This window comes from Panthera onca, chromosome C1, assembly GCF_046562875.1.
Source record: "Panthera onca isolate mPanOnc1 chromosome C1, mPanOnc1 haplotype 2, whole genome shotgun sequence".
Classification (NCBI taxonomy): Eukaryota; Metazoa; Chordata; class Mammalia; order Carnivora; family Felidae; genus Panthera; species Panthera onca.
In genome coordinates, this window is record NC_138346.1 from 144,328,508 (window position 1) to 144,400,596 (window position 72,089).

General features: G+C 41.6%; 2 long non-coding RNA genes and 1 pseudogene across 3 annotated transcripts in view; 1 reads left to right on the forward strand and 2 right to left on the reverse strand.

Moving 5' to 3' along the window:
- Positions 1–349: 349 nt before the first annotated feature.
- On the reverse strand, positions 350–2,448 carry LOC132670891 (peptidyl-prolyl cis-trans isomerase G pseudogene; annotated as a pseudogene).
- A 7,733-nt stretch (positions 2,449–10,181) lies between these two features.
- On the forward strand, positions 10,182–44,231 carry LOC132671814 (uncharacterized). The gene is made up of 3 exons (XR_009607256.3): positions 10,182–11,429; positions 11,860–11,969; positions 42,952–44,231. It is a non-coding gene; the product is annotated as an uncharacterized LOC132671814 (long non-coding RNA).
- Positions 44,232–48,740: 4,509 nt separating this feature from the next.
- Positions 48,741–72,089, reverse strand: part of LOC132671813 (uncharacterized) — a 35,056-nt gene continuing 11,707 nt past the window's right edge. Inside the window, exon 5 of one of the 2 annotated variants that reach the window (XR_009607254.2) lies at positions 48,741–49,321. This is a non-coding gene — a long non-coding RNA (uncharacterized LOC132671813). Of the gene's footprint in view, positions 49,322–69,007; positions 69,783–72,089 lie in introns of those variants that run through there. The other variant, XR_009607253.3, reaches the window with a different exon arrangement.

Here is a 72,089-nt window from a genome sequence, read left to right on the forward strand (position 1 = left end):
TCTCTGACAACCACAAGCACTTTAAAGATACCATATAAATGTTTCTCATAATATCCCTTTGATACTGGGGTCAGATAAAAGAACCTCACCTTGTGGGTGACAAAATTGAGTTGATTCTCCAGGTCACATGTTTCTTAAACTATTAAGAAGTGGCATCTGGTTTACAGTCTTCTTGTAGCTGGTAGAATTAATTTTTGTTGAAAAAATGGGACCATTTTATTGTATTTCAGCCTCACCTCAACTATGGAAAAAGAAGAAAAGCTCTTTCTTTTCTTTTTTAGAATCCTGCTCGCACCCTGTCTCCTATGTGTTTGTTGGAGCCCAATTCCTTCCTGATGAGAGTGAGGTACTAGGAGGAGGGCTGAGGCCCCAGGAGGAGTGAGGACAGAGGAGTAACTGTTGATGAGTGATGACCATGTAACTGTTTGCCTTTGGTTGTATCACGTTCCCTTCTAGACTATGTGCATCTGTTACTTGTCTCACTTTTATTATGATCATGCTCACTTGCTCTTTGATTTCTATTTAAACTTCTCTTTAATTTTACCCCTTTCCTGATCTTTTCCTTTAGACTTTGACTTTTCTTTAACAGTCTCATGATCCCTTCCTTTACTCCTTGACCCCGTATTCTTTTCTTCATGTCCATTATACTTTGTATTATCGTTTTTTTTCTTTTTTTGTATTATGCTTTTCTTAACTCTGATTTCTGTTTGCTCTTATTGCCTCTTTTAGATTTGGCCCCTTTTTCACCTTGTTTTTATTATATTATCTTTTTTTCTGAATTTCTTCTGATGTCTCTCTCGTTGCTGTTAGATTTATGGTCTTAAACTTTCTTTTCCTCTTTACTTTTTGTTTGGACTCTTGGCATGCCTATGGTCAGTTATATTTTTCTCTTTTACTCCAACTGGGCTTCTTTGATTTTCTTTTGTTTCAGTTTTAGCTAACTCATTCTTAAGCTCCTTTGATTGATCTTTCACCATTGGATACCCTCATTCTTTGAGCTTTCTGAATCTCGTGCCTCCACTGTGAAGTAGTCTCACTACATCTGAAACGATCCCTTGAACTGGATCTGGAAGGAGTTTGATAATGTTGTTGTTCTATTTCTTTAATTTTATTGCCAGACCTAGTAACTGAAAGTCTCCTCTGCTGTGAAGTAGGCTGGAAGTTAGGTAGATCAATCTCTCTCTCTCTCTCTCTCTCTCTCTCTCTCTCCCCTCTCTGCTTTCTTTGCCATCAGCTCTGGGAGCACTTTTTCTAATTAAGAATCAATTTTCAGGCATAGGAGGGAACTCTTCTGGATAAACAATACACTTGTGTTATGCTTTAAGATTTTCAGCCTCACTTTCACTAGATGTGATTTTCTTTTCTTTCTATTGTGTGTGTGGGGGGGGGCATTTTTCCTACGTTTCTTTTCTTTTTTTTTTAAAGAAAATTTAAGAGAAATTTTAAAATTTCTTTTCAGAAGCACTTTTAGAATCAGAATAGGACTGAGAATCTCTTGAGCTATATGAGTCACTGGATGGGGAGGGAGGAGGAGGAGGATTTATGCATTTTTTTCTTTCTTTAGTTTGGGAATTAGCCCTCCACAACTGAGTGTCTACCTCAGCAAATGGTTTGCTCACTGCATCTGTTTTCTGGTTTTCTCTCTTGCACGACTTCTTGCAGAGAAGTCATTTGCCCCCAAAACAACATGATACCCATCTAAATGAGGAGCTGTTTTTGTTAGGAAGAACTGTGAACCGTTTGTATCCTTCCTTCTTTCACTGATAAGAGAGATTCTCTCTTGTGTTTAACAATGAAATTCTCGTCTTCAAAATATCCTCCATTTTCTTCACTGAAGTCACCACCTGACTTCACCTATGAAGTCACAACCATAATATCTTTGACAATGCTGTGAAAAAGAAAACTCTTATAATGGCCCCTGAGTGAATATCCCTGACCCCTTTTCACTTGTAAAAAAACAATGAAATTCATCCCATGTTTGGGGGAACACATCAGAAAAAAATTCAAAGACAACTCTTCCAGCAGGTTGATTATTAATGGCAATGTCAAAAAAAAAAAAAAAAAAAAACTCGTAAAACATTGAGGATGCTGAATCATTGTTCCAATGGCTCCAATACTTAAATCTTTAAATAGAGAAAAATCAGGAACAAACTGATTCAATCAAGGACAACTGATCCAATCCTTTTGCTCCTGTACTGGTAACACTCTCCTCTCCCTGGGATCCTGTCCTTCAGAACTGCACTGATGTACTTCAGAACTACACTGCCCAGAAAAGGCACTAAAGTCCACTATTACAATCACCTTTACTGATTAATTCACTACAAAAGTTTTATTTTACTTTTAAAATTACTTTAATTTTTTCTTTCCGTTGTTATCTGATACATTTTTAAATAGGGAAATAATTGAATGGTACAATAAAACAAACCTTAGATTCTAATTCAGAATTTCAACTTATAGCACTAGAAAACAGCCCACTAAAATACTAAATTACTTACCCATAGTAGAATTACTTGCCCTTGGCAGAACCAGAATTGAACCCAGGTTGGTATTATACTTTTCCTACTTTAATTCCTATTCTTAAGCAATGAGGTTATACCTCATACTTACTTTTGTAAACTTTTTATCTTTTATCATAAATGTAAAATGTACTTCACTCTCTTCTTCCTTAAATGTATTAAGGAATTCTTTTCTAGCTATGAGGCAAAATAGTTAAATTCTAAATACAATTTAGATAGAAGTACAGTTATTGCTATACTTATAGTTTTGAAATATTGCACACGTATAAATTTTAGTATATGTATTGTAGATTAGAATGGTCTTGCTATGCATCACTGTTTGAAAATGACCAAATATCTTATGGTTCTTTCATTGAACATAGTGATTGAAGAGCTGCTTTATACTACCTATATTAGAAAGATTAATATGAGCAGGTCATGTTTCAAGGGACCCATAGATGATCCAGGTAACAATGATCAAAATGCAACAAAAACATAGGCCTTTTAAAGTTATCAAGGTGTTTTTTTTTTTTTTTAATGTTTGTTTATTTTGAAAAAGAGCAGGGGAGGAGCAGTGATAGAGAGAGAGGGAGAATCCCAAGCAGGCTCCACACTGTCACTGCAGACGCCCGACACGGGGCTCGATCCTATGAACTGCGAGATCATGACTTAAGATCAAAAGTCAGACGTTTAACCAAGTGAGCCACCCAGGTACTGCTAAAGTTATCAATGTTTTTAAAAAATTAATATCATCACCATCAAATTACCAACATGTTTTTTTCTAGACTCTACAAAAGATTTATAGTTTCTGGACTTCTTATGGAGGTAACATGCAGACATAGTCAAATCTTTGAAAAGGAAGGCTACACATTCTTTTAGATAGTGGATTATAAAAAGTTAGAGAATGGAGTGACTTTGGAAAGGAGCAAGAGATCACAGTACAGATTGACAGATTCTGGAAGGAGAAGGGAATAAAGGGATTGAAGAAATGAGTCATGGGCATCTGACAGGTTGGAGTCAGGATCATTTACATGCATATATGGTATGTAATTAAAATGTACAATTTGGGTGAAAGGAAATTACAGTCGAGAACTTATCAGTGTATAAAGTAACCCATGTTTCTAATGAAAGAAAAATATTTTAGTTGGAAGACTTATTCATTATGGGAAGTTAAAGTATTTAAAATTTAAAATAGTTTTAGATGGGAATGATAAAACATATATCCTTCCCTACTTTAATGTATTTTTGAGATATTAACCAACGTTGTTGTTATTTTGTTTTGTTTTTTTTTTTCCTGTTGTCTCCTTCATTGAGGCAGCTAAACTATAAACTAGATGTTCCTCAAGGAAGGGTTATCAAATCCTTGAATTTTAAAATTTCAAATCTAAGATCCAGACTTGAGATAAAATAATTTGAAAAATACCTGATGGGCCAAAACCTATTTTTCCTGCCCCCCAAGACTGAAGATTCTCTAGACTTGGAGAAAAGGAGAGAAGTCAGTGGAAAAGAAAAGAGCTCAGATGCTGGGTACCTGAAAGAAGACCCGGGCTCAGCTTTCTCTTGGATTTATTCTAAAGTCACGTGTGGTAAGATTGGGGGAAAAATAGAATACTCCTCTCTGCTCAATTTTAGAAATTTAAGAGCAGAAGGAATGTCACTATTCCTGTGTACTTTGAGAAGGTGGCAAGACCCCAGAGTTCTCCCTCACTCCCGCATGCCGATGGCACAGAGCAATAGGGTAGAGATGGTGGTGTGGTAGGTTAATGTTAAAGGGGAGACTGAGGTAGCCTTGTAGAGTCCCTGTGGGCATGTAGAGCAGCAGAAGCATTTCCCATGAGCCAAAGGCTACTATAGGGATGAGATAGGGCCTGTTGGTGCCACATTCCTTTTCTCACTCTCCCAGAAGTCACAGAAACTAGTGTCCAACACAAGGAGTACACAGCTGTAAACTTTGTGGACTGCCAATCAGGACCAAGATGTGTGCCTCATCAGATAGTAGCACAGAGAGGATGACAACTAACAACAGGAGATGGTCCCCTGGATCATAAACACAATCCCAGCATAAGGGGAGGGGAGACCACATTGATGGAGATTGATTTCCAACATCTAGTGGAATGGGGGTTTGCAACAGAGACTAAAAGTTGGCATTTCTTGCATACTTGAGTTTATGATCTTAAACTTGGACCCACTATATTATTAACAGTGATAGGTTTGTGAAAGAAGTCTCATTTTGTAATATCATTAGTAACAAGTAACATCTTCAGATTAAATATGATCTACCAAAAGCATTATGACATACTAATGTCAACTGGTGTAGAAACTCAGATCTGAATCTCAGTCATCAGGTAGAGATTTTGCTCAGGTGCTAAACATATCTTCTCTTTTTAAAAAAAGCAAAATAGAACAAAACAGTACTAGCTAACATTACTAAGTATATGTCCTGTACTTTGTCCTAAGCCCTATGGATGGCATATTTAATCCTTTCAATAGTCCTATGAGGTAAATACACTCATTATGCATGTATTTTATGCATGCAAAAGCTAAATGTATTGCCAAATGTTGCAAATCTTGAACTTTATGTGATTTGAGAACCCTTTGCATAATCATTTTGCTGTTCTGTCTAGAATGAAGTACTGAAATACTACATCTTTAAAGTTACATCCAATCATCAAAATCCATGTTTTTCTAATCTTCAGAGTTTTCCTGTTGGAGAATTTAAGGCAAATTCAAGGAGACTCTTAGTCAAGACACATTCTACAGTCTCTGTCTCTGGTTTCCAGAGAAGCAAGATGACCATGACCTTCTCCATAGATGTACCGATCATTGAACCAAGCCTTCCCCTTTACACGTCACCTATCGACACGAGTAGACATCTTTTCTTCCCATTTGGCTCTGAAACTTCAGGTCTCTATTTTGATTTTTAGTTTTTACACTTAAGCTACTGTATTTTAGTTTGTTTCTCTGACCTGCCTCTCCCAAGGCTATTTATCTTCCCTAGATCGATGACTTCATTCCGAAACCCAGTATTTTGAAAAGAGAGGGGAAAAAAGGAGGCCCTGTTTTTAACAAAATACTCTTAAAAAGGGAAACTTGGGTTTTTTGTGTGTGTTTTTGTGTGTGGTGTTTTGTTTTGTTTTGCCAGTGCTGTGTTATAAAGCTTCCCTGCTGCTAATCCATGAAAACTAGCCTAAATAAGAGAGGAGACACAGCTTTTTGTGACCTCTTCTGGGATTATAGTACTTCAGTCATATCTGCTTGGAATATAATTGCCATCTGGTTATTTTTCTCCATAATATATAGTTACATGTGATTTTTTTCACACCTCTCATTTAGGAATATATTGTTTTGAAGAAAAGTTTGAAAGTTAAACACAAACCTTTACTGAGAGTATTTGATTATCTATCTTATAAAAATATGACTGAATAAAGTTACACCTGAAGTTCTATTTTTATCCTTAAATTAAAGTTTAAAGAAAGGAAAGGGATTAGCAGTTATTATTAGATTTTTATGTTAAAAATTATGAACTTTCAATATATAAATTTCAGGTTTTTCCCAATAGGCTTTATTACTTCTTCTGATTGTCTTTTCATTTTCATGTGCTGTCCATCAACCAACTGTTTCCTATCCTTTTGGGATTTTCCTCAATTTCTGTTTGCATTACAATGTCGTATTTCTTTTATTTTAAATGACTTTAATTTCATTTTTAATATATAGTGAGAACACACTGTAATAAGTTCATTTCACTACTTTTCAGTTTCAAAATAACTTTGTCTTTTGAAATTTCTGCCTCCTAAATTAAGTCAAGCATTTCAGAGACTTCATAGAAAGAAACATTCTCTTTTCTCTTTAAAACAATTCCATGTGTCTAAGCACTTTTATAAAGTAGAGGTGTTTAGTAACATAGAATCTCCAGTGTAATAAATATTTCTCCATTGGGATATTTCTATTGGCAAAATTATGTAAAGCAATTTATAGCTTCATGCTCTTATAAGAAAGATTGTTTTCTTTCTCTTCTTTCTTCACAATAAAAAGAGCTTTATTAGATTTTTTCTGATTATGAAAGCACATGCTTATTTACAATAACTATACTATAAAAATAATTCAGCAGTTACATGCAGTAGACTTGTACACCTAGCAACATAGATCTGAAACACATAGTACTAGGTGGAAAATGTAAGAAACAGGATGAGAAACCATCTAAGTAAATTTAAAATATCTGTACAAAAAAAAATTTTTTAGGACTATACAAACAAAATAAAAGATTTATATTAAATGCATTAGGATAGTTGTTAGTGGGGGTGGTTTGGGTGATCTAAGTAGGAAATGGGGTTCAAAGATAGTAAAAGAAGAAATTTCAGATAATTTAAAAGTACGAGGAATTTAAAATCACCCTCAATTCCACTCCTTGATAATATCACAGCACATAGTTTGGAATATAGCCATCCAGATAACACACACATACACATGCATACACATACACATGCATGCACACACACATTTTAAAGTGGGATTATAATCTGTTTTTAATCTTATTTTCATTAAACAGTATAATATAAATCTGTTGTTATAAATCATTTTTAATGTAGTACGTGCATGGATCTGTATAACCTATTCAATGACTACCCCATGGATGTATATTTAGGTTTTTTCCAGTTCTTTTTAATGACTAATGTTACAATTAACATTCTTATACATATATCTTTATCTACTTGCCTTTCACTAGAAATGCCCATTTAAATTATTGAAACAGGGGCACCTGAGTGGCTCAGTCGGCTAGTCGTCCGACTTAGCTCAGGTCATGATCTTGCAGTTCATGAGTTCAAGCCCCACATCGGGCTCTGTGCTGACAGCTCGAAACCTGGAACCTGCTTCAGATTCTGCGTCTCCCTCTCTCTCTGTTCCTCTCCCTCTCATCCTCTGTCTCTCTTTCAAAAATAAACATTAAGAAAAATTTTAATTATTGAAACAAGTTGTCAAACTGCCTTCCAGAAATACCATTTTCACATTCATAATATGAAACTTTCTGATTCTCACAAGGTGTTAAAGCTTAAAACACTTGTAAAACAAACAGCAACAAAATTATCTCCATATTCCAGGCCATCCAAATGTCCAGATCTCCTCAATAGACTTAATTTGCTCACTTAGTACCTTCTGTTCAGTGGGAGGTCAAAGACTACAAACCATGTTAATGTCATTACACAGCTGACAATTTAGCACTGCCTTGGTCTGACCTATACATCAGGGACTGAGTGAACTACCAGAGAAAAGCAGAAAGGATGCAGATTCACTTAAGTAGCACATCAACTTTTTTGCACTTGTACATGCATCGGAATCTTGAATGTCAAAAAAATTAAAGTCTTTAATTACTAATAGTGGGATCTATATTCTAAGTAGTTGTGAGTTGTCTGTTTTTCAACTTCATTCCTAAAGTGGCTTTTATTTTGTTTTGAAGGTTCTGACCTCATTGGCAACAGTCAAATTCATTTTCAAACATAGCCTCCCAATCAGACAACAATTCCAGCCTGGTGGGGTGGACAGAGCTGGGCTGTAGAGCTAGGCTGACCCTGGGCTGTGTGCAAAGTCATGTGGCCGCAGGACCTTAGGCTAGTTACTAAACTTGTCTATTTCCTCATGGTATTACACAGAGGTAAGAACCTCCATTGGGTTGTATCTCCAGTATCTAGAACAAATATATCAACAAATATTTGTTCGTTCATTCAAGGTAACAATTAGCAATAATGAATGTGAAACGTCTGGAATCTAGAAAATACTAAGTGGTAGCTATTGTCATATTAAGATAAAGTAAAGGGATGTTGTTGAAGGAGAGAAGCTGAAAGCAAAGAATTTCAGATAGTCTGGATTGCTGGTGAGAACCCAAGATCAGGTTCTAGGACCACTGTGAGTTTGGAAATGTGGAAATTAATATTGACAGCTTGGAAGAAGAAAAGGAGTTGCTCTGAATTAGGCTCAGCATTCAGGGTTACCAACAGCCCGTCAAAATGGAAAATATCTACGTGGCTTTTAACCAGGTGTGAATGTGAATAATCAACTCATCAAGGTAAAGTCTTTAAGCTTTTTCTACCCGGTATCATTGCTATACCTAAAGCCATATTGCAGGAAGAACTGCTAAATGCATGTTTTCTTAATGCCGCTATGTGGCAGGAATTTAAAGTTATAATCTCTTTTCAAGGCACATCTTTATTAACGGGGAATCATTCAAAGCCATCTGAGTGCAATTACTATATAAAGGCTAATTGACCTAATTAATCTAATGTGGGTCAATGGCTCTATACTACCCAAAGAACATTTTCGAATGAAAAGGGGGAAAAAAGCAACTCCAAAAGGGATTTCTTTAAGTGAACATCCTTAAATTTAGTGAGCCTGATTTATTCCTTGCACACAGATATTATATTGCTACATATTATATTGCTGGAGTGGCTGAGCTGGGATAAAAAGAGATAGACTAATTCTCTGAGGATCCTGAGGAATATTCTGTTTGTCACTCAGGGGAAGGCACTATATAAATTACATTATACCAATACTGCCTCTTTCTGATAAGGTAGCACTGAAAGAAGAATTCAACATGACAAGAAGTCAAATTTACTATCATACTGTTTTGATTCTCTTGGTGATGTGATAAAGTGCATGCTGATACCTGCTTTTTATTTGATTAACTTACAGCTCCTTTGAATGTCAGCTTGTTCCATTTGAAGTACTGGCTGCCAAATATAAACTGGGACTGATAATATCTGAGCCCTATGATTGAGGAAAGAATGTATAACACACGCCTGTGGTAGGCAAAATAAAGCCTCCCAACATGTTCACGTTTTAATCCCCCAAATTTGTAACTATGTCACATTACATGGCAAAAGGGACTTTGCACATGTGAAGTTAGGGATCTTGAGATGGAGAGAATATCCTGAATCATCCAGGTGGGTCCAATGTACTCACAAGAGTTCCTATAATGGAAAGAAGGAAGCTGGAGAGTCAGAGAAAGAGATATAAGGATGGAAGCAAAGGCCAGAGAGAAAGAGAGAGAGAAGGAGAAAGGGAGATAGGTTTGAAGATGCTGTGCTTCTAGCTTTGGTGATGGAGAAAAAGGCTGTAAGTCAGGGAAGGCAGGCAGCTTCTGGAAAAGTCAAGGGAATGGATTCTCCCCTAGAGCCTCCAGAAGAAATGAAGCCCTGGACTTTAAAATCAAGCAACCTTGATTTTAGCCCAGTGACATTAATTTTTGGACTTCTGACCTCTAGAATTGTGAGTAATAAATTTGTATTGTTTTAAGCCACAGAGTTGGTGGTAATTTGTTATAGCAGCAAGAGAAACTACGTGCCACTTTTGGGGCTCATGGCATAGAGCTACACTAGTGTCATTTTAGTTGGATTGAAATGACTTTCCCAAACTGGACCTATAATCCAAGACAAAGCTAGGGCAAACCAGGGAAGCACACAGCAGAAGCTCTTGCTTGGCCTTTTATTCATCACAAGCTCACTTTGTTCCCATTTATTCTGATGCCTTTTAGAGAAATGGAGTATTAGTGAAGGTTCCTAAGTGTGGGAAGAAATCAGTCCTCTTATGAGTTAATTCCCCTTTCCTCAGGTTTTAAACTCCAAAGACATTTTCTAAAATGATTTTCAACTATAAACAATGTATTGTAATCAACCTGGCCTCTGCCCTGGCCAAAACCTTTAGAAAGTGGTTAAGCATCTTCCCTGGGAGTCACTGGCCCTGGACATGGCCTTGAGCTAATAAGGTAGAAAGGGTAGGAGTTTTGGGCAGCTGATCAAAATCTTACATGGGGTCAAGGAGTTTTAAAAGATAAATGGGGCACATGGGTGGCTCAGTCGGTTAAATGTCCATCTCGAATTAGCTCAGGTCTTGATCTCAGGGTTGTGAGGTTCAAGCCCCATGTTGGGCTCCACTCTGGGTGTGGAGCCTACTTTTAAAAAATGATAATATATACAGCCACTGTGCTAAGGAGCACTTACATCCATTAAGTAACATGTGCACTATCCTATTATCCCATGCTTATTATCCCTACTTTCAACTGAGGAAAGTAAAGCTGAAGAAATGGCACCGTGCCCACTGTCACCTATAGCAGGCTTACTCCAGGGCTGGGCTGTTAACCACTGCTCCATGTCCCCTCTCCACATCAGAACTTCCCTGGAAAATTCTTGGAACTCTTGGAAAGTGTTCTATAGACAGAATCATGGCAGATTTGTTGTTTTCTTGATGTTCTGAGTGTGCCACCCCAGCAAATTCTTGAGAAAGCAGGCAGAGTTTGCAAGAGGAAATGTATATATCACTACAACACCAAGCAAAGTCCTCTTGTCAAATGCAGTCAAAGAATGGGTAGGTTGTGCAGTGCAAGCTTGGCTTTCTCTGAGGCACACTAGTTCTTATGGGCCTGATGGAAAGGCCTGTTAACTGATGGCATGATCATGACTCCATTAGAAGAAAGACAAACAATGAAAATGAATAAGTGCACAGTTTGATTCTGACCATTGCAATGGACCCAATGAGGAAGAAAAGCTGGAGGAATCCAGTGAGACCATTTAGGTTGGATAGCAAGCTTTCTGATGAACATGGGTGAAAGTGAACAGGATGACACATACCCAAGGTCCTGGAATAACTCAAGTCTTAGAAGAAGGTTAATGGTCAGAAACAGGTAAAAATGCTAAAGAAAATAAAAAATTTAGAGCAGGAGGAATTCTGGGAAGGGAAAAGCCCCAGCTTCAAAATAATGACGCTAAGTTAGTATATAATAACAATGAGGAAAAGAACTTCTCCACTCCTATTTTACCATCTTTTTTTTTTTTTCTTGGTAAGAAGATTGGAAGATTGACTGGAAAGTGTGGACAAGTGTTAGCAAAAGGAAGTGGCACCCCAACTTGTCCAAGAATCCACATCTGAACCATTGCATCCCAAGGGAAGGTAATATAATAGATTGGGAAAATAGGCTTTGGGGTCTGATACACCTAGCATCTACTTTATTCTCCTGGCAAGTTACTCAGCAGTTCCAAATTTCAGTTTTTTCCCCTGTAAAATTGGGATAATAGGTTGCCTCATAGGGGAGGGAAACAATGCAGCATAGAGCACTTTAGCCAGCACCTGTCACATAATAAATACTTGATGCACAGTGGCTACTCATTGTATCATTATTATTTTTATAGACTAAATAGTTTACATGACATCAGAAATCTTTAATTGTGAAGAATAAATATTGTGAATGAATAATTAATAAACCTAGAACTAATTATATTAAAGATAGTTTCACCTGTTTCCAAGGTAAACAGTGATCTCCAGGAATAGTGTAGGTTCAGTAAGGTCACGCCAACCTAAATGCATTTTCCTTTCTCTAAAGGGATATATACTGGAAATCAGAGGAATTTTTATAGACCAAGATTATTGGTATTACAGCCTGACCAAGAATCTTGTGATACCCTTATGAAAGAACTGCACTGGTTGTTACAGGTAGGAAAACGTTTAACTTGTTGAATAATCCTAACATTGCTACTTAAGAAATATAACTCCACTGGAAGATTTCTGGGAGGAATAACTTAGAGATTGGCCCCTCAGTCCTAAATTGTTTGACGTTTTCACTAATGACTTTTATGTTAGCATTTACAGCTTGCTGATTAGTGAAAGAATGCTAAATTGTAAAATTAGGATTCAAAAGATTCTCATATGGACAAAACAACAGACTAAATATAACAACATGGAATTTGCCCACGAAATTCTAGTCTTTGACTTTAGTGTAACACCAAACCCTATAAGTAGAGTATGGGGTACATGTCTAAGCAACTTGTATTATTTTTTCAAAAGTTTTATTTGAGGGGAACTTGGCTGGCTCAGTTGGTAGAGTGTGTTTTGATTTTGGGGTTGTGTGTTCAAACCCTGCATTTGGTGTAGAGATTAATTAAAAATAAAATCTTTAAAGAAATGAAGTTTTTATTCAAAAACAAGCTGAGTATAAGACAACCATAATGTTTTGTTTCCATCCCTGGTAATGTTGAAACACAGAGAAGACAACTACTTGACAGAACTTTATTGAAGGGATTCCACTAAATTTGATGGGATAGGTTTGGATGCGATATATATATACGAGATATATATATATATATATATATATATATATATATATATAAAGCTTCTTAGGTATCACTATATGTGTATGAGTTATGTAATTAAGCATACAAATAATTTGGGAGGGGACAAATTTCTATTAAAAAATACATAATACAGGTGTCAGAGAAGCTCCTAAATCACTCTCTATTGTAGTTGTAAATATACTTGGCAAATTAGTATTTAATCTCTCGTTAAATAAGTCATTCAAAATGTGAAAAATTTCATGATGATGTCATAAACAATTATTCTTGTACATCATTGTATTAAAAAGTAAATCAATGTGTGCCACCCTACCCCTATGAGGATGATTACTATAGAAAAAAAAACAAAATAAGTAGTGATGAGAATGTGGAGAAATTAGAATCCTTCATACTGTTGGTAGGAATGTTAAATGGTGTAGCTACTATGGAAAACAGTATGAAGATACCTCAAAAAATAAATAAAATTACCATATGATCCAGCAATTCTACTTCTTGGTATACAATCAAAAGAATTTAAAGCAGAATTTCAAAGAGCTATTTGTTTTTTCATGTCACAGCAGTATTACTCACAATAGCCAAGAAATAAAAGCAACCCAGGTATCTATCACTGGATGGATGGATTAAAAGTGTGATATATACATACAATGGAATATTATTCAGCCTGAAAAAGGAAGGAAATTCTGACACATGTTACAACAAGGATGAACCTTGAGGACATTACATCAGTCACAAAAGGACAAGCACTTGTGTGACTCCTCACCTGAGGCATCTAGAGTAGTCAAATTCATAGATACAAAAAGTAGGATGATTATTTCCAGAGTCTGGAGGGGTAGAGGGGAATGAGCAGTTATTATCTAATCAGTGCAAAGTTTCAGACTTGCAAGATTAAGAGTTCTGGAAATGGATGTTGTGATAGTTGCACAGCAATATAAATATACCTAACAATGAAGAGTGCTCTTAAAAATGGTTAAGATGGTAAGTTTTATGTTAAATGTATTTTATCACATTTTTCAAAAGTATACCAACGTAAAATCTTAAATGTATCAAGAGCAAGCTATCTCCCCCTTCTGACTCCTCCCCTGCTACATGTCGCTCCTATTGGCAGGATTTTGAGGGTGTGTATATGATTTCAGTTATCTGCATTAATATCATGCTAGGATGTTGTTGCAGTTATAAACCTCTCTGCTAGGCCGATGTGGTAGCGATGTTTGTCTCTTTGCCAAGCTGGTGACAATTTAATGATAGTATTGTCAACCAGTGTCTTTGATGGTTATACACATTTATCAGACCGTATAATCATCTCTACTACACCAGTTGCTCACACACCAGAAATGAAGCTCCAGTAACAGTCTATTACTCTGACAAGGATAATAGGTCATTATTACCAAATCAGCAACACAGTGCTTTAAAATAAATGACCCTGCTTCCCATCATTATTTATTTTTCATAAGTGCCTCAGATTTGTCTTAGCATCTAACAGCAGGAGACAATTATCCCATAATCATCATCATCTTCTTCTTCTTCTTCTTCTTCTTCTTCTTCTTCTTCTTCTTCTTCTTCATCGTCGTCTTCTTCGTCGTCTTCGTCGTCTTCTTCTTCTTCATCTTCGTCTTCGTCTTCAGCCTGTCTTAAATGGTTTTAAGTGGTAAATTAAATGTTTCTGTTGACCCTAAAGTAGAAACCTGCGTGGTTTTATAGGAGCATTAATAAAAAAATGGGTGGAATTCATTCCAAATGCATACAATCCTCCTTTTTCATCCAGTTCTGTTGAACAAGAATGGCCAGCTAGGAAGATGGTAGTGAGAGGAGAAAAGAGAGCTACTGTGTGCTTATCACATGAATGAAGGCATTTTTAATGTGGTCTTAACACTGTTTGGGCCAGCAGAGTGTACACACAGTCCCCAAATGTTGCCCCTTCTCTATGTAGAGTGTTTTCAAAGGGAAACTCGTAACTCCAAAAAGGAAAAATTCCTCTCTGCTGACCCGGAAGTTCTCCACCGCCACCTCCCCTCAGACAGGACAGCCCGAGGGAGCCTGAGAGGGTCTTCCCCAGCTGGACACCTGCTCTGACCGCCTGGCAAGAGGCTCTGCTGACAGGGCCACCCTTCTTGCACTGAAGTCTGGATTAAATCACAGTCCCTGCTGGAGATTGGACGTTGTCTACAGCTTCAATGGCAGAAGGCCCCAGGAAGGACAAGAGATTTGTATTCTGAGGGAAGGAGGAGAACTGGCTGGGTGAAGATCGTGTTTCTTTGGCAACTGAGAACCATCCTTTTTAGGGGTGGCCGCTAGCTTTCAAAACAAAAAGAAGCTGGTAACTGTAAAAGGCTACGATGGGTTTCCTGCTCCCCCACCCTTTTAGAGGCAAAACCTATTTATGAGGCTTTATTAAGTGCAAATAAGTCCCTCGGCTTCAACGGAGAAGCAGCAGCTGCTGAAGTTGTGGTCATTTGCATATAAATGACATGATTTCAGCTCAGAGAAGAATATTGAAAAATATACATGTCGACAATGGAATCCTGATAGATTCACACATATTAAGGTCAGATATTGTAATTTTTAAGGCTGCTGCATGCTGGTGACTGCATCATATAACACATTCAATTCTGTTTGGGTTATATGAGTTTTATCTTCTATGAAATGGAGGATTTTTATTGTGAATTAATTAAACTACTTTTTTTTTTTCCTAAACATGAGAACATTTAGGTCAATAAGCTAAATGCTCTACAAATGCAAAGACTCCGTGACAGCCAAAGTTACCAACTGCAAACTTGGGTTTTCTGTACAGCTAACAAAGAAGCATGTGTGCCCAGGAGTCTCCCATGGAAGAGACTGTGTGGTGCTTTCTCTAATTTTAGTCTGTCCGCTGCAGGGACAGCCTGTTTTTTGAAGGGCTAAAGGAGGCTCCAGTTTTTATATTCTAAGAAGTTTTCGAACAGCCTGACTATAAGATGAGTGGGGAAATTACTGTAGCCCAGAAATGACCACAAATTTGCCAAGTGCCCACTGTTGTTTCATTGCCCCATGACCTGTGGCTTGGAGTTCACAGCTAGCAAGAGACACATCCTGGAATCATCCGCACTGCTCCCAGGCAAGCATCCTCCAGGCTGCCTGGAGGAAGTAGATGGGTTTCTCTCAAATATGCCCCAAATTTTGGCACTGCACCAGTCAGGCTGCTTGTTGACTCCTTTCCCATCTGCAAAACAAATTTGTTTAGAAACTGCTTGTGGTACCTTGGCTGCTGAGAAGGCCATGGGAATACACAATACTACCTTCACCTTGTAATCCAGCCCACGGCTCCCTCAGGGAGAACATTTTCCTCTAAATGATGATCACTTAAGTGTTAACTTTAGATTTGCTCATAAAAAATAGTAACTTTAAGTAACAGACTTGATTCCTATTGACTCAGTATTTGATCACTGAATTACTTATTAAATAAATCAGGTAGCTAATTCTCAACATATTTTTAAGCCCTACATGTGAACATTTACTAGATGAATAAAGTCCTTGGTCTATACACACTTTCTAAAAGAGATGATTAAAGATGACTAATAAATAATGAAATAGCTATCAAGGAACAAGGGAAATTTAGAAACTCACCATAAATGCATGTTTTTCATAGAGAACCTTAGAGACTTTATAGAACTCGATTATGCTAACTTGAAAAACAATCCCAATGTCAATTTGCTGATGTATTCAATATGTTCTCTTAAAATAATTTGTGGAGATACATATGATGCTTTAGCTTTAAGGAAGATTTTAAAACTCAAAATTTTTAAAAGTTTAGTTCTGGTCATTGATCAAATTACACACATAGAAGGTGATTATATTATCTAAAGTTAGGCATCTGATTAACAGAGAAGGGTGATTAAACCACCCAGGGGTGGAGCCAGTAATTGTGGGGCCTGAAGCTTACACAATTTGGAGGGCTCTCTTTAAAAGAATACAAAATTACTGATACAAAATTGGGTAAATATGAATATTAATTAGGTTGAGAAAAAAAATCACAACAAAACTACAAACTAAAATCACAACAATTTACAAACCTCACAAAAGCCACAAAACTAACCTGCCGTGATCGATTAGCTGGCTACACACCTCAACACTTTTCCCTACAATTGACTACCTCTAATATGACTGATTAAAAAAGGGTTTTTTATTAATGCTAGTTTTTTAAAGTTTATATCATTTCTTTTTTTTTTTTTTTCAACGTTTTTTTATTTATTTTTGGGACAGAGAGAGACAGAGCATGAACGGGGGAGGGGTAGAGAGAGAGGGAGACACAGAATCGGAAACAGGCTCCAGGCTCCGAGCCTTCAGCCCAGAGCCTGACGCGGGGCTCGAACTCACGGACCGCGAGATCGTGACCTGGCTGAAGTCAGACGCTTAACCGACTGCGCCACCCAGGCGCCCCTAAAGTTTATATCATTTCTGCAACTTGCTACAGGAAATGTCTTGTAAGGTTTTAGGATTGTTGTCAAATTGGGGAAAACTTCTATTTCTTTCACACATGAGCTGTAAAATTCCAGGGAATTTCAAGTCTCCTTGTGGAATGACTGATCCTAAACACTTCCATGTTTTCAGAGTACCTACAGCCATAGGCCACACTGGTTTCCATGGTGATGTGCTCTCAAGCCCTTTGGTGTCCCTAGAAATAGTATTTATGGAAGCTGTCCTTAAATCAGGACAATTGGTAATATCTTTACAATATATGGAATTGACTGTAACATATATAATTAAATGAATTCCCAACTCAACTTTGGCACGGAAAACGAATCTTATTAGAATGAGCCCTGCTGAAAGATTCCTGGCCCCCTCTGCCCTTGGAGAGTCTCATGGTTCCTATGTACCTGGTCATTGCTGATTTTCATTGCCCAGAGTCTGTGGTGAGAGAGGAGGAACAGAGAAAGCAAGCAGAAGACAGTTGAACAGTTTCTCTCAGCAGTACAAGCCCCTTCGAGGGAAAGAAAAAAGTTGTTTTCCAAATTCATGAAAACACTGCCCTCCAAACTCCCTCCTATCAACATTCTTTGTTCACCAGTTCAGTTTGGCCAGACTAGACTTAAAACCACAAGAAATGTCACAAGAAATAGAAAGATAAGAGCCCCAAGTGGACGTCAGTCTCCCTGGGGTGTGATTGACTGAACACAACCAATTCTCTAGTGGATCCATGGTCCGCATCTTCTGGAAGAGCTTTGCTAAAAGCAGCGCATCCTGGATGAAATGGACACTCTGTTCCATCCTAGGAAGAAGATGAAGCTGGCAGTTTAGATTGCTGAAAAACAGTTTGAGATAAGCTTGTGGTTCCATAGAAATTAATCCATGCCTCTAGATAGCATGTAAGCCTATTGGAAAGCTTCTTCAATTCAAGCAGTTAATAATATATCAAGTCTTGTAGCTTAAGGGATACAATTTTCAAAATTATTGTACTGAGGGAATCATAAATTCCACCAAGAGGAAGGTTGTAGTCCAGATATTTTATTTTAGATTTCCATCTAGGGTGCATTATGACACGCCACATGAAAGTCAAATCGTCCATGTAAAATGGTTTCCAGGTGATAAGTTTACCCCAAGGGGTCCAGTAAAGTAATACATTCAGAGTTATATCTGACTTTCACAATCTATAAAGACTAGTTATCAATTTTTTGAAAGATTTGATAAGCAGGAACAAAAAAATAGCTTATGGATGCTGACATTTGTCTCATTAATGGGAACAGCATAAGAAGTACAAGCTCCTTCTGGATTTGGCTGTAAATACACCACTGACATACATTTTGGAAGGTTGCTATTTTGTGCTGGTGGGAATGTATTTGTCTAACCTTGCACTGACTATAATAGACATAAGGAAGCAGTGATATTACTGTCAGCCACATTCAGCTTTTTAAAACAGGGGCACCCACTCTGCCAATATCTGTCAGATTCCAGGCCACTGCATATTAAAAATTATGTTCCATCAACACTGTCTGGCCTAGTGGAAGTTTTATTAGGAAATAATTCTCCTGTTGTGTTATGGGAAGGAAAGGAAAAAAACCCACTTCACCCAATAGGATTCAAAGGAATAATTAATCTTTCTTCCATCCTCAGAATAGGAATGCTTTAGCTTCTCTAGTGTTTCACATGAATACCTCTACCCCTTCTTGCAAGGGCAGAGCCCGTATGCATGTGAGGAACAGGCAGGAGGCCCAAGTACTAATTAATCGCCTGTTTGAGTGTTGTCTGTGTATGGTAAGGCATTATTTTCATAAGTTATTCCCCTGTTACCAGGGAAAAAGAATTACATTCCTTTTTTCAAGAAGATTGGTAAGTTTGCCGAAGATGCTTATTAAAACAATCATGGTAATAACAAAGTGCTTACACCTGCTTGGCTATGGTTACACTTTCAAGGTTCAGGTGCATTCCCAGGAGGTTGCTGCCTACCCAAACCACAGGAGAAGTGCTTTGGCTGCCTGCATTGTTGCTGGGGCTCATCAGTTGAGACACCAGGAATGGCTACGCTCTTCACCTGTCTAGAATTCAGAACTAAACCCATCCTTCAAAAAACCCATCATGCATTTGAACAAAAGTATATTGCAGTAATCATTTATCTAGCTGGCACCATCAGTAAAATGGGTTGTTTTCTGGGAGGGTAAAAATCTTCCAAAGTAACTAAATGATATTTTTATTGTAATCCACTCAGTGTAACCACATTGCATTTCAAATTTTATTTTTTTTAAGCTTATTTATTTTTGAGAGAGAGAGAGAGAGAGAGACAGAACGTGAGTGGGGGAGGGGCAGAGACAGAGGGAGACACAGAATCCGAAGCAGGTTCCAGGCTCTGAGCTGTCAGCACAGAGTCCAACATGGTGCTCGAATTCACACACTGTGAGATCATGACCCGAGCCAAAATCGGACGTTTAACCCACTGAGCCACCCAGGTGCCCTGCATTTCAAACTGTCTAACGTAACTGTTTGCCTCCCTAGCTTTTGGATTTGGGTTAGCATATATACCAACCTTTTCTTTGTGTAAACGAATTCTTGCCACTAGGTACCTCCCAGTGGCTGCCTGGGCTGCTGAGCTGCACATGGCTGTTCGGCTGTGGCTTTCAGGCTTCTCCCTGGCCTTAGCATTTCCTTCTCCCATAAGCTTACCTATAAATCCCATTCATCACTTCTGAGTAGAGAAGGCAGAGTTTTGCAGGTGAAGCCAGGTGTTTTAGAGTCCAACATTCTGGAGTAAATTCCAGCTTCACTACTTACTACCTGTGTGAACTTGAACAATTAATTTCCTCTGTTTCCTTGTTTATAAAATGGAAAAGAAATACCCACTGTAGGGTTGTTGTAACATGAAGGGTGCTTAGTACAGAATCCAGCACAGACTTCTGGGAGCTGAGGCACAGTTGTCAGGCTTCCATCGGGTACATGGGAAAGTAAGTCAGTACCAAGAGGACCTGAGGGCTTTGCAACAGCTCAGTGGACTTCAGGGGCCTTCTTTTCTCCCTTGTATGTCGGCTCCTGGCTACTGGAGGGCTGATCTTGCCAGCATCTCACCCCTGAAGACATGGATAGCCACACCATTGTTGTGCCTCGTGACTTAAAGTGGCACCATCCAGGCTCAGTAGGTTAAGCGTCTGACTTCAGCTCAGATCATGATCTCATGGTTCATGGGTTCAAGCCCAACATCAGGCTCTGTGCTGACAGTGCAGAGCCTAGAGCCTGCTTCAAATTCTGTCTCCCCCTCTCTCTGCCCCTCCCCCACTCATGCTCTGTCTCTCTCTCTCTCTCTCTCAAAAATAAATAAAACATTTAAAAAAATTTTAAGTGGCACCATCCAGCCTCCTCTCTGGGCCTTTTTTGTTCATCTATCTGTATAAATAAAATTAAGTTGCTTTTTACTGTTTTCCCATTACATGGAAATGCTTGAGCAGATCTCACCAGATTTGGAGGCCTGACTTTGCATATAAGCTACACAGAATGCCCAACATTAACTTCAAGAAGACCTGGGGGCAGGGGTCCTCAGGTCAGAGGTTCTCAGACTTGAGCGTCTATCAGTACCGCATGAAGGTCCTGTTAAAACACATTCCTGAGCCCCACACCAGAGTTTCTGATTCAGTGGGTCTGGGGTGGGACTTGAGAATTTACATCTGATGGGTTCCCAGGAAAAGCTGATGCTGATGTTGCTTGTCTGGGGACCACACTCTGAGAATCCAAGGTAAAATAGGTGTTGTTGATTTGCAATCAGCCAGGAGCACTCGGCACTCCTGTGCTCATGATCCTCCAGAGGCCGGCTGAGGGCTCGCATTCTGCTGAAATAAAGCCTGCTCTCAGGGGTAAGTGGTGATTTGCAACTTGATTCCTAAAGAGTATGATGGAAGTGAGGTGTAAGGCAGATTTTCTTGTAGCCTTAATTCCTTCCCACACCCCATTGCCTACAAAATGCACAGAGCCAGAGCACCTCCTGTGGTGCCTGTCTTTCTCTTATTTCCTCCCCTAAATCCACAGTGGCTGATTGACAAGGGGTGTGAGTGGGGCTTGTGGTCTGAATTATTAGTTCTTGGGGAAGGTGGGACCTGTTTAAATTGTTCTTAATTTCCCACCACACACAGGGGTGAGAAAGAAGCAGTTTTCTAACTACTTGCAAGCTGGAAATCGTGTTCATAAAACATTTAATTGAGATAACTCCAAACCATGTTCCTAAAATTCAAATCACACGTACTTAACTGAAATGGAAAACGGCTTCCTAAGACCTAGTCTCAATGTCCCTGACATTGCAGATGAAGGTGTTCCAGGGAACTCTGTGCCAGACCCAATGAGGAAAGGTATAGCTATGGGCCAGGTTCACCCCGCCTGCGTCTGTGTGGCCTGAGGAGAAAAGCGGGGCAGTGAGAAATCATGGGATGGAGGGAGCCGAAGAACTTTTAGGTTTTAGGATAACTAATTTTAGGATAACTAATTTTCAAATTAATTGTTTGATGTGTTATATTGATGCCTAATCTGAGGATGAGCCTGCTGTATACACTACTCTGTATTATCGGGGTTTATAGGGTTGTGGACTCCACAGGATGAGGGAGGAGTACAGCCCAAGTCGGATCCTGACACATGTCAGACACAGGTTGGCAGGCCCAGGAGGTCTGTGAGAGAGGTGACTCAGAGTATGTGGGCCACAGGGATTTACTGTGACCCTTGGGGAAGTTACTAGGCTTCCCATAGCATTTGGCCCATAAAACTTGAGGTGTTTGCATTTAATTAGTAAAGGAAAGGTGCCCTAGCAAGAGGACATCCAGGTGAAAGGCTCTGGGTAACCTGGCATCATAGGATTCTGAAATCAACAACTCTGATTGGTTTTGGCTCGATCCTTTTTCAGATTTCTCCAGTCTGAAGAAAAGGTGTCCATTATTAGTTCAGTAATATTTCCAAGTGGCTGCAGGGGGCCTGGCTGCGTGCCAGATGCTGAGGCCATCACGCCGGCTTCAAACAGCTTGTTTTACCGGCTATTCTCCCACGTCTTCCTCCAAAGCCAGGTTCCATGACATCTGCATGCCACTTCCACCTTGCCCTTCTGTGCTCCCCCAAGGAGCCACCCGCAGAGCCTGCGGTATTCACTTACTTATGAAACACCTGTGCACCAGGCACAGGTTTGGGGCAATGGTGACTCAGGAGTGAATAGAAGTAGGAGGAGACAGACAATAAACAGGATAAAATAAAACAGAGATGCAATATATAAAAGATCGGTATGTTAGGCAGTGAGAGAAAAAGATAACACAGGGAAGAAGAGTAGGAGTCGGGCATGGGGCTGAGATGGGCCAGCCAGGGCGGCCCCTTTGACAAGATTTGAACACAGGAAGGAAAGGCAAAGTACAAACGGGAGGTAGCAGCTCACCACCCCAGGCACCCAGAGGAAGATCCTGGCGGGGCTGGGGGGAGCTCTGGACAGGAAGCAGGAGAAGAGGTCTAGTGGGGCAGGCTGGAAAGCAGATCAGGCAGGTCTGGTGGGCTTTTGTAAAGACTTGGTTTTGTTCTGCATGCAGAGGAAGTCACTGGAGGGTTCTGAGGTGAGGGGTGACGTGGCAGGTTGTAGTTTTAGCAAGGTCACCCTGGCAGCTGTGTGGGGAATGGCCTAATAGGAGAGCAAGGGAGAAGTAGGTGGCTATTGCAGAATCCAGGTGAGACACAGTGAGGGCCTGGACCAGCGTGTGATGGTGGCGATGGTGGGAAGTGGTCAAATCCAGGATACATTTTAAGGTTAAGGCAACAGAGTTTATTTACTGATTATGAGATATGAGAAAAAGAGAGGGCCTGAAGAACCTGATACACCTCTTTCCAAAGGTCTGGTGGGCCAGTTGACTGTGGTCTCCCCAGGCCTCTGTCCTGCGTTGGGGCTTTTTAAGAAAAATTCCTTTTTCATCTATTAAGATGGGTGGCCTTCTGTGATAAAAGGATTCCCTTGTCCTCTTACAGCCCTGGGAAGCATTTATTTTCTAACAGAATTTTTCTGGGAACTCTCTCCTCTCTGGGGACGGTGGTCTGCTCACAGCCAGTCTCCAGGCCAGGGTTTCTACCCACTTGTCCACACTATCTGGGCTCCTCTTCTTGAGCTGACTCAGCACTGGCTCTGCAGGACCCCCTCCATCACTGAGCAATATCAATGCAGAGAAGTCACCAGGCAGAAGAGAGGAACGGGAAGATAACATTCGATTTACTACATACACAAGAACGAGCACAAACAGAAAAGGCTCATTACACGGGGCACTGTCAGATCAAAAATACAAGAGCAATTAGGACACAGAGAAGAAACTTCTGTATGAATGTATGAATTTTTAATTGGAGTGTGGTTGATATGCAATATTATATTAGTTCTAGGTGTACAACACAGTGATTCAACATTTATATACATTAGGAAATGCTGGCCGTGGTAAGTGTAGTGGTGATTGCTGTCACCGAACACATTGTGAAAATATTACTGACTGTATTCTCTATGCTGTGCTTTTCATCCCCATGACTTATTTGTCTTATAACTGGATATTTGTACTTCTTCGTCCCCTTACCCACCTGCCCTCTGGCAACCACTAGTTTATTCTCTGTGTTTATGAGTCTGTTTCTGTTTTGTTTTTTCATTTTTTTTTAAATTCCACATATTAGTGAAATCATATGGCATTTGTCTGTCTCAGTCTGACTTCTTTCATGTAGCATAATACCCTCTAGGTCCATCCATATTGTTGCAGATGGCAAGATTTCATTCTTTTTTATGGCTGAGTAGTATTCCTCTGTGTGTGTGTGTGTGTGTGTGTGTGTGTGTGTGTGTGTACCATATCTTCTTTATCCATTTCTCTATCAATGGACACTTGGGCTACTTCTGTATCTTGGTTATTGTAAATGATACCACAGTTGGCATAGGGGCGCAGATATCTTTTCAGATTCACACTTTTTCCTTTGAGTAAATATACCTAGTAGTAGAATTACTAGATCATATGGTATTTGTATTTTTAATTTTTTGAGGAAACTCCATACTGTTTTCCAAAGTGACTGCACCAATTTACATTCCTACCTACAGTGCATGAGGGTTTCTTTTTCTCCACATTCTCACCAACATTTGTTACTTCTTATCTTTTTTATTCTAGCCATTCTGACAGGTGTGAGGTGACACTGTGGTTTTGATTTGCATTTCCCTGATGGTTAATGATGTTGAGCATCTTTGCACATGTCTGTGGGCCATCTGAATGCCTTCTTTGGAAAAAATGTCTTATTCAGGTCCTCTGCCCATTTTAAAATCACATTCTTTGGTTTTTTTTTTTTTTTTTTTTTTTGGTGTTGAGCTGTATGATATATATATATATATACACACACACACACACACACACACACATATGTATACATATTAACCCATTATTGGATATATTATTTGCAAACATCTTCCTCCCTTAAGTAAGTTGTGTTTTTGTCTGCTGATGATTTCCTTCACTGTGCAAAAGCTTTGTAGTTTGAAACAATCCCAATAGTTTATTTTTGCTTTTGTTGCATTTGCCTAAGGACACAGATCAAAATAAACATTGCTGAGACTGACATCAAAGAGACTACATTTTTTTTATTTGTGTTTTTTAAGGGGTTTTATGGTTTCAGGTCTAATATCTGAATATCAAATATCTAATATTTGATCCATTTTGAGTTTACTTTTGTGTATGGTGCAAGAAACTGGGTCTAGTTTCAACCTTTTACATGTAGTTGTCCAGTTTCCCCAGTACCATTTATTGAAGAAACTGTCTTTTCCCTATTGTATATTCTTGCCTCCTTTGTTGTAGATTAATTGACCATATAAATATGGGTTTATTTCTGGGCTCTCTATTCCATTCTATTGATGTTAGTGTCTATTTTTGTGCCAGTACCATACTATTTTGATTACTACAGCTTTGTAGTATAACTTGAAATCAGGGAGTGTGATGCCTCCAACTTTGTTCTTTTTCAAGATTTCTTTGGCTTTTGAGGGTCTTTTGTAGTCCCATACAAACTTTAGGATTATTTATCCTAATTCTGTGAAGATGCTATTGGTATTTTGATAGGGACTGCGTTGAGTCTGTAGATTGCTTTGGATGATATGAACATTTTAACAATATTAACTCTTCTGGTTAATGAGCATAATATATCTTTGCATTTATTTGTGTCATCTTCAGTTTCTTTCATCAGTCTCAGAATTTTCAGAGTACAAGATTTAACTTCCTTGGTTAAATTTATTCCTAGAGGGGCACCTGGGTGGCTTAGTCAGTTGAGTGTCCAATTCTTGATTTCGGCTCAGGTCATGATTCCAGGGTCGTGGGATCAAGCCCCGCATCGGGCTCTGTGCTGAGTGTGGAGCTGACTTAAGATCCTCTCCCTTTCCCTCTCTCTCTGTACCTCTCTCTCCCTCTCTCTGCCCCTCTCCCCCACTTGCACATGCTCGCTCACTCTCTAAAATAAAAGATATTTTTAAAAATTTACTCCTAGAAATCTTTTTGTTGAATGCAAATTGATTGCATGTAATGGAATTGTTTTCTTAATTTCTCTTTCTCCTAGTTTGTTATTAGTGTATAAAAGCACAACCAATTTCCATATATTCATTTTGTGTCCTACAACTTTTCAGAATTAACTTATTCTAATAATTTTTTGGTGGCATCTTTAGGGTTTTCTCTATATTGTATCATGTCATCTGCAAAGAGTGATTGTTTTACTTGTTCCTAACCAATTTAAATGGCATTTATTTCTTTTTCTTCTCTGGTTGCTGTAGCTTGGAGAGGGGAAAAAAACCTTTCTGTGGCCAAGTATTCTTTTTAAAGATGTGGTCTTTTTTAGTTACTGTTTGTAGCTCTGCCAATAGTACTCCTGTGAGATATTCCAGGGCAGAATGAAACTAATCACCATTATATGTTCATTACCAGCTACCACATATTTGGATCAGAGCAAGTGATTGCTGAGTTTTGGTTTTTACATTTTCTTCCAACACAGGTGCACAGAATTTGGTCATCCTGACCAGCAGGCAGCCCACCCTGCTTCTGCTGGGCTCTTTAGAACATATTTTTTAAAGGTCAGGGAAGAAGACATCTCCTATTATGCATTGTGCATTAACTGCTTGAGTGTGTTTTCTCACACTGGACATGTTTCCTTCTTAATGATGATGACAACTCAAAGCTTGAGGTACTTTAGAAAGTCATCTATCTGCCTCTGCTTCTGTGTGTGCATGTGCTGTCTATGTCTGTGTATGTGTGTATGTGTATGTGTGCTCTGTGTACATATGTATGTGTGTTCTCCCGGGGTGGGGGGGGGGGAACCCTATCCTTTTGTTGTTTAAAGTATTTTGTCATGTGGGGCCCCTGAGTGGCTCAGTCAGTTGAGTGTCCAACTTCTGATTTCAGCTCAGGTCTTGATCTCACAGTTGTGAAATGGAGCCCTGCATCAGGCTCCACAAGCATGGAGCCTCCTTAAGATTCTCTCTCCCTCTGCCCCTCCTCCACTCACGTGTGTGTGTATGTGTGTGTGCGTGTGTGCGTTTTCTCTCTCTCTCTCTCTCTCTCTCTCTCTCTCTCTCTCCCTCCCTCTCTTAAAAAAGTATATTGTCATGCTACTCCTTTAAGAAAATAATCTGGGGCAATAGGCATGGAAGCAGTTATATTTAGGAGTTTAAAATTATATGAAATGATAAATGGATATAAAGCAACAGAACAGACTAAACCAAATTTTAAATTGTTTTAACTTTTATTGAGTGTCTGCTAGCTATTACAGGCATTATATATATAAGAACTTGCTTGGGGCGCCTGGGTGGCGCAGTCGGTTAAACGTCCGACTTCAGCCAGGTCACGATCTCACGGTCCGTGAGTTCGAGCCCCGCGTCAGGCTCTGGGCTGATGGCTCAGAGCCTGGAGCCTGTTTCCGATTCTGTGTCTCCCTCTCTCTCTGTCCCTCCCCCGTTCATGCTCTGTCTCTCTCTGTCCCACAAATAAATAAAAAAACGTTGAAAAAAAATTAAAAAAAAAAAAAAAAGAACTTGCTTAACATTTGTAATAATCCTGGTTAGGTAGGCATTATTTATTATTTTTGTATTTTAAGTAGGCTTCACACCCAACATGGGACTTAAACTCAGGACCCTGAGATTAAGAGTCACGTGCTCTACTGACTGAGCCAGTCGGGTGCCCCCTAGGTAGACATCATTAACCTTATTTTATATATGAGGCAGAATAACTTGCTGAAGAATATGCAGTTAACAAGAGACAAAACAGGTTTGAATCCAACTTTGTCTTACTTTAAAGTCCATGTTTATTCCCTAGGGGCTCCTGGGTGGCTCAGTCAGTTGAGTGTCTGACTTCGCCTCAGGTCATGATCTCACAGTTCGTGGGTTCGAGCCCCGCATCAGGCTGTGTGCTGACCGCTTGCTCAGAGTCTGGAGCCTGCTTCAGATTCTGTGTCTCCTCTCTCTGCCCCTCCCCTGCTCACACTTTGTCTCACTCTGTTTCTCAAAAATAAATAAATGTAAAAAAAAAATTTTTTTTAAGTCCATGTTTATTCCCCTATGTCATGTTGGCTTGTCTATCTATAAGGTGAAAATGTCCTTTGCCTTGCAAATGACCCACAAGAGTTTGTGTAATACTGACGAGGGGAAGGAAGGGGTAGCACTCCACACATTCAAATAGGACAGACATTAATTCTCTGGAGTTATAGCTGAGTAACGGTCAGTAGGTGGCACATCTCTCACTGTGCCAAACTTACTTCTTAGGAAGCACAAGATGAAACTGCTGGTGTTGTTTGTCTGAAGGAGGCAGAAAGGAACTAGGCATGTCTACACAGGGAAAGAGCAGGCATGGGTCATGGATCAGCTCTGTTTAGGGGGCTCGGCTCCGAGGGCAGCCCTAGTTGAACTGTATTCTTGCTGGAACCACGCACATCTCCTCTTCACACTTTACCTGCCCGTCACAGATGCAAATCAGGAGCTGTCAACAAAGACTTGCAAGGGTCTCCCTGTGGGCACCCTACCCAGTGTCTGAGATTAGACTTATAAGTCACAGCAAGTTGTTCCTGTCTTCTCTCTGACAGTTTAAAAGAGCTACTGCCACATCTGGTTAAAGTAACTTTGTTTTTCCCAGAGGGAATCTTTGTTAGAATATTTTGCTTTCTTGCAGAATCTACTAAATTTAAAATAGCTACAGAATGAAACTATATATCTATATATGGAGATATAGCTGTAGATCAATATATAGATAATGTATGTGATATAATTATTGCTAATAATTCAACATTATTAACTACTATCTATGATATATTATATGGATATAGTTATCTGTTATATATAGCCATAATGTATAATATATATACATTATATATATATATATATATATACTCTATGTATCTATATAACTATAGATATATAGAAAAGAATACATAGATATAAGGACAGATATAACTATATCTGTATATTCTTACTCCGTTAGTGTTTTTTTTTTATTTAAAAAAAAATTTTATGTTTTTATTTATTTTTGAGACAGAGAGAAAGCATGAGCAGGGGAGGGGGCAGAGAGAGGGGGAGGCACAGAATCTGAAGCAGGCTCCAGGCTCTGAGCTGTCAGCACAGAGCCCGACGCGGGGCTTGAACTCATGGAGTGTGAGATCATGACCTGAGCTGAAGTTGGACGCTCAACCGACTGAGCCACCCAGGCACCCTTAGTGGTGTTTTTTTAATGTTTATTTTTTTAAAAAAAATTTTTTTAACGTTTATTTATTTTTGAGACAGAGAGAGACAAAGCATGAATGGGGGAGGGTCAGAGAGAGGGAGACACAGAATCTGAAACAGGCTCCAGGCTCTGAGCTGTCAGCACAGAGCCCGACGCGGGGCTCGAACTCACGGACCGTGAGATCATGACCTGAGCCGAAGTCGGCCGCTTAACCGACTGAGCCACCCAGGTGCCCCTTAATGTTTATTTTTGAGAGAGAGAGAGAGAGAAAGAGAGAGACAGAGCATGAGCAGGTGAGGAGCAGAGAGAGAGAGCGACCCAGGATCTGAAGCAGGCTTCAGGCTCTGAGCTGTCAGCACAGAGCCTTATGTGGGACTCCAACCTACAAACCACAAGATCATGAACTGAGCCAAAGTTGGATGCATAACTGACCAAGCCACCCAGGCGCCCCTAGTGTTTCCAATAATATAATTTAATGTAGAAACATTTCTGACTTATAATACTGTATCTATATATATAACTGTCTCTATATCTATCCATGTATCTGTACCTGTCTATATCTATATCTATATCTTTTTTTTAATTTTTTATAAAATTTTTTTTAATGTTTATTTATTTTTGAGACAGAGAGAGACAGAGCATGAATGGGGGAGGGTCAGAGAGAGAGGGAGACACAGAATCTGAAGCAGGCTCCAGGCTCTGAGCTGTCAGCACAGAGCCTGACGCGGGGTTTGAACTCACGAACGTGAGATCATGACCTGAGCTGAAGTCGGATGTTTGACCGACTGAGCCACCCAGGCGCCCCTGTATCTATATCTATCTACCTTCCTATTTTAGGAGGCACTAGCCTCCTCTCCTGCTGGGTCTTGCTGACAAACACTCTACCTTCATGTATTAGCTACATAAGGATTCCACCTAGACCCCATTGTTCCCAGCCCAAACAAGACTGTGGGGAACCAGGGCTATTTGGTTATTCTGGGTACTTTGCAAAGGCCACTGCTACTAAACAACTTTGGGCAGTTGCCCAAGACTTTCCGTTATCCACACAGGAAGCCAAAACAAGGAGGTAACTCAGAGGCAGGGAAAACATGCCAAGATCCTGGAATTTGTTCTCTATTGGCCATCTTTCCTTGAAAGAGCCACCAGAGCAATTAAAAATCAAACAAAAGAGAGACCCTACACACACACTCCTGTACCTCAACGTTCCGGAAGAGACCCCAAGGGGAAAATAAAATTTAGGAGGTTTGTTGAACCCACTGTAGAGCTGATCCAGAATTTAAATTGATTCCATAATTTATTGCATTTTAATTAGCAATCACAAGAGACCAAGTATTGTTTACTCTCTTGTTAGGAGCTCTAGCTGGAAACAAATACCAGGGAGCCTTAATAAGGATGAGTTATATTTACTGTTTTCCATTTTACAGTCTTGTTATAATCATCACAAGAAGAGATTCATTTAGTGTTCATCTGTTCTTGGTATGACATTTGTTGACCACTAGGGTGACATAAAATCAGAACATACCCCATAAGCCAAGAAAGAGCCTCCCTACTCCCACCCCACCCCATGCTTACTCCTTCATTGTTTTCAATAATATAATTTAATGTGGAAATACTTCTGGCTCAGGTTAGATGACATGAGTTCCCATGTGCCATCGTCACCCAAAATGCATCTAAATGACTGCTGTTGGTTATTTATTTAGAGCAGAATAATGTTACAGACAGCAGACAGCTGCATTTGTATGCTACTCCAACATGGAAACATTAGCCACATCAGACAGCTGAGAAACTGTTTGCTTGGTGTAAACCCGTTGGCTTATTAGATTACCCATCCAATGGCTTATCAGACTTTTTGTTTGTTTCATTCTATGTTTTTGTCTTTTTAATGACATTTCCTCAGGGCCAGAGCTTTTGGGGTTTCCAAACAGCTCTTGCTAATCTAACTCAAGCAGAAAGAACCCTGAACTTTTCTACCTGTGGGATGGGAGTCTCTGGGACAATGCATTTCTTTGGGAGCACTCTGGGTCCCTGTTCCTCCCTAGGAACATTCTAAAATACTTTTTAAATACCACTGTGTGTTATTGTAGTGATTCCCATCAGTCATCCCAGCTCTGCTTCTTGGATTGGGCTCCCAGCATGTAATCCAGCTCATTATCTCAACCCTAAAGGATGTTTCATTAAGCGAAGGAAAAGGACTTGATTCCAAAAGGCCACCCTCAAAACAGGGATGTTTTGTGTAATCTGAATACAGATACCCTTTTGAGGCTTTTCATTCAAAATGGACTTTCCTTCAAAAGTAGGTAAAGTAGGTGTCATTGTTTATTTATTCTTTTTTTTTTTTAACCCAGTTTTTCCACCCAGCCACAGAGGCACCAATCTGATGCTTGGGCTTTAATTAAAACTTGCTCCCTGTTAAAAAGCTCCTATTGTTCTTTACATTTAAATAGGATTCTTCTTAGATCTTTAACAAGACCACAGAGGAGTAATAAATCTAAGTAATTGTCCTTATTAAGAAGAGATTATTCTCACAAGACTATAACAGTCACCAAAGTAACTAAAGCCATTTCCAGGTAGCACTTAGAGTGTCCTCCTCCCACCCAAATACAGAAATGCCTCGTTAGTCACTTTCTTTGCAGCTCAAATTAAATTAGATGGCATTCTGTTTATTTTTCACACCTTTTGCTAACAGAAGAGGATTTTCCCTTTGATGATATTAATCAGGAAACCTCAAGTCCAATTGTGCTGAGTTCATGGGATAGGATGACCTCTTCTTCTTTCCTTCTTTCCTTTCTTCCTTCCTTTTCTCCTTCCACAACTGATGCCTGAGTTCTTGCTGTGCCAGACACTCTGCCAGGCATTAGTGAGTGGTTCAAAGATGAAAGACATAGTCCCTTGGATTGTATATTATCCATTCATCTAATATTAACTAAACATCTTCGAGGTACAAGACACTGTAGTAGGGGCTGAGTTTTTAGAGGGGGAAAAAGCCAGACACAGTTCCTGCCTTGTTGGAACTTGAAATGTTACAAAAATGTAGACGTCAACCCAATGATTTCATAATTGGTTAATTGCATCCATGGCAAAAGTTATGAAAGAGGGAACAGGGTGCTGTGTGATCATGCGCATGTTCCAGGGAGTTACGGAATTAGCCTATCAGAATTAGCCACTTAGTTTTTCTGTGACCTCTGCTCTCCTATCATACAAAACCGCCAGGGAAGATTTCTCATTTCCCAAGTTCTAGGTAAGCAGTGGCTCCTGATGTTTTCAGCTTTTATTTAAAATCCATGTTTTAAACTAGCCTCCCTTGGTTAGAGAAAGCTTACTTAACATGTCTAGAATAGAGTCATCAAAGAAAAAAAGGCAACAGAGCAAAACACCCATCACAACTGTATTTCATAGACATGTGCTCAGGTGTGCGTGCCTGTATACAGGTGAACTTGCCAAGAAACAGATCCCCTAAGGAGCTAGGGGAGGGGGCTTTACACCAAAAAAGGCAAAGTATTGTTTGCCAACCTATTGGCCCCAGTCTTTGTTTTCAGATCTGGAAGGCACAGCATACATCAGTTCAGCTCTTATTCACACTTCGTGTTGGGTATACTGTGACTTCTTGTTTGTGAATTGCTAATATGAACTGAGAAGTCTGTTTTCTCCAAAACTGCCAGCAACACACAAATTGTGGGTATTACTTGCAAAATTCATTCTCAGTATACAAAAGAGAAACACCCTAGAGCTGCACAGAGATGAAAGCTGAAAGCTTGCCGTCCAAAATAGAAAATATTCATCGTATGACCAAATCAAGGGCTCTCTTTCATCCACCCATCAAGTCCAAAAGTTTTCTTGAGAAACAAGATCAGTAGTTCCATCTGCCGGGAAGTCTTGCTTTGTGCCCATCACTACCTTTGGGGATTGCCCAGGGGCTGATCTGGACTTCAGTGTTGCAGACTCAGTGCTTTAACAACCCACCAAGAACAGATCCTTTTTCTTGGGGGTAGAGATTCATTAGCCAAGTAGAGAGACTGAAGAATAAAGGCAATTTGCTGGGTCACTAGTCAGCAATGAGAAATAACCTCCATCAGGACCCCTGTGCTCAAAAGTCCCCATGACTAATATGTTCTTTTCCTGAAGGTAGACTCAGAGTCATGAGCAGAATTGCCAGGCCAGGGGGGCAGAGGGGTGGGGTGGGTAGAGGAAGGGTAATGGGATCAGAAAAAGAAGGGATAAATGACTTGACTATGAAATCAAATGAATATAGACTGATGCTTCCATCTGGCAAATGGATCTAGAACTAATTGGGGCTTGAAGACTAGAATTCAACTGGTCTCAACTCTCTGTGTTCATCTTCACATCACAGATGCCTTTGTAAATGAGACCCAGTGACTCAGTTTATTCAGTTAGACCCCCTTTGACCTGGATGAATCTTTCCCAAATAGCACTTTGCCATGCACATTAAAGTAACTGAGAGAGTAGCCTCACAAGAGCCTTGTTGAGGCCGTAAATATAAGGCTGTTTCCTCTTTACCAAAGAATAGTGTTTCAGGAAAAAAACCCATCTCGTCTTGTATTTGAACATATATGATATGTATAATAAAGTTAAGAATCAGTAATTGAATAATTCCAGAACCATGACCTCAATGGGGTAAGAATCCTTTCCATGACTTCCTATTGCCTCCGAAAATACTGGTTTTTGGAAGAAATGGGTATAATATTGGCTGTCTGGAGGAAATGAGGGAGAGAGGTTTCTAAAAATAGTTGAATTATGTAAACAAGGGGGGAATAGAAAGGCATTGAAGACAAACATACCTACTTCATCACTTTGGGATCCAGTCTCAATCCCCTGCACTGGCATTCAAGGCCCTTTGCTTATGCCATCAGCACATGCCCTTGATTCTCTCCTTTTTCCAGTCTTCCAGCGCTGACGAGCTGCTCTTCTAATGGATGTAGTCTTCCCTTGTGTATGTTACACTTCCCCTGCATTGCTGGTGGGCTTTTACATTGCTAGTAGGGTCTCTCCTTCATGTGACTTTGCTTCTCTCTGATGTTGATCTTATTGTTTGGTACTCGAAGGGCAGCCTTATTTCCTGGTTCTTGGGGGTGTGGGGTGAGGTTGCAGGGAGTACATACTGAAGCCCCAACTATACAAATAAAGGCTCTATCATCCTAATATATTTCTAACTACTGACATGAACAAGGTTTGGATTTGGGCAGGCACCAGAATGCACATGTATGAAAATGCATGTACTGTCATCTCTACTTTGAGATCCTCTAATGGGAAAATCCTTTTGAATGAAGATGTGATGACCTAAAGTGGCAAAGGAGGACACTTGCATTTTCTCTAAGCTTAATAGAATTTATGATTGTAACTTTGTGTAGGATGAGTTTGGACAACAGATGTTCAGTGAAGAATATTTGCAGATAATGATCAGAAAACTATCAAGTGCTATATAGATCTAGCCATATATTTCCAGTCAGGAAGAGAATAATGCTTTTAAAGCCTAAGACAGACCTGTAATTCAGGATATGCCACATATTCTGGGCTTATTTATGGGTCGACGAAATAATAGGGTGGATTTGTCTTTCTTACCAGTTCCCTTTACAGAATTCTTGCTGCATATGTCATTACATTGCTTGTATTATTAGATCCATTTCTTGACAAGCAAAGAAGCTGTCCCCCCCATGTGCTCCTTCTTCTGACACATACGGCTGTCACGTGACTCAGAGTAGGAGAGGGGAAATTTAGAACACTTGCCTCAAAGGGTCTCTGGCTTAATGACTGACTAGCGACATATAAGAAAAAAAAAAAAAAAAAGCCTGCTGGATGAGATAGAAAAATCCTAGAAAGAATGGAAAATGACTTTTTAGTTTTAAAATTGTCTGCAATGGAAATGGCTCCCCTCTCATGTGTGGCAGAGGCTGTCGGTGCTCATTCAGATCCCGGGTGTGTATGCCAGGCATTTGGGGCCTGGCTCCTAAAATGCCCAGCAAGGTCTTCCCTGGTCCCTCACCTTTGCCATCTCTGTGCCTAGAACAAAGGACTCCGCTATGTCAGAGCCACACACGATATTAGGAGCTGGAACCCTGACCTCATGACTTTAAGTCACACAACCAGCAACATGCACGTTGGACTTTGTGTGAATGAAGAATAGCTTTCATTGTTTGTTGTGTTAAACCCCTGAGATTGTGTAGCTGTCAGTTATCACACTCACCTAGCCCAACCTATCAGAAGCAGGCAAACCCAGTGAGTAATATGTTACCAAGGTACTCCATGGATTTCATCATCAGGCACATGTATCCTCCTTGTTCTGATGTATGAATGCAGATGCACCTACAACCCAGGTCACTTTTTCCCTGGGAATCCAGCCAGCTCCCTACTTTGCAGCACATTTGTAAGTGATTTTCTTATGAAATAAATATTCCAGATGGAAAGCCCCATCAGACCTAATATTGCACTCAAACTTAACCTGGGGCCTATTCAAAATAGGCTCTGCTTTAAGGCTGGGTCTGAGTCTGAGCCGATGTCCTTGAGGAGTAGCCAGATCAAAGTTTGGACCCAAGTGTAAGCCAGTGCCTGGCACGTATTGGAATCTCCACAAACATTGGTTGAACAGCGAGATTGTGAGGTACAATCAAGAAACAATGTCAAGGGTTAGAGGCTGGTAGAAAGTACAGTGGATGCCTGGGTGGCTCAGTCAGTTAAGCGTCTGACTTTGGCTCAGGTCATGATCTCACATTTCATGAGTTTAGCCCCGCATTGGGCTCTGGCTGTCAGTGCACAGCCCACTCTGGATCCTCTGTCTCTCTGTCTTTCTGTCTGTCTGTCTCTCTCTCTCTGCCCCTCCCCCCTGCCTCTTTCTCTCTCTCTCTATCTCTCAAAAAAAAAAAAAATTAAAAAGTACAGTGGAGGGGCACCTGGGTGGCTCAGTTGGTTAAATGTCTGACTTTGGCTCAGGTCATGATCTCACAGCTCGTGAGTTCAAGCCCCACATCAGGCTGTGTGCTGACAGCTTGGAGCCTGGAGCCTGCTTCCGATTCTGTGTCCCTCTCTCGCTCTGCCCCTCCCCTGCTCATGCTCTGTGTGTGTGTGTGTGTCTCTCTCAAGAATAAATAAACATTAAAAAAATTTTTTTTAAAGTACAGTGGAGCAGGAGGCAGCAGTCTGAGAATGGAGTGCTACCTTGGCAGGAAGGCTTGCATGGTGTACTGAGCTGCCTAGAGGTGCATGTTTTCTTTAAGCCCAAGTTGAGGTTCACAGCAAAATTAGACAGAAAGTACAGATAGTTCTGATATGCCTCCTGCCCCCCACATGCTAGTCTCCCCCACTATCAACATCCCCCAGCAGAGTGGTACATTTGTTATAACTGATGAGCCTACATTATACGCCATCATCACTCAAAATCCATAGCTTATATTATAGTTCACCCTTGGTGTTGTACATTCTATAGGTTTTGGCAAATGTATAATAGTTTCACTGCCCTGAAGATCAGAGGTACATTTTTACAGTGGACACAGGTAAGCGGCTTTGTCCACGGCTTTCTCTTCTGAGGCATTTTCCCAGCACACAGCCAAAAGACCCCCACGAATTCTTCAGAGATCCATGTGGGAAAAGAAAGCCCACCTAGGATCCTGGCAGATGGCATAGAGAATGTGGCTCCATTCCCAGCATTCTCTGGAGTTTAGCTTGAGACAATAATAAGAATCCTATAGGATCAATGATCTCACTCGTTTGGACTACAGTAAATCTCTCCTATATTACTGCTCAGCCTCTGAGAATATTATATTGGGTCTCATTTTATTAAAGAATGTCGTGCATACCCAGAAGTCGCTATTTAATTTTTAGCTGCAAGATACAATTTTGAAAAACCATTATCTAGAAAGTGCAATAATCAAACAATACAATCATGAATGTTAAACCTCCTTGGAATATTCTTTTAAATGCTTGCCTGCTGGAAGCAAGAGTTGACAAGGAAGTGTGTGACTTGGTCGGCTTTCTAATTTGTCAAAGCATCTACATTTTCCAACAAGATATACTTGTTAAGATATGTTTTTTTCCCCCCTCTGGATGATTGTTTTGAAACTATCAAAAATGCAAAATCCTTAAATAAGGAAGATAGATTTGCATTTTCTATTCATTCCTGCCTTAGATGTAGGATTAAATCACTTTAAGAGACACAACTGAATCTTTTCTCAGAGGAGCCAGACGGTCCACATACATCACCAATTGCCTCTGAGTTTTCTGGCTGCTCTGTGAGATCAGACTCGTAAATTTTGTGACATATGGAAAATATCAGAAAACCACAGCATGCATTTTAAAAGGGTCCAGAAAGCAGGACTCATGCTATCGTGATACATCCCTGGTAATTCACCATTGTTCCCATCACCCGTCCCTGACTCTCTGTGGAGAGGACCCAGTGGGTATTTGGCCAGGGACTGGGAAACTCAGGGGTAATCCAGTTGTTTGGGGGGGTTATTCCCCTCTCCCCACCACATACTCCCCCCCCCCCCACCTCTCTCTCAGCACATGTTTCTTTGTACCATAACCCACATGTCTGTCTTTACTATTGGTGTTTAACTGACAGAGGCCAAGGCCTAGACCTTATTTTCCTTATATGCCCTGAACTTAGAGGTACTCAAATCAATGAATGTGTCCACCTGCTTGGGGAGCCTGGGGATGGAGCAGGGATTGACCGTAACTCCTACCTTCTTTTATGCACACTAGCTTCACGGCCTTAGGCAAGGTACTTCACCTTTCTACACCTCAGTTTCCTTGTCTGTAAGATGGGAATGATGATGATGTCCACCTCCTCGGAGGCTGTGACTGTTGGAGGATTTATACATGTATTATACTTAAAATGGTATCTTGCAATCAATAAATCTTAGCAAACAAAATGAGCTCTCAAAAAATGTGAGCTGTCCTTATCAGTCATGATAAATGTCATTCCAAATGGCCAGACCCCCCTTGACCTTCCCACATTGGCCCAGGGTTCTCTTCCAAGTGTGCAAGTGAAGGCGATTGGATTCATTTGGAGGAGTGATTCACTGGGGCCGTCAGGGATGTTGCTGAACAGAGATGGGGGTGTTTTCCCTGGAGTGGCCTACCTTGGCTGTTTGAATGACCCAATAGTAGGAATTCGTCAACATCTGCTCGAAAAAAGAAGACCCTAAACACAACCTTCACACTTTTCCCAGACCCCGTCCCTAAGGGGTCCTTGGATGACACTGGAAAGGGTGGCAGAGTCCAGACCTGACCTTGGCCGGCACTTCAGGCTCTAATGTGCCTGAAAGTCCACAGGCCCAAGAAGGACTCTGAAGGGAAGTGGGGGGTGATGATCCATGAAAGGAATAAGTTCCACCCTGCAGGGAGCATGGGAAAAAGTCCTGGCCACCGGCTGAGGTTAGTTGGTACCTCAGAGGCAGAAACTATGAAACCTCAAACGTGTAGGCAAAAGGAAAAGACGATGTTTGGAGGAGAGGGAGAGGCAGTGGGTGGGGAGTGGATAGAGCTGGAAGGCTGTCCTAGACACAGAGGCGGTTCTCCATCCTCAAACCTGCCTGGCCCTCTAAGCAGGGGGCTGTGAACTGAGGAAGCAACATATCTGGGTGTTATCTGGCGGCTTTAGGGAATGGAGAATAAGAACGAGCCTCCCCAGAGCCATTTTCACTGGAGACTCTCCCACAATGGAGAGGCCCTCATCCATAAGGGAAGAGGTTTTGTGATGTCGGCCCTGGGTCCACAGATGGGTGATTCAGAAGCAGGTCCCAACTCTCTGTCTACCTGTTTGGGGCCTTTGGGTGGTCATTTTGCCAAGCTGAGACTCGCCCCTCCTGTGAAATGGAGTTAATATGCCTCCTTCACAGAGCCATTGTCCATCTCTAACGAAATAAGGCTTGGGGCACCTGGGTGGCTCAGTCAGTTGAGCCACCGACTTTGGCTCAGGTCATAATCTCACGGTTTGTTAGTTCAAGCCCCGCATCAGGCTCAATGCCGTCAGTGCAGAGCCAGCTTCTGATCCTCTCTCTCTCTCTCTCTCTCTGCCCTTCCCCCACTCATGCTTGTGACATGTTCTAAGAGCTATAACATGATAGATTAATAACAGGCATTTCACTTATAATAATCAGTATTTATGATGGTTTAAAGAATCCTGGGTGGTAGAACTGAGCCAGGTTTGGTCTTTAGAACCAGCAGCCATGGCAGCAATGAAGGGAGAGTCCCCCTGGCTCTGATGCCCTTTTCCAACCTGCCCTCACTCCCTCCTCTATCCTCCACAGCCTGGCTAAGACTGGCAATATAGGGTGGCAGTTGAAGGTATGGGGAACCAGACTGCCTGCATTTGAACCCTGTCTCTGTTACTGAGTAGCTTCATGTCCTTAGGCAACATATTTAACATTTCTATATCTCAGTTTTCTTGTCTATAAATGGGGACAATAGTGGCATCTACCTCATAGGATGGTTTCTTGTAAACACCAAATGGTTTATTACATGTATTATACTTAAAATGAGAGCTAACAAAATGAGTGTGCAAATAATGTGAGCTGTCTTTATCAGTCATGGTAATGTCATTCCAAATAGTCCAACTCCATTGACCTCCCTCATTCGAAGAACACCGGGACCTCTCCACTCTGGTAGGCCACTGGGAAGCTGGGAAGAAAAACGTTAGGAATTTCTGCAAACGTGAAAATATCTAAGGAGAGAGAAGAGGGGCTGTTTGCAGATCATGCGTAGCTTATATGATTCACTCAGAACCAAAACTGGAGCTGTCGCCTAATGATCCAAGCTGACCCGCCACAGAGGGAAGCTATGATCCTCTACCATCTTGGATCAGTGGGACCAGTTCTCCTCTGTTCCTCCCATGCACCTCCGGTGAAGAATCATACACTTTAAGACTGGAAGGGAGGTGCCTGTGTGGCTCAGTCAGAGGGCTCTTGACATCAGCTCAGATCATGATCTTTCTGTTGGGAGATCAAGCCCTACATTGGACTCAGCCATGGTCATGGAGGCAGATGAGGCTGGAGTCAGTGGAGGCAGATGAGGCTGGAGACCAGAGGGTATGGGGCTTCGTGTGCCTTGTTAAGGATTTGAGCTCGGAAGATGGGAGCCACAGCAGTTTTGGGCAGAGGAACTATGCAATCAAATGTGTAATCTGGAGAAGCCATTCAGGGGCTGGCGGGGTGGAAAGTGAGTGGGTGTGGGCAGGCCTGGAGGAGGTTGTCCAGTTAGCCACCTGGAGGCTTGGTCCTATGCCTTTTCCTGGTTCCCTGGTGAGCAATAGGACTTTCCAGAGACCCAGGGCACCAGAGTCACACTGACATTCTACATGTTGCCAGCAAACATCCACCAGCATGCCCCCCCCACAGTCCCTGCCACCATGTTAACTGTTCTCAATCATCCAGGTATTTCCCTCACCCAACACAGCCCATGTACTTCAGGTGGAAACTTGACTGCTCTCCTGGGGCATGAAGCTTAGGCTAAAGTGAATGATGCAACTCTATCCCCTGGTCACAGTGTTTGCTTTAAGAATGAGCAAGTGATTCAACTCAGGCCACTGAGACGCAAGGCAGTAATTTTGGGGGGCTCCAGAAGGTGAAATGTGCAGATCTGAGGACTGCAACTGTTATGACTGTTTTCTAACATAAGGGAAGGAAGCCCTAGGATGAAGCTGGCCAGGAATAGCAGAAAATATCAGAGAAACAGACCCAAGGCCTTGATGAGGGGGTGAAGCCAGATCAAACCAGACCTGAAGCACATCTCTCTCACCTCAGAACAAACCTCTGGACTTTTCAATTACATGAGCCAATACATTCCCTTTGTTTTACATACTTTTTTCCCTTACTTACAAAGCCCAGGGGCAATAATCTAGGGCACTGTGGCCAAAAGTGAGCAGCTTAAACATGTAAAAAAAAATCACTAGGAATTTTTCCTGACATCATTTTAGAAAACTTAAAGATTGCTTCAAATTAAAACCAGTTTGCAAAGCTCTCTGCTGCATGGGAGTTTCCTCTTAAATCCACTTTTCTGGGTACCCCCTAAAGCGGTGGTGCACTGCCACCTGCTGGTCACAAAACAGAACCTGCCCCAGGAAGCCTGAAAAGCTTTAATGCTGGAAAAGGTCTTAAAGATCAGGGTGGGAAATAGGGAAATGCTTTCTCTGCTAGTGTATATTTCTGAGCTGTCTGAGTTTTGATTCGTATGTGTTATTTTTATAGTCAGAAAAAAATCTAGATATTTAAATTGGGAAATACAGTATTTCATTATCTTGCGATGTTTATCATATCTAGCTGCTTCATCGATCCCTGCTGTTTGCTTTAAAAGCAGCAGTTACAACAACCACACCACATCAAAAACCCTTCTCATTCTTTCTCTGCCCACCTGGAAACACACACACACGCACACACGCACTCGCTTTGCCTTTATTACTTCTGCCTGAAGCACCAGCCATTTCTTCACTCCTGCTTCCAGCCAGCCCATTGCTAGCCTGTTAGATCTTCTAGGCAAAAGGCAGACCCCAGTCCAATGTCTCTCTATTCAGGAAATGCTTATCATGCTCCCCAAGTATTCTTCTTAGAGTGTCCCTCTAGGCTTGACGCCAGGAGCAGCCACTAACCCTGGGAAGCACCGGATTTGACAGCAGCTCGCTCTAAATATTCTCTTTGCAAATCCTCCTGGTCTTTTCCTAGTGGTTAAGGAATTTAAGACTTGTTTTGCCCTGTTCTTGATACTACTTTGAGGTTTCTGCACAGTGAATCCTTTGGAATTTAACATCATGGAATTTAGTATTCATGCCTCAGCCAAAACTGAGATAATAAGAATCCCATCATAAATGCTGTTACAATACAAATTCCTCCTGGCCTCCATTTGAGGCGGACCTGACCAGCACCAGGAGACTAGCAGTAGCCTCAGGCTACCAGCAGGTGGCACCCCAATCAGCCTTAATTGGGGGGCTCCTCCTAGGACTACACCAGGTGCCAGTAGCCTCCACCATCATCCTTCTGGGCAAACCCTCCCTCCTCTACAGCCCCGCTTCAGCCTGCCAATCTGTTCACCTAATTGTTACTCGAGCTTTGGCTTCTCTTCTCCAGTGCTCTGAAACTCCCACAGAGGCCTAGTTCCTTGCTGGCTCCCTCCCCTCCAGGATCTTTTCCTGTGTTGACCCAACCCCAACCCCTCCAGGGCTGGCTGGGGCTGATTTGGCTGAGCACTTTCCTCATGGACTTCCATAGACATATTCTGCTTTGCATCAGAACATTATATGACCATGCCCTCTTGTATGAAGCTTGAATTTTCACGTTCCTAAGGACATGGCACCCTGGACTATAGCCTCATAGGAGTTTGCCCTATGGCCAAGCTAGTTTTCCCTGGCCCCTCTCCAGCTGGTCCAGGAGCCTCTTCCTCTTTGAACCAGTGGTGAGGCTGTCCCCCTCCCCCCCCCCCCGCCCCCCACATATCCCCAATACATGTGTATTTACAGCCCCAGGCCTGCAATGTCCCATATGATCTGGCCTCACTCCAGTCACATCTCTTCCTTCCTCAGCCTTCCCCACAGACTGCACTGACATTCCTTCTTTCCTTAAAAAGATATGTTCAAAGCTGCAGAAAGCAAGCTCACACCTGCCTCAGGACCTTTGCACTACTGTTCCCTCTGCCTTCTGCACTCCCACTCATGCCCACCTCTATCTTCCCATTCAGGTGTCACCTCAAATAATGTGTCCTCAGAGAAGCCTTCCCTGACCATTCTATCTAGATTGTCAACTGCCATCACACCCTATGTTCCTCCCTTTCTTCTGAAATTTTCTCCTGTACTTTCTGTTTACGTGTGTATTGTCATCTAGTCAGATAACAAACCCTACCTAGAATGTAAGCTCCATGAGGATGAGTACCTTGTCTGTCCTGTTCACTGCTGTATCCCCAACATCTAAAACAGAGCATGGCATTAGTGGGGACTCCATGTTTCTTAAGGAAGGAATGAAGTGTGTCCCAGAGCCACCCTCCTGTAGTGTCACATCCCCGGAACCTACAGTTGAGTTCATCTGCATGACACAGTGCCACAACATCTGCATCCATCGATGGTTCTTGGTGGCCACCCCCTGCTTGGTAGAACCTCGAGTGGCCCTTCGAAGCCAACTTTCCCACAATTTCAAGTTTTCGCCTTTAGCCCACAGGCTGCCAGGTGGTTTCTGACACTTTCCTCTGGTCCAGTTCCAGGTGGAGTGTCGGCTGCTGAGGTTGCTGGGGTCCACAAGCCCCATGAAGGTTCCCAGGCCCTGCCACAGCTGCCAGCCCCCTCACATGTCCCTCCACGTTGTGCGATGTCATCTTTTGCTGTGTCACAGCTCTGGGTATTAAGGGCTCAATGACACAGACAAGCCCCTCTCCTCTGCCCTCGTGTTAGCCTTCTCTGTGTGACCAGAATGTCCTTCCATTTTGTCCGTCTCTCATCCTTTTGGAATCAGTATTAATGATTGCCATGGTCTGAATGTGTCCCCGCCCTTGAATTCCTATGCTGAAATCCATCACCAAGGTGATAGTGTTAGGAGGTGGGGCCTTAGGGAGGTGATTAGGTCATGAGGGTGGAACCCTCTTGAATGGGATTAACACTCTTATAAAATACTAGTGCTCTGTAGGATATAAGTTCTATCCCGCCGACCACGCCCCCTCCAGCCCCATCCACCATGTGAGGATACATGTCTGTGGCCTGGAAAAAGGCCCTCACTGACCATTCTGGCCCCCTGATCTCACACTCCCAGCCTTGAAAAATGTGAGCAGTAACATTCTGCTGTTTATAAGCTCACCGGTCTGTGGTATTTTGCGACAGTAGCACTAACGGACCAAAAGAACAACCTGTGTGAAACTGGCCCTGCATCTGGGGCCGGAGACGCTGGCACACTTCCCTGCCTGGGGCTGGAGCACCTTACCTTGATTCCGACCTCCTCTCTCCCAGCCTTCTCACTGCTCCTGCCTCCCAAGCCCCACGTTGACCTCTGCTGGCCGGTTACACCAGGGCTTGTGGCATCTCTATGCTAGGGGGTCTGGGGTAAAGCGTACCTGGGCTCAGAACGTGATTTCTCCACACGCTGTCGCTGTGGGACCTAGGGCAAGAGACTGAGCCTCTCTGAGCTTCTGTTGCCCCTTCTGTAAAATGAGGTCGATAGAAGCATCTGCCCCATAGGGCAGCGGTGAGGCTCAAAGGAGATAGACGGTGCCAGTGAAGCACTCACTAAAGAGCCTGGCACAGAGCTAGCATTCCATAAATAGCAGCTATTATTAACTGCGTGAACCTAGACTGCTCCCAATGTCACTGTCATTTCTCGGCAGAAGCTACATTTAAAGACAAGAACTAATTTTCCTTAATTTGTATTCCCAGCACTTCGGATGGTGTTTGATACACAGTGGGTGCTCAAGTGTTTGGTGAAGTTATTTGAGAACATTAAATTCTTCTCATGTAGATTTTATCTTTGTTAAGGATAAAAATTACACACACACACATATATATGCATGATTTTTTTATTGTGGTAACATATACATAAAATTTACCATTTTAACCGTTTTAAACTGTACAATCAGTAGCATTAAATACCTTCACATCGTTGTGCAACCATGTGTTTTGTTTTTTTTTTCAATCCCTCACAGCCTGCACTTGAACAGTAACAGAAGCTGAGTCTACATAGACTCACTCAGTGCATGTGAATAAAGAAGGCTTTGTTCAAACAGCTACTGTGCCTGCCCCACCCCCACCCCCCCAGCACAATTCCTTGACACAATAGGTGCTCAATAAATGTAAAATGAACCACCAGCCAAAGTTGCACTCTGGCAAGGAAACTGGACAGGGCCTTAAGACATGTTTAGGGCTCACAAAGTTGTTTTTGTTTTGTTTTGTTATATATTTTTTAAGTTTATTTATTTTGAGAGACAGAGAATTCGAGCAGAGGAGGCACAGAGAGAGGGAGACAGAGAATCCCAAGCAGGGATTCTCCTTGCCGACAGAGAGGAGCCCAGTGTGGGGCTCGATCCCACAAACTGCAAGATCATGACCGGAGATGAAATCAAGAGTCAGAGGCTTAACCGACTGAGCCACTCAGGTGCCCCAAGTTCTTTTTGTGTTAGTTTTTAGCAAGGTGGTTCGAATAGGTTGGAACCTCATGCACAAAAGTCCATAATGTGGGGCAAAAACTAGACAGCTATGGCAAGTGTGGACCTGCGCTCTTGCTTGGCAGGGCCCAGCTTTTGCTGAGTAGCGGCTGCCCCTGTGGGCAGGGTGTGTGCTTCCCAGGTCATGCTGTCCCTTAGATTCCTTTCCTGGTCCCTTAGCCATTTGAGTTTCAGAGCCCTGCATTAGAGTCAGAGGAGCTGGGCTGGAGACCCACCCTCTTCAACTTACTAATGGGTCAGTCAGCCCTTTGAGTCTCCATACCCTCATCTGGAGAATGGAAAAGATGGCAGTGTCTTCACCAGGCTTCCGTGAAGGGCACTATGAGATGATGTATGTGACAGTATGTAAGGAAAGGCTATACACAAATACACTTTAAAAAGGAAAAGAGAGGGGTGCCTGGGTGGCTTGGTCGGTTAAGCGTCCAACTTTGGCTCAGGCCATGATCTCACCATCCATGAGTTCGAGCCCCGCGTCGGGCTCTGTGCTGACAGCTCAGAGCCTGGAGCCTGTTTCAGATTCTGTGTCTCCCTCTCTCTCTCTCTCTGCTCCTCCCCTGTTCATGCTCTGTCTCTCTGTCTCAAAAATAAATAAACGTTAAAAAAATTAAAAAAAAAAAAAAGAGAGAAAACGTCAAGGCTATCACACAAACATTAGCCCCATATCATGGGCCCCTTGCACCCATCGTTTTTTTTTTTTTTTTTTTATGTTTATTTATTTTTGAGAGAGAGAGAAAGAGAGCGCGCCTGCGCATGAGCAGGGGAGGGGCAGGAGGGCGGACAGAGGATCCGAAGCCGGTGCGTGGATAGCAGCGAGGGTGATGTGGGGCTCGAACTCGCCAACCATGAGATCCAAGCCAAAGTCAGAAGTTCAACTGACTGAGCCCCCCACTGGCACCCCCACTCCTTTCGTGCTTGCACTGAGGATGTATGGAGGCATACTCACCTGGGAAGACACGGGCATCTGTAAAAGCTAGGGCACTACCTGGTCAGCACGCGGCAGCCGGCAGGTACCCCCAGATATCAGTCCGCCATCGGAGGGCTTGCACAAAGTCCCCGCCCGGGTGTGACACAGCTGAGAGCCAGTCACACAGGCATCTTCCGTCTGAGCGCCCTTCATGCACCACACAGTGGCCCCACAGGCATCTGACCACATTACACATCAGAGCAGAAATTCACTGTGCATTTGCCACATCTGAAAACCGGCTCCTAGGACGGGGGGTTGGCATCAGAGCACCGCTGATTTCCCATCTCCTCCCTTCCCTTCCCTTCCCTTCCGAGCTGGGGCTTGGTTTCTGTGGTGACCTTTCCACCCCACAAGCCAGAGGAAATGAGGTCTCTTCCCCTTTAAGCCCCTTTTACAAACTCTCTCACAATTCACCTCAAAACTCAGGTCAACTGTGTTTCATTAGAAGCACCCTGATAGTGAAAAAGAACTCAAGGCAGGCAATAAATAGAAAGGTAAGTCAGGTGATATGGTTTTGAAATAAAACAAGTTTATGTGGTAACCGGTTCCAGATTGCCTTACAGTCTTGCTTGGCAGGTAGAGATTTATTCCTGATAGCGAACCAGATGTCACACTTGCTCTTCTAAGACATTTGCTTTTATCTGCAGCAGTTCCTGATGGAAGAGACACAAAAGACTAGAGCCTTGTTTAAGCACGGAGTAGCGTGTTTGCATCCTGACACCAGAAAGGATCTGATCATCTGAGAGCTTCCAGTCTAGGTCTTAACAGCTTTCAAAAATCAAACACGTTCAAACAAAACAATACAAAGCAAAAGCCCTGAGAGGCAGTTGCACATTTTGCAATCACTTGTGTAAAGAGATAGCATGTCTGTGGTACAAGAACCACCTACAATAAGGGATATGTGGTTTGGCTCTTCTAGAGGAAAACAAGCCTTCCACAAATTGGCGACCGGTTTTGCAGAAAACATGAAGTCATTTCACAACATGACATGGTAACGAAGAACCAGAAACTTCTGTGAGACTCATTTTAGCCAGGAGCGGCAGCCTTCTCCACACCAGGGCTCTCGGCCGCATCCTGTCCTGGCCTTTGCTGCGCCTCCCTTCCCGCCTCCTCTCCATGGCACAGTTTTTGGATGAGCGAATGTAAGTGCTCAGGTTCTTTGGCAAGTCAAACCAACCGACTGCCACCCGGTTTAAGTGAAACATCACAGCCTTCAGAACCTCAGCAACACTAATCCACGGACCTTCCCTCCAGACCCCTGCCATCAACAGGAATCAGATCCCGACTCCTGGCCTTGGGGACTCCTAGCTCAAAATCTAGACAGAGACGGTTCCCGCTTGGCTCACATGCCCGTACGCTCCAGGCAGCTCAGTCCAGGTAGGAGGGTCTCATGTGAGTGTTCAGAGGCTGGGGAATGTGCAGTGGGAGTGGGTCATGAGCTGGCCTGATACTCAGGGAGGAATCCCTCACTTTACAAGACTTGGCTTTTTTTTTTTTTTTAAGTTTAGTTTGGAGTGAGAGAGAGAGAGCTCCCATGTGCATGTGGGGGGAAGGGGCAGAGAGAGAGAGGAGAGAGAGAATCCCAAGCAGGCTCCGTGCTGTCAGTGCAGAGCCCAACGAGAACCATGAGATCATGACGTAAGCCGAAATGAAAAGTTGGATTCCTAACCGACTGAGCCACCCAGGTGCCCCTACATGACTTGACTTTTATGAGCGGCTGTGGTAGGGGTGGGGGGAGTTCTGTGGACTGAGTCCCAGGGAGAGTCATTATATAAGGGGGATGGGGCTGTGGTTGGGAGGAAATTGTTTTGGTTTTCTGTTGCTGCCATAACAAATCACCACAAACTTAATGGTTTAGAACAACACAAATGTGCTGTCATACGGTTCTGGAGGTAAGAATTCTAACAACTGGTCTCACTGCACTGAGATCAAGGTATTGGCAGGGCCAAATTCCTTTCTGGAGCCTCTAGAGGAGACTACTTCTTTGCCTTTTCTGGCTTTTTTTTTTTAATGTGAAATTTATTGTTAAATTGGTTTCCATACAACACCCAGTGCTCATCCCAACAGGTGCCCTCCTCAATGCCCATCACCCTGCCTTTTCTGGCTTCTGAGGCCACAAGCATTTCTTCCCTTGTAGCATCTTCCACTATCCTTAAAAGCCAGCAATGTTGCCTCTCTCTGACCTCTTTTCTGTTACCACAACTCTTTCTCACTGAGGACAGAAGGGAAAGTGTCTTCACGTTTAAGGACTATGTGATTAGATTGAATCCACCTGGATGATTCAGGATGCCCTCCCTCTTCTCAAAGTCCTTAACTTTAATCATATTCACAAAGTCTCTTGTTATGGGTTGAATTGTGTCCAAATTCATATTTTGAAGTTGTAAACCCAAGAATGTGAACTTACTTGAAGATAGGGTCACAGCAAATGTAATCAGTTAAGATTAGATCATTCAGGTGGTTCTTAATTCAACAAAAAGGGTGTGTGTATCAGAAGGGGGTGGGGGCACCTGGGTCGCTCAGTCGGTTGAGCCTCTGACTTCAGTTTAGGTCGTGATCTCGAAGTTCATGAGTTCAAGCCTTGCATCGGGCTCTCTGCTATCAGCACAGAGCCCACTTCAGATCCTCTGTTTTCCTCTCTCTCTAAACAAACAAATGTTTAGAAACCAGTGGGGGTGGAATTTGGACACAGACACCCACAGAAGGAGAAACACGGGGAGGAGACAGCCACCTATACAAGCCAAGGAGAAAGGCCTGGAATAGATCTCTCCCTCACAGCCTTTAAAAGAAACCAACCTGCTGATGTCTTGATTTTGATCTTCTAGCCTTCAGAACTGCGAAAGAATACATTTCCGTTCAAGCCACCCAGTTCGTAGTACATGGTTATGGTGACCTTACCAAACAAACGTATCTCTTTTGCCATGTAAGGTATCATATTCACTGGTTCTGGGGATTAGGACATGGACATCTTCCGGAGGGCCATTATTCCACTTACCACACGTTTGAACAGTGGATCGTAGCCAAATGGTATTAACTTCACTTTGTCTTGGGACTAAGCTCAGAAGTTCCTGTACCATGAATGAAATAATGGATTGGACCACAGGCTTGTTGCTCACAAACGCTCTGCACGCATGAGAGCGGACTCAAAACAATAGGTCTTTGCATGGGAACATTGTCCAACTTCAGGCACTCTGGTTTTTGTAAACCACAATGCAAGGTACTGGCATTTATTGCCATTTTTGAAGGGCAGACATTGTGTTAGCAGAATCCAGTGAACTGGACATTGGTACCTTTTTTTCTTAGAACAAATAAAAACATGTGGGAATGACATCAGCAAAATGGTGGAATAAGAGTCGTCTTCTGTGTTCTCCCCGCAAAACAGCAAGTTTGACAATCACCCACAGAGGAGAATGCGTTTGTGGCAGTCCAGGAGTCCAGCAGAGAAGTTCCAGCAAACCACTGGAGCAAAAAACAACCAGATTGGATGCAATGAAGAGGGTGACAGAAACAGTTTCGTTTTACCTATGCCACCCCTCCCCCAAGGCACAGATATAGATCAATGCCAAGGTAGACCTTTTAGATCTGTGGCTTCTTTCAATGGGGAAACTGAGAGTGTGTGAATGAGTACCTGGCTTCCCAGCCATCTGTAATGCTACTAAAAAGGCCCACTTCTCTCTCACCCCATCCAGAGTACAGAGGCATGCTGCACAAGTCAGGGGCAGAGAGTGGCTGGGAGAACAGCAGACAGGGCTCTTAGAGGGCATCAGAAAGACACGGATCTTACCAACCACTCTGCGGAATTCATCAGGAAGCAGGCCCACAAGCTGCGGGGGATGTTTCATTTGAGGATTCCCCCCAGATGGCCCTGGGGGTTCCTGAACACTCCGTTTACCTCCCTTACACACACCGCACCCTGTGGCTGGCTGGCTGTGTGTGTTCCAAGAGCGGGGAGTATGAGCCTTTGTAGACAGCTGGCGAGCACGGGCAGAAAGCCGGCCCTGACTCTGAAAGCCTGGGAGAACAGAGGGGCGCCTGCAGGGCTCAGGCACTTAAGACTCTAGATTTTGGCTCAGGTCATGATCTCACGGTTTGTGAGTTTGTGCCACGCGTCAGGCTGAGCTGACAGTGCAGCGCCTGCTTTGGATTCTCTCTGTCTCTCTCTCTCTCTGCCCCTTCCCCCACTCAAAAAAGAAAGAAAGAAAGAAAGAAAGAAAGAAAGAAAGAAAGAAAGAAAGGAAGAAAGAAAGAAACTTAAAAAAAAAAACATTGGGAGAAAACACACTAACGAGCATTTAGCACCATTCTAGGGAAAACAAGAGAAACATACACACGATCTTAAGAAATCCCCCTAAGAGGGAACAAGAAATGAGGAGCATGTATATCCATAGAAAAGGTCTAAGAAAGCCTCAGAATCCTTAGCAGAACTGGCAGCATGTATTTCTTTCCCAAAGCCATTCAATAAAGACTACAGAAGGTAATTGTTTCTTCAGATGTGAAGACAGCAATGCAAGGCTCCAAGGAATATGAAAAATCAAGGAAATGAAGAAAATCATCCCATTTACGATGCTATCAAAACAAAATACGAATGGGTGCCTGCATGGCTCAGTTGGTTAAGCATCTGACTCTTGATTTTGGCTCAGGTCATGATCTCATAGTTCATGAGTTCGAGCCCCACATCGGAGTCTGTGCTGACCATCCAGAGCCTGCTTGGGATTCTCTCTCTCTCTCTCTCTCTCTCTCTCTCTCTCTCTCTCTCCCCCCCTCCCTCTGCCCCTCCCTGGTTCACACACATTCTTTCTCTCTCTCTCTCTCTCTCTCTCTCTCAAAATAAATAAATAGGCATTAAAAAAACCAATAAAATACTTAGGAATAATTTTAATAAGGAGGTGAAAGACCTGCACCCTGAAAACTATGACATTTAATGAAAGAAATAGAGGAAGACAGAGTAAATGGAAAGATATCCCATGCTCATGAATTGGAAGAATTAATATTGTTAAATGTCCACCCACACTCCTCAGAGTAATCTATAGATTCAATGCAACCTTATCAAAATTCCATTGACATTTTCAAAGGTATAGAAAAAATAATACTAAATTTCATATTCATATCCACAAAAGACCCTGAATAGCCAAAGCAATCCTGAAAAAGAACAAAGCTGGAGGAATCACACTTCCTGATTTCAAACTACATTATGAAGATATAATAATTACAGCAGTATGGTACTGGTATAAAGATAGACACACAGATCAATGAAGCAGAATAAAGAGCCCAGGCAGAAGTCCATGCATATGCAGTCAACAAATCTTTGAGAAGGGCACCAGGAACACATAGTGGGGAAAAGAACAATCTCTTCTATTACTGGTGCTGGGAAAACTGGACAGCTACATGGGAAGGAATAAAACTGGACTCCTATCTTACACCATACACAAAAATCAACTCAAAATGGATTAAAGACTCGAACATAAGACCTGAAACCATAAAACTCCTAGAATATAGGAGAAAAGCTCCTTGATGTTGGTCTTGGCAATGACTTTTTTTTTATTTGACACCAAAAGCACAGGCAACAAACCAAAAATAAACAAGTGGGACTACATCAAACTAAAAAGCTTCTGCACAATAAAGGAAACCATCACAATGAAAAGACAACTTACAGTAATGGGAAAAGATATTTGCAAACCATATATCTGATAATGGGTGAGTATCCAAACTAACAACTTGATAGCAAAAAAAAAAAAAAAAAAAAAAGATTTAAAAAAAAAAGAAAAACAAACAAAAACCAAATAATCCAATTTAAAAATGGGCAAAGAATTTGACAATTTTCCCAAATTTGACATAAAAATGGCCAAAAGGTACATGAAACAATGCTCAAGATCACTAATCATCAGGAAAATGTAAACTAAAACCACACTGAGATACACCTCATATCTGTTAGGATGGTTTTTATCAAAAAGACAACAGATAAAAGTATTGGCAAGATTGTGGAGAAAAGGGAACCACTGTGTATTGTTGGTAGGAATGTAAATTGGTACACTGATTATGGCAAACCATATGCAGGCTCCTTAAAATTTACTACATGATCTACTGTAGTAGATTATAGTAATTCAAACTACTGCGAACTACTATATGATCCAGCAATGTCACTTCTGAGTATGTATCTGAAGAAAATGAAATCAGGATCTCAAAGAGAAATCTGCACTCCCATGCTCATTGCAACATCATTCACATTAGCTAAGATATGGAAACAATCCGAGTGTCCTTCAACAAATCAATGATTAAAAAGGTGTGGTATATACGTAGAATGGAATAATAGCCATGAGAAAGAAGGAAATCCTGCTGCTTGCAACAGCAGGGATAAAAATAGAAGACATTATGCTAAGTGAAATTAGCCAGACCAAAATAGACAAATACTCTATGGTCTCACTCACCTGTGGAATCTTAAAAAAAAAAAAAAAAAAAAGTTGAACTCCTAAAAGAGAGAATAGAATGGTGGTTACCAGGGGCTGCTGGAGGTTGGAGAAGATAAGAGATACTGGTCAAAGGTTCTAAGCCTCCAGTTATAAGATGAATAAGCTCTGGGGATGTAGGGACAGCATGGTGACTATAGTTAATAATACTGTGCTGTGTACTTGAAAGTTGATAAGAGAAGAGACCTTAAGCATTCTCACCACACATACAAAAAAAGTAACTATGTAAGGGATGAAAGTGTTAATTAATTTGATTGTGGGAATCATTTCACAAAGTATATGTATGTCAAATCATCGTGTTTGGACACTTTAAATATGTGTAATTTTATTCGTCAATTATGCGTCAATAAAGCTGAAAATATGTTGTCAAAACCTTGACTTGCCAAATCTGAGTAACTGGTTATAGGGATTCAGAACTGTCTACTCTTTTTTTGTGTTTTTAAAACAAGAAGTTTTTAAGAGTAAATTAAAAGAAAAAAATCTTGATGTACTAAGTCACCCTCCAATGTGAGTTCACCATAAGAGAAGTCACCTCCCCAAACCATGACAGACTCTTAAATACAGGGAACAAACTGATGGTTGGCCGGGGGGGGGGGGGGGGGGGTGGAATGGGGTATGGGCATTGAGGAGGGCACTCGATGGGACGAGCACTGGCTGTTGTATGTAAGAGATGAATCAGAGGAATCTACTCCCAAAGCCAAAAGCACACTATATACACTATATGTTAGCTAACTTGACAATAAATTATATTTAAAAAAAAAGAAATCTCCTCCCCTCCACTATGCTGAGCAAATGTCCCTCACCAGCCCCCCTGCTCACACACGTGGACCAGGCAGAGCTCAGCGAGGACCTGCTCCCCAGCAGGTCACTGCTGCTGCTTGTTGGTTTAGGCTGGCCACCAGAGAGCAAAAAATAAAGTAAAATAATAATTAGACATGAGAAACAACATAGATTAACCAGAAAAGTAAATCTGTGACTAACAATAAACTAACAGGTTCATGCTCATTGCAGAAAGTGTTCACCGTGCCCCATTTCCCCTGCCACTACCTCAACACATTCTTGTCCTTTTGCACCTGGACAATGCCACACTCCTAGTGGTTACCTGTTTGCAGCCTCTTTCTTCCTGCCCTTCATCCTCCAGCTGCTGCACTTGTAATCAGAAAAAGAAAAGAAACACACGCGCACACACACACAGAGTTGACGGTGTTATTCACCTGCTTAGGCTTAAAGGCATCCAGAGGCTCCCCATTACCCATAAAGTCCAAGTTTCTAACTGTGGAGTACGAAGCCCACACCAGGTGGGTCCAGTCGGCATTTCCAACCTCATCTTTCACTGCTCTACACATCAATGTTTCTCAAAGTATGGCCGCTGAGCACCAGAATTAGCATTCTGGGGTGCTTGTGAAAAATCCCAGTCCTATTGATTCAGAGTCTTTTGACAAGCATTCAAAGCAATTTTTATGCAAACATAGCTGGAGGCTGCTAATCTCAAGTCACTGTACTCTTTCCCTCTGTCTCATGTGCCCTTCTCCTCCTTGTCCACTTCTTCTTTTAGGGCACTCTTCCTATAGCATCTTCTCTCTCTAGTAAGCCAAATAAATTGCCCCCCTATCTCTATTCCCTTAGCGCTTCACACAGATCTCATAATACAGCTTTGTTTCACAGATGTTTGCTACAGATCTGTCTCTCCTGCTGGATTATAAATTCCTTGCCATTAGGAACCATGTCTTATTCATCTTTTCCCCCCTGAGTGACTATGCAATTTCTTTGTTTTTACAATGGGAAATGTGTAACTCACCACGTTTCCCTTTCCCCCTGGCCACCTAATGTACTTAGAGCCAAATTCACAGCTCAAGTATAACGATTATACTTGGCCGTGTATCTGTGTCCTCTTTTCCCCCTAGACTTGACCTATTTTAATTTATATTTCCCTTGCTCTGAGTTTTAAAACCTGTATTTGACCATTTTATTTTATATGTTTCTGCTACAAGCCACCTCAGATCCTTTCTGGAACAAGGTGAGAGAGAGATAAATTATTCATCTCACTATTCCTACCACCCAGGCCAGTGTCTGGCAGATAGAAAATACTCAATAACTGTTTGTTAAATTTAATCAAAGGAATAAAGTTATGTGGATTCTGTGACAGCTATTTTACTCATCACTTAGAACACTTTTTGCTTACTTCTGATTTTGATCACAGTGCTCAAGAGCTAAAGCTACTGGAAGAATGCCTGATGGACAAGTGCCTGTAACTGTTACAAAAGTCACTTGATTTCAGCAATCTGATTATCTTAATTTTCTACCTTGATCCACGGGCAACACTTTTAGGAGCTCACGCTGCTCATCAACTCTATAATCTATGACTAATGTTAAAATATAGTGAACAGGGGCACCTGGGTGGCTCAGTTAGTTAGGTGTCCGACTTCAGCTCAGGTCATGATCTCGCGGTTCGTGGGTTTGAGCCCCACATCAGGCTCCGGGCTGGTGGGGCAGAGCCTGCTTGAGATTCTCCCTCTCTCCCTCTCCCTCTCTGCCCCTTCCCCATTTGTACTTTCTCTCTCTCAAAATAAGTAAATAAACTTTAAAGAAAAGAATAAAAGATAGTGAACCGGTAGAAATCCACCAGGAACTGAGAAGGGAAAGGACAGTGTGTCTCTGAGCGGGGAGAGTTGTCAGAGGAGATGGCACAAGGATGGAGCCAAGAACAGGACACAGGACACTGAGGAGGGTGTCTTGGAGACAGGGAGGCACACAAGGAAATGGCGGTAGACCATGTGTGGAAAGCCCAAGGGGATATGCAAGACTTCTGCTTGCTGAAGACATGCAGTTGTCCTGTCCCTAGGAGCTGCTGCTGGAAAATGAGTGTCCTGAAGCACATTAAGACGATGTCAACATCAAAACACTGCATAATAAAACCAAGAAAGAAGCTAAAAAATTGGAGAAAGGAAAAAAAGTCATTTTTTCTACTTATGTTTCTTCCATTTACATCTCATGTTTCCTTCAGAAAAGTCATCTTTCCCATCTGTATGTGTCTTATCTGAAGAAATAATAGCAGCACCCAAGTCTCTCTAAATTGGAGATCTTATTTTCCCTGGGAAACACATGAACATGTGTAGTCTTGACTTTCAGTTGTCACCTCAACTTTCTACACAAGTCCCTCATGCTGCCAGTTAACTATTTGCAAACCCCATTCTATTGGATCTTGTTTTTCTCTTGAAGAAAAATAAAGGGATGCTAACCTATTGGTGGTTACACATAACCAACCACATGTAAAACCACGTCTGATTTAAATTTGCTCCCGACATCTTTGTTTCAGTTAGAAACATCAGTTTAGTGTGTTTTCTCCATGAAAACCTGGAGGCACTGAGATAATTCTTTGAATAACATAAAGAAAGGTATTAGTATTAAACAGATTAAAACGGAAAGTTTGTAGGAATGGATTTGGTGACATTGTAACCATGTGACATGGGATGTGACAAAAATCCTCGCCCATTATAATAAAATATGGCTCTTTCCTCAAAAAAAGTGAAACTAACAGAGAAACTTGGCCCATGCTCTAGCTGAGCTGATGGGCTCGGAAACCTTGGGTAAGTCATTCGTCTTGGTAACCTCCGATTCTTCATATGTAAGAAAATAACCAAACCTACACGACAGAACTTTTACAAGAAATATAAATCAGGTCATGTTGCGGTTTCTCAAGCTTTTGAAAATGTGTCTTCCCCCAAAGATTTGGATTTAAAAGTAAAAACAAAACAAAACAAAAAAAGTGGGACCCAGGATTCTGTACTAAAAAGATCTTCAGGTAATTCTGATATACACTTGAAATAATCTACACACTAATAAAATGTAGGTTAAATTCTTTTAAATTGTTAAACTGCTATAGAAATATAAAATATCATTACTAATAAGTAATGAGGAAATCTAAAAATCTCATTCAATTCATATTCAAAGACTAGTCTTCCAGTAGCACACCCTCTTGGGCCCTGGCCACTAGGATGTATCAGACACCTGAAGGGCCAGTTTGAGCACAGCAGCCCCATGTGATCTGTCTAAGGGCCATGTCAGGGTCAAGCAACAGAAACAGGAAGAAAACCACAGCAAAACACATCATAATCACATTACGGAATACCAACGATAAAAAGAAAATGTGAAAAGCAGCCAGGGATGTAGAGTGGGAGGAGGAGTAGAGAAACAAACTAGATACAGAGGAACAAAAATAAGAATTACGGCAGACTTCTCATCAGAAGCGGTATATGCCCAAAGACAACAGAGCAACAACTTAAAAGTGCTGAAACGAAGGGGTAGCTGGCTGACTCAGCAGGTGGAGCACGTCACTCTTAATCTCAGGCTGTGAGTTCAAGCCCCACGTGGGGCCTAGAGCTTCCTTAAAAAAATATAAATAGAAAACTAATAATAATTCAAGAAATAAATTACTGAAACAAGAAACCATCAGCCTAGTATTGTATCCCGGTAGGAATTTTTTTCAAAACTGAGAGAAAAAAAAAAGACTTTATTCAGAAAAATAAAGCCTGGGAGAATACATTACCAGCAGATTAGCATCACAAACTTAAGCCAGTTCATACCACTTCACACAAACTGATTGCTAAATATTTAGGAATTTTGCAAATTGATTGTTAAAATGTTAGCAGCTTAAAATTGGTAATGATGGGAGAATTTACACCATGGAAATCAGCAAACACTACAAATCAGGGCTCTTTTTTATTTTGCAGAGAGCAACTTTACCAGCCCATCACTGAGGACAAGAGTATAAAGGTAATCCTTCAAACAAAAGAAACATGGTACCAGATAGAAATTTGGATCTGTACAAAGGAATTAAGGGCAACAACTATGTGAGTAAACATAAAACATTTTTCTTAATTTTAAAATCTCTTTAAAAGATAGTCAACTATTTAAGTAGTGAAAATGACTAATATTTGTAGAGGTAAAATCGATGACAAAAGTGGTATAAAGGATGGGAAGAATAAAAGGAAAATGTGCTTTTGTAAGAAGCTTGAGCCACATGTAAATGGTATGGTAGTTGAAGGCAGACAGTATTTAGTTGAAAATGAATATGTATTATAAACTGTACATAAGTTGAAAGTGTGATATTGTGTAAGTTGAAAATGGATATTGTAAATTGTATAGTTATCACACATAGACACACGAACTCAAAGAGGTGTAGCTAACTAAGTCAACGGTGCAAATGGAGATAAAATTATTAAAAATGCTTGATTAGTTCTAATGAAGACAGAAAAGAAGACAACGGGAAGATAGAAGGGATGGGGTGATGAAAATTTTCTATCTCATGACTGTAGTCATTACATGACTATATATGTTTGTGAGAAGTTACAAATCACACTACCTGGTGAGTTTTGTTATATATAAACTATACATCAATAAATCTGATAGAAGAGGGAGGCAGAGGAGGAGAAGGAGGCAGAGGAGGAGGACTACCACCACCAAGTAGGAGAGTTACACTACCTGAGGGCAAGACACACTATAAAGCTATGGTAACCAAGATGGTGTATTGAGGTACAGTTAGCTCAGTGTCTGACTTCAGCTCAGGTCATGATCTTATGGCTCTGAGTTCAAGTCTCCCAACGGACTCTGCACATGTGCAAAAGACAGGGTGGTATTGGTGAAAAGGTAGGCCTAGAGATTGTCTGGCTATAAGGAACTCATCCCCACTAGGCCTACGCAGCGTGGTGGTACATGCTATGGACCACGGATTAATATATGTTCACGACTTCTGTTTTTTAAAGGAAGAATGGGAGGTCTAACTATCACACCATTCTTTGTCCAACAGAAATAAAGGTCAACAGTTTTGACTAGAAAGATCCACAGATGACAGTGATTATCTAGTCTACCCTGCAGGGGTACTGGACATCTAGAGCTACAAGGGTATATAGGTTTATAATGTAGAGAGCCTTCCTGAGAATGAGGTGAATTTACAGGGATGCAGAGCTAGAAACAGAGGGAGGGACAGAGCCTTTTGTGTCATATTGGACTCCTAGATCTAGCTATACCTGAAGCCGGAATCTCTTTGGACTACCTGATTATTTAAACTAATAAATTCCTCTTCTGTCTAAGCAAATTTGAGTTGTAACAAAAGGAGTCCCGAATAATGTATGTGTGTGCTCTGCGGTGATAGTAAAGAAACATTAGCTTATGCACGTACTAACTGGGAGCCCTCTTTTAAAAGCTCTGGGCCCAGATTTCTCATTTCATAGTAGAAATAGTTAGATTAGGGCAGTAGTTTCTCAGAAGAGTTATACAGAGGTGAGACACCACAGTGACCTCATTGGGAAATGAGGGAGAGGCACAGAAGGGACCCTAGCATCTCTTTCAACTAAACCAGGAATAAAGGAATTATACATAGAGTTAGATTTGAAAAAATTTTCCTTTGCTTAAAAAAAAGCTATGTGATCTCTAGTTCCCCAAATTCCAAAGTTCTTCGTGGCTTTCTGAGAGGCCAATGAACCTAAGGCATTGCGTTACAGCACATCAGACTGCCTGGAGTCTGAATCCAGCTCTACCCCTTACTAATGGTGGGGCCTTGAACAAGTTTCTCTGTTGCTTGGTTTCTTCCTCAGTAAAACAGGAGTAATAGTAGTACCTACTTCCAAGAGTTGTTATGAGGGTGAATTGACAATATTTGTTAAACCCTTCCAACAATGCCTGGTACCTCGTACGTGCTCAATAACTGTTCACGTTGATGATGATAATGGTGATGATGATGGTGGTGATGGTGATAAGCCTGGAAGATCTCAGTGAATCTTGGGAATTCCCCCAAGGAGTGAGCTGAAAAAAGAGCAGAGACCCAAATCAGGCCGCCTGCTTATTCCCTGTAATGATGTCAATAGGTTAAGGGACTGAAAGCTCTGGTGTCTATTCTTTGTTTTCTAACTATAATCATGCTGTCTGTCTGGTCACAGCTAGCCCAAATGATAATTTTGTATGTGCGTAAGTAAAATATTTCCTGATTATATTAATAATGTATATGCAGTCATGAAAATTTGAAAAATTAATAGAAAAAGAAAATATTAAAGCATTTGTAATTCTACTACTGAAAGATAAACTCTATTAACATTTGAATCATTGCATATTTCAATTTGGAGTATTTTCTTCCAGGTTATCTTTTAGAGCATTTACAAAGAACATATAAATACATACAAGAAACTTTATATACGTGTGTGTGTACATGTGTGTATAGTTTTATGTCCTTCTTTTCTCAGATAAGGTTATGAGTAATTTTCCATGTCATTAAATATTCTTTGAAAACAACATATGACTTCTTAATAATTTACCATATGGCTTCACCATAATTTACTTAATAACTTACTTATAATTGGACCTTTCAAAAGTTTTTAGTTTGGGTCTAGTATAAATAATGCTGTGATAAACATCCTTGGGTATTTGTCTTGAGACATATTTGATTAAGATGTTATTCCTAAAGGTGGAATTTCTGAGTCTAAGCCTATATTTATAAGGCTTCTGACACATACTGTCAAATAGTCTTCCAGGAAGCTTACATCACTTTATTATTATTTTGATTACAATATATTACATGGGTCTTTCATGCCATGTTTTGTGAAGGACCAACATCCCATCACTTAAATAGTGTGGTCAAAGGGATTCTCATTATCACACTAATTCTGACTTCACTCTAGTCCTTGAACAATTAATGCTTTCTTTTTGAGATCAGTAGCCTGTGGTTCATTAAACATGAACATTTGAATTTAAGTGTGAAGGACAATATGAAAATATTTCTCACGCGTCTTTCATTCAAGCCGTGGAAACTTCAAGTAGGAGAATGTTCCAAGGAGACAATTCTGTGGCTGGAATATTGAGTTGTGAAAAAGCAAAATGGCATCATCTAGAATTCAAAATAATCTTTTTAAAGGCCTCAATTTCCCTAGAGCTATGCCTGTCCTGACTGACATTCCACTTCTCCATGAAACCAGAAAGTATAGCTGATGTGATGGTTTCTTGGCCTCCTTTTTCTCAGTGTCTCTTCACCAGTATTAACTGCATTTGTAACCTCAAGGAAACAAACAGAGGAGTGAATCTGATCATGTCCCCATTCTCCACCCTGCTTAAGGATCTTGTGTAAACCTCAGCATAACAAGCAGACTGCTGACAATCTGGACCCTACTGTTCCAACCCCAAAGACTGCCATCCTCTCCCATCCTTCTCTCAAATCATATCCATCTTCCCACCTTTTTTCAGCACCCACCTTGACCTTCCATGCCTCTATACCTGGGTGAGCTGTGTCCCCCTAGAAAAGTCTCCCCCCACAGAGCCTAGTAAATTTTAGTCATCCAATCAGATCCTTCCCCTGACTCCACAGCTCCAGTTCACAAGTACTAAGACCAAGATTCATACTTTTTTAGGTTCTTCTGGTTGTAAAGAATAGAAATCTAAGGTACCTCCAGTAATGGGGGGGGGGGGTGGAGGGGGGTTGTTCTTGGCGTATCTATTACATGGAGGTACTAGGTAAAGAAGCTCATGGAAACCAAGGAGTAGCACCTGCTCAAGATGCAAGACAGGCCTGAGATCCAAGTGTTTTTGTCTCTTCTTCAGTTATAAGAGCCAAGTGTCTCCATTCTTCTCTATTGTTATGGTGACTCCTAATCTTGCTGGCCCTGTACATCTTGCAGCCATGTGTCTGCTCCTTTTTCCTTTCTCCTCCCTGCCTCTCTGCATTAAAACTCTCTCTGCCTCCCCATTCAGAGTTACCTGAAATGGTTTCCTGAGGCATAGCAGAGCTTCTCAGACAAGACCATTTCACAGATATGTATCCATCCCCTGGATTGGCTGCCTTTGGTGGCCGCCCTGCCTTGGTCCAGTCCAGGGGCCATGCCATGTTTCAACCCCAGCCTAAGGCCCTGATTCCTGCAGCAGGGGAGTATGGGAGGGCAGTTACCCTTATAAAGGGATAAAGGGAAAGAAGGGCATGTCGCTGTACCACGTTGCTAATTTTGGCCCTAAGAGTATTACTTTTGTGGATAGAAGATAGGGCCATAGTTCTAATTTGCTTCATATGTTCTAAAGGAGATGATTTTATAGTCATCCTCCAAACAATGTCTGATCATCCATACAATACAATGTCCTGGAACAATGTCAGAGACTTTTGGAACTTTGTTTTATCTGTTCCTAGAACAATAAGCTGCTGCCCAGTGTACACTCAATCCCCAGCCTTTAAATGAGGCTTATCCATTTACACAGGAAGTGCTGTACCTAGAAAACAGCCTTGACCACAGCTCCAATAGCAGCTCTCCGCCCACCCCTACCTTTCATGCGCCTTCTGGAATGCCTTGGGTTAATTCTCCAGATCCCACCACTGTCCCCAAGCCATCCTCCTCCTTCCCATGACCCACGCTGCTGTGGCTCACACTTGCTGCTTGGCATAAGAGGTACCTCTCTCCTAGCCATGATACGCCAGTACCCCATCTCTACCCACCCTCTACCCCAGCCTTTCCCCTCGACCCTGAAGGGAGGAGATTCAAAATTTAGGGCAAAGCAGAGCAGTGATTTTAGTGAGCTTTTGGGTTGGACTGTGGCTGAGAAACCAACATATTCTGCTGACCTCAGAGATTGGTTTTGAGGACTAAATAAGATAACGTATGTAAAGTGCTTTGAGTTGCACCTGCACTTAATTATTACATCTTAGCATCTGGAATCCTCTTGGCAGCCTCCTGAGTTATTCTTCCTTTCAGAATGGGATCTGTTCTGTGGTGTAGTCCAGTTTATGCAGAGCAATTATATTCCCAAGTGAGGAGGGTAAAGCATTTAATTTAGAAAAAATCACCGACTATTGCTAGTAGTATTTAGTATTTGTTGAAAGCTTATTAATATCAGACTCTACATTTAGTGCTTTGCAATTTTTATGTAATTTATTCCTCATGAGGTAATTACTATCCTCACCCCACTTTACTAATGAGGAAATTAAGGCACAGAAAGATTAAAGAATTTACCCAGGCCCTCAGTCAGTAAGTATCAGTCAGTAGTCAAGCCAGACAGTCTCTTCTAGAGTCTGAATCTTCTGCTACTAAACCACGTTGTCTCCAATTAGAATAGCAAACATTTAAGCAGGAAATGGTCTTAGAAATCACCTTGCTTCTATCCCCTCATTCTACAGAAGGGAAACAGAGCCTGAGGCAAATGAAAGAGATTTTCCTAAGACAGCAAATCTTGTTAGAGGCACAAGATGAACTAAAACCCAGGACCCTGCTTTCATTTCATTGTGTTTCTCTCACTACTCCACTTTATAAGTTAATATTTTTTAGGCTAATTTTATTAGCATCTGCAGAAATGCTATCTTCAGATTCACTTTGCTTTGAGGGAGTTGTTTCTGTATCCTACTTATCAAAGTAAGCTTCCATATTTGGATATATTCTTGGGGCACCTGAATGTCTCAGGTCATGATCCCAGGGTCATGAGATAGAGCCCTGCATGTCGGACTCTGCACTGAGTGTGGAGCCTGCTTAAGATTCTCTCTCTCTCTCTCTCTCTCTCTCTCTCTCTCTCTCTCTCTCTCCCTCCCTCCCTCCCCCCTTTCCCCTGCTTGTGAATGCTCTCTCTCTCTCTCTCTCAAAAAAATGGATGTATTCTCAAAACTTGGGAGAATTACATAACTGCTTTTTAGGAGCCAGTTTCTTAATATATTATGAATGATGGTTAAGTTTGATGACTGGTTTCTAGACTGAGTTTCAGGAAACAAAATTTTTAAAAACAGGGACCAACACAGAATTGCCATTTCATTTTTGCAGGTAAGGTTTTTCTAAAACCCACAGACAAAAGAGGAAAAACAAAGACACACTGCCATCTAAAATACTATCATTGTTCTGAAAGAGAAAGACTATTACAACCAAAAAACTAGGAAGACTATATAATCTTAAAATAAAGGATAAGTCATTTAAAATAAATAGCTTTTCTTGTATGGAAAGACAATAAATTGTCCTGATTGTTTTCATTTCATCACAGACTAGCAACAATTTCATCATGGATCAGCATTTAACAATCTAAGTTGGATGACACTTTGAAGTTCTCTCTAGCTTTTAAACTCTGTGATTTTGAGCATCCTTTTTTCCATTTACAATTATTTTAGAGGTTTCTAGCTGTTGAGTCTTTGTAAATTAATCCTTCTTAAGCCTGTCCTTAAAGGCTTTGTTACATTGTGTGTGGAATGACTATTGGAGATTTTACATTCAGAACAGTAATGCACGAACATATAATTATCTGTTCCCCATCTTAACACTGCACAGCTTCTGGCTTCCCTCACCCTGTTCCAGAGCAACAAAGTAATGATTCTGAACTCTGACCTCTCCCTTCTTCCCAGCCTCCTTCAGGGCAAAGGAGTCAGGCTTAAGCTGCTGTTAAAGATCTGGTTTTTCTACTGACCACAAGCCCTCTGAGATTTGACTCCTTCTGCCCAGGGTCCCACCAGGGAGTTTTGCCACAGAGGGAAAAATTCCTTAAGGAAAGAACACCTGACTCCATGTAACAACCTGGGGGCGAACCAAAGTCTGGCCCAGGTACCTCCTTGAATTTATCCCCTGGAAAATGTATTTGTTTTCTACTTCATATTGTCATGTCCTACCTATGTGCATGTTAGCGGTGAGGAGGAGGGGAGGGGGAGGCTAGAGGGTGCAGGACTAGACCATAAATGCACTGAGGGCAGAGATTTGTCCTTCCTTTTGCCTTTGCATCCTTAGCGATTTGCCTGGCCATAGCAAGTACTCTGCAAAGGGGTGCGGAATGCATCACGTTTAAGGATGCTAATTCATTAGCAATAACCTTTTATTGTGTGACTACTAGTGCCAGACACTGTGACCCATGCTTTCTAAAAAATGATTTCTTTTTTTTTCCCTTTTTAAAGATTTTTTTTATTTGTAAGTAATCTCTACACCCAACGTGGGGCTCAAAGCCACCACCCCGAAATCAAGAGTATCACACTCCACTGACTGAGCCAGCCAGGCACCCCTAAAAATGATTTCTAATTCTCAGCAGAACTCTCTTTTGTAGGTGAATCATTATTCCCATTATATGGATGAGGAAACTGAGGCACAAAGTGGCTAAGGGACTTGGCCAAAGGCATTGAAGTAATTTAAGTGAATGCACCAGATAATCTTTGCAGTGTGAGGAGCCGCAGAGCTTGCACATGGGACAGGCTACGGGAAAAGGAGAGGAAAGGCAGCTGGCATCTTCTTCCAAGCACAGCTGCTTTCCCAGCCAAGTCTCTGCAGAGGCAGAGAGGCAGCCGTGTCATCACACAGGAAGCACTTGTTGACCTTCTTAGACTCTCAGATCTCTGAGACCATTTAGGTCCATCAGGAAGTGAGGGATAGAGCCCAGACCAGGACCAGCTCTCCTGACTGCCTATCTGGTGCTTTACCCACCCTGCAGACATGAGCAAAAAAATAGAAAAGCTCATTGTACTCATCAGGATAGGCCACCTGCTATAAACACTGCCACAAGTATCAGTAGCTTGATACAATGAGAATTTGTTTCTTGTTTCTGTCACAATCCAATGTAAGTAGCGGGTGGGCCTTCCCCCTTCCCTCTGGGTGAGCCCTCTCTTAGGCTCTTGGTGTTCTTGGTGTCCTGTTCATTCAGCCAGCAAATGAAAATGAAAAAAACAGAGCAAGGATGGTACCTGGGAGGGTTTAGCAGGCCAGGCCTGGAAGTGGCCCATCTCACTTCCATTGTCTGGAATTCAGTCAGGGGGCCACATGTAGCTGCAAGGGACTCTGGGAAATGTAGTCTGTGCTCTGGAAGAAGAGCACTCTCATGGACACTCATGAGTTCTAGAAGTACCTCTTGAGAGGAGCAGGATCAAAGGGCCTGTCTTCACTTTGTAATTTTGTCCTGAATTTACTATGGGCACTTGAACTTTAGGTCCCTATAATATATTTATTTAAATATGGTTTCCTTTGAGGTCACTGTAGTTAACACACTTGTAAACAGGGGTGAAAGGAGGAGGCAGTGGCAGTTTTAAGCAGCTAAAAATTTCATATAGCTTTTCAGGGTTGCTTGTCCTATTTTTTTTTTTTTTTTTTTTTTAAGAAAGAGATTGAGAGTGAGCAGGGGAGAGGGGCAGAGTGAGAGAGAGAGAGAGAGAGAGAGAGCAAGTGAGAGAGAGAATCCCAAGCAGGTTCCATACTCAGTGCAGAGCCCAACATGGGGCTCAATCCCATGACCCTGGGATTGTGACCTGAGCCAAAATCAAGAGTCCGATGCTCAACTGAGCGAGCTACCCAGGTGCCCCATATTGTCCTATTTTTGTTGTTATTTGGTTGACTGAATTTCGTTTTCTTATGCTTTGTTTTTTGTTTTGTGAACATTCATTATATAGTTACTATATGCTAAGGGCTACACTAAGCACTTAACATGTGTTATCTCTGTTAATCCTCCTAACAATGCTGGGAGGTGAGTGGTATCATCATCCTCACTTTACAGATATGAACATGGAAGCTTAAAGAGGCTATAAACAGACTAAAGTCACAAAGCCTGTAGGTATGAAAGCTGAGATTTTAACCTGGGCCTCCCCGCATTCCAGACCCTATGCCATATACTCCGTCGGCCTGTGGCTGGCAAGCTTCTGGCCAGAACTAGAGCCCAGTCCAGCTGAGACAGGCCTCTGAAGTCCAAGCATCTCTGCCGTGTGAATTCCATTTGTTGACACTGGGGTAACCATGTACCTCTCTCCTGTGGAAGCTGCCAGGGCATCCAGGCTCCTATAAACATTCTCACCACGTGAAGGGATGTCAGAGTTGCAGCAACTCTTCCTTGAATATAAAACAAGTTATTTCATATTTACACATTTTTTGGTCTACATTTTGGAGACGAATTTCGCCCAAAATGAATTAATTTATGCTCAGCCCTGTATCTCTCCTCAGTAATGTTGAATTCAATGAGATATTTCAAAAGGAATCTGCAGCAGTTCTCTTAAACCTCTATGGTTCCAGGCTAGTCAGATCTTTCATTACATGCTTTTAAATACTTAGAACACCCTGGGAGTGAAGCACTGGATCAATTAGGGCAAACTGACTAAAGGTTAATTTAACAGAGCCCCCAGCAGATGCTCTGCCTGTCCTTGTGGCTCAAGGGTCTAACAAGCTGAGCTACTTTGTGTAAACACCATTAAAAGCATAACTGGACCCGGGCTGTGTATCTACCCCACCAATAGAGAGTAGCTTAAAGAACCTTATTAGAAGAAAACTATTGGGTGTAAGGGTGGGGAGCAGAAGGGAGAGAAGGGGGTTGTTGAGCTATTGAACTCTAATTGAACAATAAACAAGGGCTTATTATAAGCTCTGCTCCCAGTACTCAGCCTGTGACTCCCTTTGGGAGTTTCATTGCAAGCAGAATTTAATCACACATCTGTCTTTCCAGGGCATCATACCACTCCACTTGCCTCTAGTTCAAGTACCTGAAAAGTGTGAACAATGGATTTTGAGATCATGATGCCTTAGAGGTTGACTATGCAGGGAGAACTCAAGCAGCACAAGGCTGAAACTACTCAAAGGTGGTCCTATGGCTCAGGAATCAGGCGTGGAAATGGCTCCAATCCTGTGCACTCTTCTCTAGCAGTGACAACCATCATGGCAACTGGAAGCCATGATAACTTCTCAGGGACTCATTATCTGGTTTTCAGGTTATTCCCATGGAAGTAGGGGGAGCACCTGAGTCCCCTTCTCCTCAACTAGCCCAGTGGTTCTGTATCCTGGCTGAGTATCAGAATTACCTGGGGAGCTCTTTAAAATACTGATGCCTAGGGGTCTTATCAAAAGGATGGTATTTTTTACAAGCTCCCTGGGAGGACCTAATGAGCAGCCCGAGCTGAGAAGCATGGGAGTGGCCTCGACCCTTCTCCAGCTTGGTTGAGTACTTTGGTCCTGGACATCTTGGATATAAAAAAATAGAAATGAGGTGGGCCTCAGAGCTGCTACTCATGGCTGACAGCAGCCACTGGGTGGGCCAGCTGTACCTAAGCCTCTATTGCACAAGGAAGACGGTAGGACTGTATGATCCTCGTGGGCAGCCCCCAACTCAAGTTTCTTGCCTTTCTTCCCATCACATGGTCTTATTGCCACATGACAATTTAATGAACATTTATGGAATATTTTCATATGCCAGGTGCTGGGCTGGGCAATATAGAGAAGAAAAAGACATGGTCCTTATCCTCAAAGAGTTTAACAACAACCTTCACCAGGGAAGCAAATACAATAGTATGGAAATCAGTTTCCTACATATTAACAGCTCTTATTAAAGGTTGAGATGAGACATAAAAGTAGGATTACATAACATTTTCAGAGATTATTGGTGCTTTTCCCCATTATAGAGTTAATTAACGACTTTAAAGTCTCTTCTCCCAGATCCATTCTCTCTCTCTCTCTCTCTCTCTCTCTCTCTTTCTGTCTCTCTCCAGTGAATGTACATGTGCACACAGACACACACCTTCTTCAGAAACAGGAAAGGGCTAAACATAGATATTTTAGATACCAGCCACAGGCCTGCTATCTTTTTTTATGGGGAACCTGTTTGTAGGAAAGCCTGAGTGAACTAAAGTTTAATCAAGGCTGCAGAGTCCTTCTAAGGAACAGGAGCCCCCATCTAAGCTCAATGTGCCTTTGCACATGGCTGCTTCAGACCCCCGCGTTCATTCAGTCAACTAAGATTTGAGCCCTGTTATGCAGATACCATGCTAGACACTAAAAAATGTTATAGTGAACCCCTGACACCATCCCCCCTACCCTACTGGTGCTTAAAATCTAGTGAGGAAGACAAATGTGAGTGTAAAATTACTACTGTTGTAAGTGAAGGTACATTGAGGGATGTAATATTGTTAAAATGGGAACAGACCCAGGACATCGAGGAAGGACCTCCCCCCAGAACTTGGTCATGAACCTGAGCATCACATCTACAATGTGATGGGCTGGTGACGAGGTGGTGGTGGCATTTCATTCCAGTCAGAAGGAAAAGTATAAATGAATTAGTGAGGATGGGCTAGAATTAGCGAGGATGGGCTAGTGGTTCTCAGAGTGTGGTCTTCAGACTGCTGTGGGTACCAGAGGTCCTTTCAGAGGTTCTATGAGGTCAAAATTATTCTCAAAATTATACCAGGATGTCATTGCTCCTTTTCACTGGGTTGACATCTGCACCAATGACATAAAAGCACTGGTGGCAAAACTTTGGGGTGTCAGCAAGGCAGTGGCACTAAACTGTACTTGTAACCACTGTATTCCTTTTCCACGTACTTGTAGCTGGGAGAAAAGCCAGTTTCACTTAGAAATGCCTTTGATTAAGCAATAAAAGTTATTCTTTAATTAAATCACCACCCTTGAGTACACATCTTCTTTTTTTTTTTTTTTTTTTTAATTTTTTTTTTTTCAACGTTTTTTATTTATTTTTGGGACAGAGAGAGACAGAGCATGAACGGGGGAGGGGCAGAGAGAGAGGGAGACACAGAATCGGAAACAGGCTCCAGGCTCCGAGCCATCAGCCCAGAGCCTGACGCGGGGCTCGAACTCACGGACCGCGAGATCGTGACCTGGCTGAAGTCGGACGCTTAACCGACTGCGCCACCCAGGCGCCCCACACATCTTCTTAATATTCTGGGTGACAAATGGGAAGTACGCATAAAGCACTTCTGCATACAAAGTGCAATGGCTGCCTTGAGAAAAAGCACTTGTTTGATTTTTTGAGCTGTAAATGGAACTAGCTGCTTTTATCATGAAATACAGTTTTCGCTGGGGAAAAAAAAAAAAGAAACCAAAACCAAAAACTACTGACCATAAACCATAAACCATAGTTTGTGGTTATTCAAACTTAGGTTCTTGGCAGACCTTTGTTGTTGTTGTTGTTCTTGTTCTTGTTTTATAATGAATAAAGCCCATCTGTCACTTCAAGGAAAATAACTGAAAGTGTTTGTTACCAAAGATAAAACTCAAGCTTTCAAACAAAAATTAGAACTTTAAAACTTGTACGTACTACCATGAGCTTAATAGCTTCCTAATACTTAAAGACTGCAATGAGGTTGATGGTGATACTAATTAATGTGATTTTGTATATATTATATAATGAAATATGTCAACATTTGGAAGATGTGTTTAACTCAATGAACCTGTCTTTTCCAAATAACCAATGCAAAAGGTTACAAAATCATGCCATGAGTAAAGGATCCATTCAAAGTGCAAGATAGCCCTAATGGGCTTAATGTAACAGAGTATGAAAATTTCATTGGTATAGTTTCAGACTCCATACTGTAACTAACTTTTAAATTAAAATTTTTTTTTTATAATTTGAGAGAGAGAGAGAAAGAGTGCGAGTGGAGAGAGGGATTCAGAGAGGGAGAGAGAGACAGAATCTTAAGCAGGCTGCACACTCAGCATGGAGTCCGATGAGGGTCTCGATGTGGGGCTCCATCCCATGACTGCAAGATCATGACATATCTGAAACCAAGAATCAGATGCTTAATTCACTGAGCCACCCAGGTGCCTCCATATTTTAACTAACTTTTAAGAAACTACCACTTGTCAAGTTTTGATGTATTATTCAAAAAGAATATCCACCATCATCAGAAAAGGCTATTAAAATACACCCCTTTTAACTACATGATCTGTTTGAGGCCAGATTTTCTTCACATACCTCAACAACAGTAACAAAACAGATTGCAACTGATTAAATGCAGGAGCAGAGATGAGAATCCAGCTGTCTTCAATTAATCCAGAAACTTGCAAAAATGTGAAATACTGTCATTCTCACTAGTTTGTTTTGGAAGCTAGCTGGTTTTCATAAAAATGTTATTTATATTAACATGCAATGGTTATATTGTTATTTTAAAATGAATTAATATATGCACATTTTTTAAATGTCTCAGTTTTAATGTCTAATCTGGAAATATTGCCAGATATAATCCACATAAACAAAAGCTCTTTGGGATCATCAATAATTTTTAAGAGTTTAAAGGGGTCCTGAGACCCAAATAGTTGAGAACTGCTGGACTAGATTATTTTGCAGTAACAAAATTGTCTTGAATCTCTGGCCACACAGAACAAATGTTTATGTCTGTCTCATGCACAATCGGGCAACTCTCCAAAGACAGCTGTCTTCCATGTGCTGACTCAGCACCCAGGTTACTCCATCTTGTGGTTCTGCTGTCTCAACATATGGCCTCCACCATTGCTGTTCTGGAAAAGAAAGCTGGAAAATGGCACATCAGCTCCTAACTCTTCTGTTCTGTGTCACGTCCACTCACAGAACTGGTCGCAGGGCCCCACCCAACTGCAAGAGGGCTGGAAGATGTGAGAAAGTTTGTGAATATTTGGTGAGCAGCAAATGGCTCCAGGTACCACAGACAAAGAATGTGTCGTGAGAAACTGAAGCTCCTTTGGGAGAAATGATAGGGCGCAAGTAGGGAGATGAAGTACAATGCAAGAAAGGGCAGGGGAGACCTGTAGGGCCCAGACAGTGTAGGCTGGCTTCATAAGCCATGGTGAAGGCTGTGGTCTTTCTTAGAGCAATGGAAGACATTGGATGGTGACAACAATCTCAGCTGTAGCTGTCGAAGGCCCACTGTAGCTATCGAAGGAGGTCAATGAAGGGGCACAGGAATGGAAGCCACTAGGCTGTGCTGACAGATGGCATCTTTGGGGAAAAACAAAAGCCTGGATTTGTGGCACTTGTTGATTTATGGTGTGTAAATACTCCTGCCATGGCCAACTTCAAACTCACCTATTTGATGCTACTGAATGCAGACTCAGGCAGAGACATGCATGATCAACTCCAGAAAAAAAGATGATGGTAGTCTAAACTTTCGTGTCCTTTGAACACACAGCTGGAGCTAACCCAGTGTTCTGTGTATGCCAGTGGCTGAAACTCCCTGCTCCACCACAAACATCACCACCACCACCAAATATCACCAAGATTTTCCAAACATTGCTATGACATATGAGGGTGAGGCTATCTCCCTATCTCCCTAGCATTCATGCACAGTCTTACCTCCAGGACAAAAGTATGGACCTACATCCTTTAAGAGTGAGCAAAGAGGGGCACCTGTGTTACTTAGTCAGTTAAGCATGTGACTCTTGATTTCAGCTCAGGTCATGATTTCACCGCTTTAAGATTGGGCCCCAGGTCAGGCTTGGTGCTGAGTGGGGAGCCTGCCTGGGATTTTCTCTCTGTCTAAATAAATAAATAAACATTAAAAAAAAAAAAAAACTAAAACAAAACAAAAAGAGAATTAACAAAGAAATATCTCCTCCCCCTTTAGCTCATCTTCCCAGACCCATGTTTGTGAACACCCTCAGATATTCTGGTAACACTTCTCCCCAACTGTTCCAAGGAGGAGGCAGCCAGAAAGCTTCCAGAAAGGCCATACTTGGGTGTTCAACCTCTCCTGATTTACATGAAAAGATCCACAAGAGTGAAAATAATTACAGTCTACAGCTATAGGTTGCAAATAAAAGTATTAAAAAAAACTTGCAAGTTTGTGAATGAGATGAAAATCTTGGTTTTTGCTGGCTGGTTTAGAATGGAACCAGGTGACTATCTAACAAGGACAAGGGGTAGAGTGAGGGTCCCTACCCCAGGGTTCTCTTACTGAGTTACAGTTACCTGAGGCTTAAAGTAGCAGCCAGATATGCCCTTCATCTAACCCAACCTTGGGTTTAGTTAGTTCACCCAGGCTCTTTTTCCTTCTCCCTTCCCCATGCCTGTTTTCAGAGCAAAATAACAACTTGTGTGAACCTGAAGTGGTG